We start from the raw sequence: 72,089 nt of genomic DNA, 5'->3' as shown, positions 1-72,089 counted from the left end.
GTTTTTAAATCAAGTCAAAACTATGCATAGTTTGCGAAAAACACTGTTTTAAACTCAAAATTTGGTAAAAAAAAGTTAAAAATATGGTTTAGAGTGTAATATTTCAAAACTTTTAGATTATCTACAATTTTTTTTTTTAGAATACATTGCCCTTATTTATTTTTGATCGAAAACTGAAAACTAGATGATTTTATGTCTTTTAGTTTTTGAGAAAATTGAAAATAACCACAACTACTATTTTAATTTAATTCTTTTTTTTTGCTTCAAAAATCTTATTTTGATAGTAACAATGGTAGGTGCAAGTTTGGTTGTATGCAACAGTGGGATCCGTAAGGGGGGGCATGCTGCCCCCCTGCAACCCCCCTGCTTGGGCTCACTATAGGATTTGGGGTGGGTGCAAGTTGGAGTGCGTGCAAAGTGAGGAGGGAACAAGGTTCGGTGAGTGCAAGATGAGGTGCATTCAAAGTTTCAAAGTATTTATATTTATAGTATATTTTTCAAAGTAGGTATATACGAAATTTCTAATGCAAACAGTAAGATGCCTAAGGGGGGGCATGCTGCCCCCCTGTTTGGGCTCACTATAGGATTTGGGGTGGGTGCGAGTTAGGGTGGGTGCAAGGTGGAGAGGGTGAAAGGTTCGGTGAGTGCATGCAAAATTTCATATGCATCTAAATAAACTGGATATAAAAAAAGTAATTTAATTGAAATATTTTGTTTTGGTAATTTTCAATTTTCTCAAAAACTAGAAGACATAGAAACATCTAGTTTTCAGTTTTCGTTAAAAAATAAATAAGGGCAATGTATTCTAAAAAAAAAAATTGTAGATAATCTAAAAGTTTCGAAATATTACACTCTAAACCATATTTTTAACTTTTTTGTTGACCAAATTTTGAGTTTAAAACAGTCTTTTTCGCAAACTATGCATAGTTTTGACTTGATTTAAAAACAAGCTACTAGACACAAGTGTTGGCTTTAAAAAAAGGTATAATACTTAATTGTAAGTATTACCGTTATTTTTTAATTATTTTTTTTCCATTTAAAGTACATGTTTTTTTAAATTGCCCCTACCGCCTAAACGGGGGGAGATAGACCCCCCCCTCCCATAGTAAAAAATGCTTGTATTAAGCCCCTGTACCAAAAACCGTTATTATATCTCGGCGCCAAAGTTATCGTACTCTCCCCAAAAAATTTAAAATTACCAGCAATATTTTTCATATAAAGAAATAGTTTAGTTAAAAAATCTAGTTTTGTTAAACAAATTTTACCAATTTAAGTAACAATTCTCTATGTTGACAACAATATTTTTTAAAAGATAAAAGTAGTTTAACGCCAATATCTCAAAGTTTTAAAAAGATATTTGAGTCGAAAATCAATGTTTACCAACTTTTATTGATTTTTTTTTATTTTTTATTTTTTGAAAAAAAACTGTAAATTCGATTTTTCTCAAAATTTTACCAAATGTTGCAAACAACATTTCTTATAAATTTTAATTGGTTGGAAGCCATAATCTCAAATTTTTGAAAAGATAGTTGAGTCGAAATTGAGTTTGTACAAACTTTGAGATGTTAAAAACCTTATTTTTCGTTGCACAAAATTGTTTTTGAGGTAAAATAATTTTATATTTTCGAGGTGACACATTTTTTTCAGTTTTTTTTCTTTATAAAAAAAAACGTTATTTTTTTAAATAAACTTGTTTGGTATCACGTTACAATACATATTAAATAAAAATTAATTCAAGTCTCTAGCGTTTTTGGTTTGTAAGATATTTAGGGTTAACCAAAATGTTCACCTTTTTTTTAAACTGCTATGGTAAAAAAAATCACCCACTCAATTTTCTTGAGAGCCCTTTCTGTGTCTTTCTGCTTTATTATCTGTATAATAAGATTTATTTGAAGTCGATATCTCTTCTGGTCCTTGAGGTATGGACGACGAAGAAAACGAATGTACGAACACACGCAAGCACAGACATCTTTCTAAAAATCTTTTATTTCGACTCTAGGGACCTTGAAACGTCGAGAAATTTCAACATTTTCTATTTGACTAATCGGACCCATTACAATAGCGTCCTATGAAAAGTTAAGTAGACGAGACTTAAAATTAAACTTTTTCGAAGACAATATTATATACCAAAAGTCGCGTTGTTCCTAGTCAGTCGTTTTTAAAAGCATGAAACGTTTCAATGGTTTTTTAGTTGTATTTTCTGTGTTCGTAAGCTTAACCATCAATCTTCCAACCCCGTTCGTGTGACCTTACTTTCATTTGAAGCCAATATTCAAGTCTTGCATTACCTACTATTTAAATTTCTTAAGTTCATAGAAAGGGACCCTATATAAATAGTTTTGGACTAAAATTTGGTAATATTTTGTTTGATCAGCTAAAAGCCGTGGTAGCTATTAGCTTTCAAATGTTGTTTTGTACATGTACATATGTACATATATATCAATAAATAATAATAATTTTTTTTTTTGATGTTGTTCTTTCTTTTGAATATTATACAAACATCCATTTGAAAGTTTTCTAAACATTTTAATAATATTGTTTCTTTGTTATTCCGAAACCATTTTCCTCTTTAACAAGTATTTATTTTATTTTTTAAACTTACTTAACACACTTCACAAAAAATATAAAGAAAGGACTTACTCCAAGTGTGTCAACTCGTTCCATATTAAAACGTGCTTTGTCCTTTTTTGTTGTTGTACACTTATGTGCATTCAAAACTAAAAACAACAATAAAAAAGCCATCCCCTCAACAAAAAAAAAGTATACATTCAACATTGCCAAAACATTGCATCTTAACTGTTCTTCACTTGAATGCTCTTGAATGTAATTCCGCTACAATAAAGCTACATAATAATGCACCCTAATATGTCCAAAATGATAAAAGTCAACAACTGCAGTAATAACAATAAAACACCAAATAAACAAAAGCACACACTCTATCAGTGATGTGAGGAAGCAAAAAGGACTCATTGCTCGTATAAGCAGTACAACACAACAAATCCCTAAGAAAATTCAATTTTGAGAAAAGAATTTCATTTAAAAGGACACTATATATCCTGGAAGTCAGTGTTGCCAGCAGTTTTTATATTTTATACTATAGATTTCAGTTTTAATATTTATCATTTTATTAAATTTATATGACTTCAGGGTTTCTGACATTTCATATTAATAGGTCCGTTTTTAGGTTAAGGGTTGTTTGTTTCAATTTTTCGATGAACTGTCATCATTTTGACTTGTTCAGCTGTGACGTTTTAATACCAGGGAAATATCATTTAACATGGATGGATAACATTTTATTAATATCTTGTTAATTGCTATGCTCTTAGAAAATTCAAAATCATATTTTGTTTAAATCTTACGTCATAAGTTTTAAACTGACAGCACTGTTAGTATGTCAGCTGAAATTTTCTTGTTTATTTTACTGTCATATTGAGGTTGGGAAAAAGAAAATCACTTTTTGTCTTAGAATTGAATTCTAAACACATTATAATTAGCCTTTCTTCAACTCAGCCTCAAATTTGTTTTCATCTCAATAATATTGTTTGACCTGGCAATACTTATGCTGCTCTAACTGAAAGAGCAAAAACAAAAGGCGAAGAGATTTAGAAAGATGGCAGCCAAATGGACTCCATCCGGGTGCGTTCATAAAAATTATAAACCAAATAAGCGAAAAAATGAAAGGAATGTGAAAACAGAGCGAAAAAAAACTTGATATTGTACCAGAGACAAAATATATTAATATGAATATATACATTTATATATATAAATATATTATACTCTGCTTTTAAGTTGGCTTTAGTTTTCTTTTTATTCTAAGGGTTTTGGGATGGTAGCCAATTCTAACGATTGAGATGTAAAAAGGAGTTTCGATGATATCTTTATATTTTGAATTTGACAATGCACCTTTTTGGTTATTAAGAAAATTAGATCAAAATTAATGAGAAGGAATGAGGGATGTCTGCAGAAATGTTCGATTTTAGGTAAAATATTAATTTAAAGTTCAAAGAAACAGGGCTGCAATTTCATTATTATTATATATGTATGTAACTATTTAAAAAATTATAAAGGGCTTTGAAAGCGGGTCAATTTTAAAATTGAATACAAAAAAAGCCTGAAATGCGACCCGCATTGATAACTTCCCATCCCGTCTGTCGATTTGTATTGCTTAAAAGTTTGAAGGTTGTCGTGTTTTTTTTTAAAGTTGTAAAGTAAATTATTCTTAAAACTTTTGAAATTGCTAACAATATTTTGTATATAATGAAGTATTTTAATTTCAATTTTTTTTTTGTAAAAGAGATCTTTAGTCGAAAACTAATGTTTACCAATTTTAATAGCATTTCTTAAAAGTTTGTATTTCTTATGTATACAAAGATCTATGTATCTTTCAGCTAAAATAGAATGCGCATAAGTTTTATAAATTATCAATAAGGTTTATGTAATTTTGTCCGGAGGAAAAATAAAAAAATATAATTGTTAATATTGATTATTTAGTTCACTAACCAAATTGTTCTCAGCAAGATCAAGACGCTCAAAAAATTTTGTTGTGTGTTTAATTATTCTATCTTCGATCAATTCTACATTCGCCTTTATGTTGAGATCTAAGGTGGAATGATGCCAGTGTAGATTGAGCATCATTTTTAAAGCTTTATTTTGAGCAAATTGTAGTTTTTATATGAGTTTTAGCTGTGTTTTTCCATACTGGAAAACCGTACAAAAGAATTGCCTGAAATACTCGTATAACCTTACAAGTTATCGTTTTATTCTCGACTGAAAGTAAAGCAGTTTGGTTGCTATCTTGACATTTTTTAGTGATTGTAAAATATGATGATTGAATTTTAATTTAGAATCAAGGAAAATACCGAGAGAGAGAGAGGAAAATCCCAAGAAACCGCTCTATCTTAAATTTGCAAATTATTGCTTTAATAGCTTTTAACTTGTCAGCATTAAGTTGGATTTTCCATCGATTGTGATATTGGTATAATATTCTCATCGCATTATTAAAGTTTGTCTCAATGTTGAGACCAAACGTATGCGAAGAAAGTATAGCAGTGTCGTCAGCAAAAATTGCTGCTTCACAGGATGGTTATTTGGGAAAGTCAGAGGAATACAGGCTATACAAGGTCGGTTCAAGGACAGATCATAGAGGGACACCAAAATCAAAATGTATTATTTCCGAAACACTACTATTTACATGTACCATAAAACATCTACTTGAAAGAAAACTTTGAACAATTTTACACAAATAAGGTTTTCCATGATTTGAGGTAAATCATTGTATAAATAATACCATTGTGCCAAACTGAATCGAACGCTTTTTCGATGTCTAACCACATCATTCCAGTAGACATACCTTGGGAGCGATTGCTTTTAATAAAGTTACTTAAACGAAGCACTTGATGAGTTGTACTGTGGTATCTCCTGAAACCAAATTGTTCATTTGGATATAAGTTGTTGTCAGTTATTGTTTAAGGGGGTATTCTGGTCTAAAAATAAAAAAAAATCGATTTTTTTTCATATTTTCATAGTTTAACTATTTATGAATACGTCTACGAAGGGATTTTCCCAAATTCAAATTATTTTCGGAGAAATAAGTATTTTGTGAGCAGCCATCCAAATCGGTTGGGCTTCAACTAATCGAACAAAAGAGATAATGGGTACTTTAAACGCGTTTTTCTCAGAACTGTCTTTTTGATCTGATACCCACGATTTCTCAGGTTCTGCCGAACCGATTTACTTGAAATTTTAAGAGAGTCTTCTTTAGGGACTTGTCTACGTCCGGAACTACGGCCACCCCCAAATTTTAATTTTTACTATTTTTTAACAAATCGAAAAATGTTCAAAAAAGTGGTAAATTTTTTTTTTCTTTAGGCAGTCGCCATTTTGTAAAAAAAATTTTTGTAATTTTTCCGTAGTTCCAGACATTGCGACATTATTGTAGATTAATAATCTTTTTTAGTTTTTGATTTCAGATTTCTAGGAGAGTTAAAATCGTGGGTATGGTCATGCACCAAATTTTTGAGACGCACCACTCCATCAGCTGATAACTAACGGAATTTTGATTTTTTCTTACTTTTTTATTTTTTTTGTATGCTTCCAATGTGAATAAATAATGTATAAAAATATTGATGGTAAAATTGTTGCTTGCTTTTTTCTACAGCACTTCAAAATTTACCTTAAATTCATGTCTCTAGACCAGAATACCCCCTTAAGTAAACTGATTGGTCTATAACTTTTTAGTCCTAACAGAGTTTTTTGCCGGCTTTGAGAATTAGTATTGCAGTATTGCATTTTCAAGCAAACATTTATGACGAATGTAAGAAAGATTATTCCGATTTTACGCAACATTTTTAAATAAAGATTTTTAACTTGATCTAGTCCACTAGATTTTCTTGATTTAAGTGTGTGAACAACTGCAGTTACTTTTTCTTGAGTTGCTAAAATATTTTGTGGTGTATCAAAAATCATTTGGCTTAAGTTTTGAACAGTTGTATCTACCAGATTATCTGTTAATACATCGCCTATAGGTATTGTGCTACAGAATGGTTTTAGAAGAAGCTAAAAGCAAGAGCATTTGCTTTTTCCAAATCCTTCTTCTTTTCTTGAATCGTTTTTCAGAAAAGAAATTGTTTGTTTTTTACAATTTTTACAATATTCCAGAAGGGTTTTGCATTTTTCTCTATGGAACGGAGTTTATTGTTTCAGACAAGATTTCTTTTGTTTAATAATTCATAAGAGATTTGGCGATTTATAAATATGAAACGTTCTTTGAATGTTACTATTTTTTATAAGTTCCGAACCTAACATCAATTTTTACCAAATTTGCGTATTTTTTGGAGATTTTATTTTTTTACGAAAAAAACGGACTGTTGGATTTTTATACAAAATCAACTAAATGTCGAAAACAATATTTTCTGTGAGATAAAATAAGTTTGAAGACAATTTTTACAATTTTTTAGTCATTTTTTTTTAGGATTTAATTTTTTGTTAAAAAACTGTCGATTCGATATTTTTCAAAATATCACAAACATTATTTTTCGTTGCACACAACTATTTTGGAGAAAAAATCATTTTTTTGTTCGTAAAATATTCGAGGTGATAAATATTTCTGTTTCAGTTTTTTGATTTATAAAAAAACCATTAATAGGCTTTTTTTCAAAAAATATATTTGTTTCGTATCACGTAACAATATACAAAATAAAATTTAATTCAAGTCACTACCATTATTGGTTGGAGAGATATTTTGGGTTAATCAACATTTTTTTTAATTGCTATGGTAAAAAAAAACCACCCACTCAATTTTGATGAGACTTCTTTCTGCATCTTTCTGCATCTTGTTGCACTATAATCGGTTTAACAAAATTTATTTGAAGTCGATATCTTTACTGGTTCTTACACTCATGCATATTGCATAGGCCATAGGCATCTAGGAACCTTGAAACATCAAGAATTGTAAACATTTTTCATTCGACAAATCGAATCCATTACATTAACTTCCGATGGGAAATTAATAAAACAATTTGTATATGAGATATTTCAATAAGTTTTTATCTTTATTCAGAATCCTATCAATGACATTATGTGTGAATATAACATCGTTTAAATGGCCTTCACTGCTTCTCTAGGTGGGGTGCATATGAAAGGTCAGGTTTTGGATAACTTTGGCGCATAAGCCAGGCTGAAATGGACCGATTAATCGATTTTGTTGTCTTTAAGAGCCGCGGTGGATTAAGACGTATACGCAAAGACCAGCGATCCAAGAAACCCCCACAAGAAACAGTCTTAAGTGGTAAAATTGGATCTTGGTGGCAAATTCAAGTCGCTCGGAACGAGATAACAACGCCATAAAACTCACGTAGAATGTCGATTGTGTCCTACGCCGTGAGGCCATGTAGCGCCATTTTGTTGAAACCATATGATTTCGGTGTCCATATCCTCCAATTAATTCCACAAGAAGTTTGTAATAATCGACCTATAGCGATTGCCGTTGACGGTGATGGATTGGCCTACATCATTTTCGAAGAAGTACGGACCGATACCGCCTCCAGCCCAAAATCAAACCATACAGTAATTTTATTTCAATGCACTGGCATTACCTCGTGAATCCTGCGTGGATTGAAGTCCTTCCAAATCCGATAATTTTAACTTATTCATGTACATATCTATTCTTCTAAAAGGGGGTCTCATCGCTAAAGATGATTTTTCGACCAATTTCCAACTGCTTTAAAATCCAATTCTCGTAAGTTCGTTTGGTCTCAGCTCTTGTTGTGGTCTTCCAAAGGTCAAGCTCTTGTGAGCGGCGCGGAACTGAGTGCCTCTGATTCAGCCTCACACCTTCACGAACAGCGGCGATGTTTTCGGCAGATCTTGCGGTTCGTTGACGAACATGGTTTGGCTAATTGTTTACAAAACCAGTTGACTCCAATTTGACCAAACCCTTTATATCGACAGAAAACAGCTTAAAATTGAAAATTCTTTCAAGTTCTTTAAATTAAATAAATTAATTTGAAATTTTCTAGCGAAAACCAATTCGAAGTTATCAGTGTGGGTCGCATTCCAGACTCCTTTAAATTTAGTTGGAATCAGTCTAAGCTGAATGGTTTACCTCTTGGGTCATCAGATGTTTATTCTTACAGAAATGTTTAAAATACGTCAACTTGGTCAAGAGATATGATCAAGTCTTGATTTATATGGTTTATATTACAATAGATGACTGTTCCAGCTTGTTTGTGAGCTCCTTAAGAGTGGTTATTTTAAGCCCGATTTCTAAAGAAAAACTATGCCCCTTTACAAGATGAAAATCATAAAGTAGCCCTTTTTCTTTGTTTTTTGTTTTTAATTTTATTCTCTTCTTTGGTCAAAGTAGTACATATCAATTAAAATAAAATTCCAAAACAACAAAAACAATTAGGTTTGCTATAGCGAAAGAAAAAACTCAAGGCATGTGCTTTTTTGAGTTAATTCTGAACTCCATTTATAATTTTGCTGTTGACTGAAGGCTATTAAAGAGGCTGGACCCGAGATTGTAACAATTAAATGTCGCACAACAAAGGCCATAGCCATTTAAGCCTCCCCCTTACCATCATCGTCTTCCTGGCCCATAACTGAGGGGTGGCAACATCAAATGACTCTATATAGTCCTTTGAACACATTCATCCATTTCCATACTTCTTTTGCAATTTTTGTTATAAAAGAGAAAAACCGGACAACGAACGTACAAACAAAAGAAAAAACTGAACAAATTAGCTAAAGGAGAGGCAAAGAAAACAAAACAACCAGAAAGTGAAACGAGAAGAGAAAGGAAAAAAGTCTATAAAAGGATGAAATAAAATTAATTGTAGTCACTGTTGCTGCAAACGAAAGCAATTTGAAGCTAATTTCAATGTTAAACATTCCGCCCACTACTGAAGGGGGCGGATATATAGAAAAAGCACGACTGGAACTAACCCGCAACAAAAGGAATTAAAGGAATTAGGTTGCAACTATTAATTAGAACGTCCTTTTTGTCCATATTGTCATTTCGGATTCGGGCCAATATTCTTTTCTTTTTTTTTCTCTCTTTCTCTCTCCCTCTCTGCATAGCTTGTTTCTGATGGCCCTGGCTTCACAAATTGTAGCCCAGATACCCTCGCATGGCATCCGTTCGAAAACGTGCCACACGTGTCCGTCGTCACTCATGCCCGGTTATCCCAAGCTCTACGAGTACTATCAAATTATTTATCTTTTTGAGAGAATTTCGACTAACCATGATGAGAATATGAAAGTACAAATAAATAAAAGCAAAATAAAAATAACTCGCTCATCCTCGGTTTTAATTATTTTCCCAACTATAAACGGTGAATTGTCGTTATAGCTCGTCTACCGTTCACAACAAGGATATTATCAGCATTTGTTCTATTCTAGCTGGCGGCAGCAGCATCAGCAGCGGGGGGTTGATAATCACTTTTATTTTCCAATTGAGCTACCCTCATGTTATGATGAGGACTCAGGACTCCTACTCCGCTGCTGTTGCTGGATGATCGTGATGATGTGGATATGAAACACAACAAAGTTAAAATTAAATAAAATGAGATAAAAATAATTGCAAAAATCAAGCGGGTAATTAAGCAGGGGAGTGATTTATATTGTATCTGTATAAAATTTACTTTAACAAAAACTCAACTTTATATCTAGGTAAAGCAGAAAAGTACACATATAAACATTTATATAATAGAGAAGCGTGTTTACGTATAGATACTTATATTGCGAGCGACTTGCAACTGGTTTTGAATTGAAAAATATAGAGGTCGAGTGCGGTAACGATTTGTTTGTTTTGCTAAAATAGTATATTTTAGGAGTTGGAAAACTGGATGAGTAACTTCCTAAACCCATATTCAGTGCTTATGTATATTGTTTATATTAGTAGGGTTGAATTCAGGGGGAGATTTAATAGTTTTGGATTTATTTATAGCTTAGAACAGATTTTGCGGGCGGACGTTTCATGTGGAAGGTTTGTAAATGAGAATAAAAAGAGTTGAAATTTCAAAAGTTTTAAATCATATTTTAATTGAGAAGTTATGTATTTTTAATTAAATTAATTAAAAAATAAGTGTACACTGTTTAACCGGGATATAAAGTTGATGGAATTAACTTTTTGGAATTTGGTCAACTGTATGTCATGGTTGTAATATGTAAAGCATTAAAATATGCAGGTTAAGGTTATCATTGTTGAGTATTTTCTGCAACAAGTATCTACATACCTTCAATTTTTGTTTAATTTTTTTAGATTTCAAAAATGGCTAACTGTATTGTAATATTGAATAATTGTTATTATTCAATGGTTGTATTCTAACATATTTTGACTTTTAGGTCAAGTTTCAACATAATCTAAAAAAACATAATTTGTTACTACATATGGCCTAAAATCATCAAGGTGCAGAATTGTCTTTGCCAACAATTTAATGTCCTAAATCTTGACTCGTAGTACCCGTGGCATGATGGTAAGTGCGTTGGACTGTCATGCCAGATGTCTTGGGTTCGATCCCTGCCTATGCAATCTAAAGTCTTTTCACGGGTACTGCCTCTTGCGAGGAATTGACAAATTCTCCAAGAGTAACTCTTCTCATGCTTTCTCAAATTAGCCGTTCGGATTCGGCATATAAACTGTAGGTCCCCTCCATTCCTGACAACATTACTCGCACACAGAAATGGTTGAGAGTTGTAAGTCACTAGGCCCTAGTTCTTAACGGACTGTTGCGCCACCCAATTAAATCTTGACTCAATTGAGAACAAAATTAATAAGATACTTAAACTAACCTGTTTTGTATGTCCATCAAACAATATAATTTATTAATAAAGTAAATTTTAAATGAAATGAATATACACGCATAGAAAATCATTTCTGAAACGCGTCCTAATGTACAATCTTCAACAAAAAGTTCAAAATACAATTGAAAAATGTAAGGTTTTTAATCCAGGTCGTATTTTGTACACAAAATCTAGTTTTAGAAATTATACTAAAAGACCGTTTATTGTTAGCTATAAAAATGCAAAAATAGTTTTTCTGACACCGCACATGTCATTTCAGTGAATATATCGATAATCGATCAAAATTAATTTTAAGTGAACGCAGCCATTCGGTGTCAAACGTCAGTCGAGGAAGAGAACAATAACAAAGCCGGCTGTCAGAGTATTTACCGTCAAATAAACTATATCTTAATCGTAATTACCTTTCTATTCATTATTCGTAGAGCGTACATCGATAGTCAGTCAATTCGTGAACGTATTTTTTACCAAATACACTCTATTTAAAGACTGGAAAGCAATCTGTCATTCTGGTTTGCCTACCAGCTAATATCAATTCACCACTGCTAAAGTCAATTCACCACGAATTGATGAGAAAATTGTAAAGTGCTAACCTGACCTTAAATGGACAATTTTGTTGCAACATTGGTTCATAATAAGGGATAACAAGTTAAATCGGGTAGTCTGAAAACTGTGTTGTATTTTGTGATATTGTTTCGTACCTATATGTTTGTTTTTTGTAGGTCACAAACTTGAAAAGAAACAGATGTAATGTCAATAAGAACAAATGGGTCACTAAAATATAATATTTGTAAGGTGTTTCAAAATGTAAAGGGTGATTTTTTTGAGGTTAGGATTTTCATGCATTAGTATTTGACAGATCACGCGGGATTTCAGACATGGTGTCAAAGAGAAAGATGCTCAGTATGTTTTGACATTTCATCATGAATAGACTTACTAACGAGCAACGCTTGCAAATCATTGAATTTTATTACCAAAATCAGTGTTCGGTTCGAAATGTGTTTCGCGCTTTACGTCCGATTTATGGTCTACGTAATCGACCAAGTTAGCAAACAATTAATGCGATTGTGACCAAGTTTCGCACTCAGTTTACTTTATTGGACACGAATGCGTACAGTGCGTACAGAAGAGAATATTGCGTCTGTTTCTGAAGACCGTGAAATGTCGATTCGTCGCCGTTCGCAGCAATTGGGTTTGTGTTATTCGACCACATGGAAGATTTTACGCAAAGATCTTGGTGTAAAACCGTATAAAATACAGCTCGTGCAAGAACTGAAGCCGAACGATCTGCCACAGCGTCGAATTTTCAGTGAATGGGCCCTAGAAAAGTTGGCAGAAAATCCGCTTTTTTATCGACAAATTTTGTTCAGCGATGAGGCTCATTTCTGGTTGAATGGCTACGTAAATAAGCAAAATTGCCGCATTTGGAGTGAAGAGCAACCAGAAGCCGTTCAAGAACTGCCCATGCATCCCGAAAAATGCACTGTTTGGTGTGGTTTGTACGCTGGTGGAATCATTGGACCGTATTTTTTCAAAGATGCTGTTGGACGCAACGTTACGGTAAATGGCGATCGATATCGTTCAATGCTAACAAACTTTTTGCTGCCAAAAATGGAAGAATTGAACTTGGTTGACATGTGGTTTCAACAAAATGGCGCTACATGCCACACAGCTCGCGATTCTATGGCCATTTTGAGGGAAAATTTCGGAGAACAATTCATCTCAAGGAATGGACCGGTAAATTGGCCACCAAGATCATGCGATTTGACGCCTTTAGACTATTTTTTGTAGGGCTACGTCAAGTCTAAAGTCTACACAAATAAGCCAGCAACTATTCCAGCTTTGGAAGACAACATTTCCGAAGAAATTCGGGCTATTCCGGCCGAAATGCTCGAAAAAGTTACCCAAAATTGGACTTTCCGAATGGGCCACCTAAGACGCAGCCGCGGTCAACATTTAAATAACATTATCTTCAAAAAGTAAATGTCATGGACCAATCTAACGTTTCAAATAAAGAATCGATGAGATTTTGCAACTTTTATGCGTTTTTTTTTTTTAAAGTTCTCAAGCTCTTAAAAATCACCGTTTATAACTATATAATGTTAACTTATAAAAATAAATAATTTGTTTTAAAAAAATTCATTTTTAGCGTAAAATAACCTTACAAGCAAACTTTTTCCTGAAACAAAAATGGTTGTTGGGTCTTAGAAACTAAATATGACGTTTTAAAATTAAATGCAATTTGTTCCACCAAACATACATACTTTAGTGGGTGTAATCTTTAAACCTATTGTACTATTTCCGTGATTCTTAAGGGGCGGCACCTAGTGGCCCAGAGGTCTTCTTGATTGAAAGTGTCAAGTAATTGTTAAAATATAATTTAACTAGATTTCAAAAGTTTGTACTAAGTAGAAAACACTTTCCAATTTAATAAAAAGCTATAATTGTCTGAACAAGACATTTGTTGTATTATGTAAAGAAAACTTATACAAAATATTACCAAAAATTAAAACATTGTTCATTTAATTTCCAGGTAAAATTATACGTTCGAAAAATTTTCTTTTTTAAATTTTCTAATAATTATTTTTTTTAATTCAAAAACGATGACTATTTCATAAAATTATTTTGTTAATTATGAAAAAGTGAACAAGTTTAAACAATTTCACTATAACTTAAGTTTTTCAAACTTAAAACAAACACTTAAAAGTGTGACATCACCTTAATGAAGAAAATATAAAATTCTCACCACACAACTCAATAAAAAAAACAACAACATCTGTCCAAATAAGTAAAAACACCGCATCGAATTTTTGTTGTACTTCCATTTTAAATGGACCCAATGTCAAAACGACAAATATAACAATGTGAATAAATGGGTGTTGTAGGGTAAAAAGTACGAAAGTTTCCGTTCTTTATATGGAGTGTCTTTGTTTATTAGATTCAATTATTTGTGAAATTTTTTTTACGACACGAAACAACAAAGTAACCTCAAATATTTTCCTATTGACAAAGTCATATCGCATTTAAGATGGCCGCCGCCGTAGCCGTATAATCATAATCAAAGGGCGAGCTTATTTGAAATTGTCATTTCGTGAACTGTCATTGTGGGAACGCGACCGGACATGATTTGACGTATTTTACTTGTGGAAGATTTTGTATGTATTGTTTTCATTATTGCTTATTTAATATAGATACGTAATATACTGATGTTAATTAGCAAAGCTTAAATTATATGCTTTGTTTTGTTTTTGTTGATTTTGTAAAACTTAGAAAAACGTTCCCGAATTGATGGTTTCTTCAAGATATTAACTACTAAGCAATATTTCTATAAAATATATAGAATTATGTGCGCTGCCTTGTCTTTGTTAAACAAATGTTTTAACAGAGAAAAATGAGTCTTAATTTGATGGCAATTTTTTATACTTGCCTTGCATTGTATATTCGCTTAGTTTTTGAAATTAACGAAAAGGATTTACGCAAACATAAACTCTCTCTTATTTGGCGAATGTTTCGAGTGAATTCCTCTTTCTAAGCTACTAAGACATAACAAATTCACATCTTTGTTAACCTTTGGAAGTACACCGTAGATTCTTGCCTTCGCTCACAAGTTGCGAATTTTTTCAGTGCAGTTCTAAACTGTGCCTTTTTCAATAATTATGAATTGATCAGTATTATTTATCATCGAGCGGCTACGGAAGCCCTCACATAGAGGAACAAGTAAGCGCTTCTTCCTTCTTGATAGCATAAAGTATCCCTACATCTACACGGAAGTCAGCTTGACAAAAACAAATTGGATGAATGAAATTAATTTGTAGTCAATATCTTCTATTATTCACGAGATATCGAGAACCGTACTGTTTTTGCGTACTACTTTTTGAATATTTTAATTTTTTATAAAGAACAGTTGCATTTCTATAAAAATTACCGAATATCAGAAACAATATTTTCTGTGAGATAAAATTAGTTTGAATCCAATTTGTCAAATTTTTTTACCAACTTTGAGTAATTTTTTTTTTTTAGATTTCTATTTTTATAAGAAAACTGTCAATTCGATTTTCCTCGAAATTTTACCAGGTGCCAAAAAAGTAATTTTTCGTTGTTAAAGTCAAAGTTATTTTGGAGATAAAATCAGTTTTTGTTCATAAAATATTTAAGGTGACAAATATTTTTCTTAAGTTTTTTTGATTTATTAAAAATTACCGTTAATTTGATTTTTTTTTCCAAAAATTTTCTTGTTTGGTATTATGCAATTTATAATATAAAATTTAATTCAAGTCGCTAGAATTATTGGTTCGGGAGATACATTAGATAAACCAAAATGTTTACCTGTTTGTTTTAAATTCCGACAAATCGGCCCGATTACAATAACTTTCCATGCGATGTTATTCGTTCGAAAAAAAAACTTTACGTTTGTATTGCTCAACATGAGTACCCATCCTCTATTTTGTTCTTAAATTTTGTCTAGGATCTAATGAACTGATTACATTTTTTGTTTGATATCTCTAAAACGGGTTGACATTTTCAACCAAATTTTAATGTAAAACGTATATTTATATAGATTAAAAACTAAGTATTAAAAAAACGCTATATCGCTTTAAATTTCAAAAATTATTGTTTTGATTTGTGATATTAAATGAAAATACAAATTTTTTAAGATGAACTTATTTTGCAGGTATATTCTTCAATCTTGAAATGTTAAATAATTCTAGGTTCAGTTTTTGAACGGACTCTTTGGATGTTGGAGCAACCCCAAAGTCCATTTTACTTGTAGTCATGAGAGCTTAAGCCCTTGTTATAAATTTTGTCTTTCTTTTATAAATTCAGATTTTTCAAGTTCCATTATGATTAAGCCTTATTTTTTATTGTAACGTTTACGCAAGAAAGTTTAAATCAATAAAAGCCATTTTAAAAATTGGGTTAGAATAATATCCCACAGTATTATTAAGAATTTAAAGGAAACACATCCTTAAAAAACTCCGAACAATTTTATAAAAATGTTTTTATACATAAGCAAACACTTCAGTTCCCCAGGATAAGTTTTCGGAACGTTAAGTTTTTTTTAATAATATTTTCAATATTTTTTCTAATTCTTACTTAAACCTTGGAGCTCAAGAGTGCCACGATTGTCAAGTTAGCAGAACATTTTTCGCAATTTAAAAACTGAGTTAGCTACAGTTAATTACATTTTCAAATATCATTGTTTTATGCCTGGGCTCACCGTGTCAAGATAGTAGTACATACCCTCTTTAAAAAAAAAAAAAAAAATTAAATAAAATTGGATTTTATTTTCTTTCACTACTAACAAATCATTATCAAGTAATTGCTTAGGTACTTAATTTTAAAAAAATAAAAAAGTGTAGTGCTAACTTGATATCAACTTAGCACTACAAACCTTTTTTTTAAATCGTCGAGCAACACATTTTTTTCCACATTTAATTTACAACAAAAAAGCTACAATTACCTGCAGACTCAGTTTTTTTACATTCCGAAAAATGAAGTAGTAACTTTACAGTCGTAAGAATGCCACTTAGACCATATGTACTCCAAAATCAAAAACAGATTTCCTCATTTTAGACAGGTAAAGATTATTTCTATAAGAGATATCATTCATTACTAAAAAAAAGAAGATTTTAACAGTGATGTTTAATTGTAAATAGGAAAGAATGTCTTTAACAATTTAAAATTATATCAGCTTAATGCCAGAAAACGGCAACGACGACCAAACCATCATTTTCATTAATTTTTCTTCGACTTATGTCTTCGATAACTTCACTAATTTTAATTTTAAGATCTTAAAACTGTTTAATAGTATTGGCATTTACCTTAGTACGTACGTCTAAAATTGTTAAATCAGAAAATATCGGTGGAAATAGTGATCGTGATATTTCTTTTAGAAAAACACTGTAAGAAAGCTTTTGCTGAAAAAATTTACATTGTTTCGTTTCTTGTGAGGCATTTTTATAATTTCAATGTTTGGTGTACGTGTGCATCGTTCAATGTTTAGCAATGAGCGATATTTTAATTGTCAAGTATTAAAAGATGACAACTGCCCCAACAGCGAACTATTCCATATGAAATATTGGAAAGCCCTATTAAAAGTCACAGAACTTCATCCTCTAAAAATTATCTCTTTACACAAAATAGTTTGAACAAGTGTCATAAAATATTTCATATTGTGAAATATATATAAACGTGTACTTTAAGTATCATACCAATGCTTTTTTAGAATTTGTGGGAAAACTAGAGGAAATATTGGCAACTTTTGATGTACATACTTAAAAGAAATAATTTCGAGAGTTTTTATATATACTAAGTCTGCTAACGATTGATAGATAAAAATAATAAAAACACGGTTTTTAAAACATTCTATTTTTGATTCATTGTCAGAATGTCATAATCCAATTTATTGCTCAATTCATTGTTTGTTAATTTTCTTATTGTCTTATCTATTCTCGTCACATATGATATTTGAATTTCTGCTAAAACTGCATTCTTCATAAATGCAACAGCATAGTCTGGAATTGTTCCATTACTGGCTGAAACCCATTCGTATTCATTAGGTTCACCAATTAGCAATTCAAAATGTGAATCCTGATAAATTCTTCCATCGTCAAAATATCCAAATGCAATTCCAGTCTTCTGATCAAATTGTCCAATAATATAATCACTTGAGTCATTTTTCAATCGGGCAACATAAATGTCTTCAACACTAGAAACCATCTTGTTTTTTAGTTGCGCTATTGATGATGATGGTGAATGTTCAATCCATGACATCTTGAGTTTACATTCGAAAAATTCCACATCATCACCACCAATGAGGTACCTTTCATACCACAATAGGATTTCTTCCGGCTTAACAAAGCTGTACTCCATTGACTCCAAGTTAAATCCAATAAAAATAGGATCACCATTGAAAGTTGTAACAAGATCCACCATTTTATCTTGATTATCCTTTCTTATTGAGTGCCATTCGCATTTAGAGTCCGGTGTAGTTGTTAGAATTTCAAAACTATCGACGGCAAATGGTTTTCCAGCAGATGTTACAAAAGCTGATCCTCTTGGACTGATTTTTGCTGAAACAATACCATTGTTATATTTAGCTCTTCCGACGTACCAACTTGATCCATGCATTGAAACGATATTCTCAGGAAGTGTTTGACCGTATTTCAACGGCACCCATCTGTAGCTCGCATATCCTAACAAAACAAATATTTTCTAATTAAATTTAAATATTTTTGAACGAAAATAACCATTTACCATTTGCCTTTCTCACTATTTCTATGAAAAGTAAAAACAATATGGAACAGATAATACGAAAATCCATCCTAGCTTTTTGTGGTTTGGAATCCAAAATCGAACTGGGCTCTATTAATTTAATACAACTTTAGAAAAGATTTAACTTGTGTTTTAAGGGCGAATTTATTCACTCTCAAGTATCAAAAGACTTTTTTAAGGTTTAAAATAAAAATTAAGGGCGAATTTATTCGCTCTCAAGTAGCAGAAGACTTTCTAAGGTTTAAAATAAGACTTCTTTAAAGCTACGTACAATAACTAGCCATTAGATGATATTCTTCAAAATGTTGCTATACTCTATTTTCTGTTTCGTCAAAATCGAAATATTGTAATCTCATTTTGACATCAGTGTGGTATAGAATCCATACAAACTTCCCGGATCTTTAAAATCTTTGTTTTTCAGTACAAATTTTAAATTCTTCACACGATTTTCAATCAATCTTTTCTTATCAAAAGTTTAAAAGTAACATTATTTTCATTTCGAAATTGAATTGATTCTTTTGGTATTGTCCCAAATGACTGTTATATTTTAACGTCTCGTGACAGTCACAGTTCTATTATGTATCTATACGTTCCAGTTTCTAAGTCGAGAAGCTTGGGACTGATCTTGCGCCACCTTAAGCAAGTAGGTCCCAGTTTCGTTGTTTGGAAAAGTGACAGTTTTACTAAATAAACATTTTCACAAAGAATACAAAATAAAGATTTTTAAAGATGTTATCATCTGCAAAAAATAGAAATAAAAATGAATTATTTATTGATATTAATTTTGAGTGAATAAATTGAACCTTACCAAATTCAAATCAAATTTCGAAATAATACAAAAAAAGAAAACCTTCTTCTATGAAAAATGATAAGTACTTACGTGCAGATATATTTATAGAAAACCAATCTTATGTTTTGGGTTTTTGTTTTAAATGAGTAATCAAATCTAATTAAAAAGTTGAAACAAACATAAATCATTCTCTCAAACATTTAAGGAAAATATCGTTGCTAATAAATTTTAGTACAAGGCAAGGCGATTTTTATTAGGAATTTATTATAAAGGGAGATTTTTTAGCTATTATCTTTTTCGCAACACTGGTTTGAACAGCTGACGCACTTTTCGTGTTTTGTTTCACTGTCAAACATCTTTAGTTTGGTCTATAATTTAACCATCGTCTTACAAACGAACAAAGTCTTCAAATAAGGTAGTTTGATTATCAAAATGCGTGCTCTGGTAAGAAAGTTCATCGCGCCCTTTCTTTCATTTACAGCTGGTGCAAGAATTGAAACCGAACAACCTACCGCAACGTTAAATTTGTGGTAAATAGGCTTTTGGAAAGTTGGTCGAAGATCCACTTTTTTACCGAAAAATTGTGTTCAGCGATGAAGCTTATTTTTGGCTCAATGGGTACGGAAATAAGCAGAATTGTCGATTTCGGAGTGAATATCAGCCAGAAGCATTGCAGGGGATACCAAGTCACAGTTTGGTGCGGTTTATAGGCTGGTGGATTCATTGGATGGTACTTTCTCAAAGATGATGTGAATGGTAACGTAACTGTGAATGGTGAGCTCTACCGTGAGATGATATGATATGCAAGAGCTTGACTTGCATGACATGTTGTTTTAATAAGACTCTGCCACATGCCCCACAGCACCCGCAACAATATACTTATTGAGAGGCGAGTTCGGTGAAAAGTTTATTTCACGTTTGGGACTCTTGAATTGGCCGCCTAGGATCGTACGATTTAACGTCTTTAGGCTATTTTTTGTGGGGCTACGTTAAAGCGCATTTCTATAGCGACAAGCCCGCTTCAGTTGACGCATTGGAAGACAACATTGAAGTATTTATTCGTGAGATACCGGCCGAAATTTTGGAAAGTGTATGCCAAAATTGGACCATTTGAGGCACAGTCAAGTTCAACATTTGCATTTGAAAAAATCTTCAAACATTAAATTATATGGACCATACTCTCGGTTCGAATAAAGATTTCATGCATTTTTCTGAATTGTATGTGTTTTTTTTTGTTTGAAAAACTTGTAATTCGAATTTTTAAAACGAAATGTTTACAAAACTATCGAAATTAAAAGATACGAAGTTAACATCATAACGAACACACTGGTAAGGAAATTCAGGACTAAATTTTCGTAAATACCAATTTTTAAATGTAAAGCAATTTAGTAGCTTTCCAAAATTTCAAAATCTAATTCATTCGCCTTTTAATTCAAACAACGCATCTGAATACTTCAAAAAGTAAATGAGAAGTCGTAAAAATAAAAAGGAATTATACAAAACGGGAACAAACCTGGAGACTAAATGCCAAATGTCATTATAAAATGTTTGAAACACAGAAGTCACATAGATTAACTCCATGGCGGATCACTGGGAGATAATTTGTTTGTATTTTTGTAGGAATGCCCTTCAGTTCAAAACTAATCATATTGAGCTAATGTATATGACTCCCATTATATTTTGAATTATTTATTTTTTTGATATAAGAACAAAATTTGTATTTTTGTTACCCCTTTTAACTGAGGACTAGACCAAGTACATAATATGAATCGGAAATTCAGCCCTATTCCAAAAACTTTTTCACAAATTCATAAAATTTTGGCCAATGGACGATTCAGAGGGGTTGGGGTTGAGCCATAGAGCTTATACATTTAAGTTGTATAAGAGAAGATTTCATCTAAAGATTTGTTAGTAATTCGTAAAGTGATTTTCTGTCAAAAACAATATAAATTTTTGTAACTTTAGTAATGCTTTAAATTATTTTCATAACTTTTTTTTTTATAAGGAAAAGAGTAAATATTCAGGTTTTTAAGAAGAAACCTTAAACAAGCGATCGTCAATAAATAAATAAATTAAGTTACCTTTAAATTCCTGAAACTAGCCTTCAATTCCATTTTATTTTTTGAAGCACATAAATATTGAACGTTAAAGTGATTTCTATATGCGATACATATAAATTATATGGCAAGTATTGTGCTCGTAAAAAAATTCAAATCAAATATGACATTACGATGGTAGAAAAGTCGAAAAATGTGGGTCCCCCATTCCGTCCGTGTGTCTGTTAGTCTCCCCTGACCCCTATATCCTAAACCATTAGTTTCTTTATGAATGAAAAACGGCGTATTCGGACTTACTGCAACACAACAATATTCGTAGAATAAGTAAAGGTCATGTTGTTAAACGTTTCTGAACGTTTAAAGAGCAAGTTATCTTCTTCTTACAAAACTTGGATATGACGGAAGCAAGGAAGCACTTAGAGTTCATATCAGAAGATAGCAATGTGATAGCTTTGGCTTTTCTTAAAGATGTTTTGATATATTCAAATGAGCTTAACATCCAGTTAAAAGGAATTGGGAAATGAATATATGATTTAATACAAAGCCCGTTCACTTTTCGTCGTAAGCTAGATGTTTTCGAAAAAAATATTGGAATTTATTCATTTCCCAACAATTCTTGAATATAAAAAGAAGAACTCTGAAGAAGAAGAAATTACAGTGTTTTCAAACTTATTATCCGATATTAAAAGCTGTAAGATTCCAAGATTTTGCAGCGATTGGAAAGCTCTCTTAATACCATGAATTGACTTATGAAGTCACTACAGTAGAATTTTTTGAAGAAAAAATAGATATCGTTCGAGATTATCAGGCGCCCATATAGACGATAGATATAATTTGTTCATTAATTTCTGATGTTTTAAGATTCTGAACAATAATAATATTTATTTTCAATACATCAAACAAAAAATACATCAAAATTAGTACAATTTGATAACGATAAAATAAATTAAGTATTTAAAAACAAAGTATCAAATCTCAACTTTCAACATCCCCACTAGATTTTTATAATTTTATACCAATGAGAGTACAACAGTTGTTATGTTTTGTAGCAGGGAGTCCTTTGGTTAGAACATCAACAGCCATCTCTTGAGTTTTAAAATATTCTACTTATAATTTATTATCTTCTATAAAATCTCGAACGCAATGATATCGATGTGCTTTGAACGTGTGTGATAAACGTTGTTTGTAGATATGTTTATTGCACTCTTGTTATCGCATTGCAATATAATTTCTAGATTTCAATTAAATAGTTCTCGCAAAAAAGATTGAAGCCGAAGTGCTTCTTGAGATGTTGAGGCTAAAGGCATATACTCAGCCTCTGTGGTGGAGAGAGCGACAGTAGGTTGTTTCTTTGCATTCCACGAAATAGCTCCTCCTTGGTATTTAAAGAGATAACCTGTACTTGATTTTCTGTCATCTGAGTCACTAGCCCTGTCAGCATCCGAAAATCCTTCTAAACATCCTTCAATGTCTCGAGTATATTCTAGTTTGTAATTTATTGTTCCTTTTATATAAAGTCGTTTAACCGCTATCCAATGAGATTTTGAAGGATTATTATTAAATCTTGATAAAGAACTCACTGAAAAGCATAAATCTGGGCGACTTACTTGTGCTGCATATAAAATACTTCCAATAACTTCTTGATATGGAACGGTTTTCATGTAATCAGTTTCGTGTTTGCTTTGTTGATGTGTTTCTTTTATAAGCTTTTGGTTAATATCTAAGGGTTTGGATACCGGATTACAATTCTCCATGTTGAATTCTTTTAGTATGTCCGTTGGCCTATCCATAACTTTCCCTTTTCTCGATCGCGAGTTATTTGCATACCAAGCACAAATTTAGCTTTTTCAAAATCGAAATTTTCTATGGTAATTCTTTTTTCATCTTTGTTTTTTGTAAAAATCAGTATGTCGTCTACGTAAATAGCGGCGAAAGTTTTATCTGTTCTATCTGTTTTATCCAATTTATCATTCCAAACTCTGCTAGCTTGTTTGAGACCGTTTAGTGATTTCTTGAGTTTACATACTTTATTTTAAACATTATCAAAACCTTCAGGGAGATTCGAGTAAATTTCTTCGTTAAGTTCACTTTTGCAGGAAAGCAGGAAAGCAGGCACAACATCCATTTGATCGATATCCAAATCATATCGTACAGCCAAACTTAAAAGTACCCTTATCGACGTGTACCTTAAGACGTTAGAAAATATTATTTGATAATCGATCCCTTGACGTTGCGAATACCTCTTTACGACCGATCTAGCTTTATATTGTTCGACATTACCACTTGCATCTTTCGTCTTAAATGTCCATTTGGAATTTATTGCTTTCTTTCCTTTTGGTAAAGAAACTATTTCAGAAGTGCCATTTTTCAAAAGAGCAGCAGGTGTGCCATTTTACCTTTGATACATGTGATGCAATTTATTTTTGAACTTTTGCAACCACTGCACCACTTTCGGAATCAAAGCTTGTGTGGTTTCAATACTTTGATGTCCAACACGCTTGTGTCAAAGTTTAAAGTGTGAAGCTACATTTTTGTAACATATGCACTTTGGTTGGGTGGTCTGTTAAATCGGAACATATTGCTCACCAAGCTTGCAGTTGCAACAAAATTACCCCTTTGGTCTTTCACTAAACATCCATTCTTGGAAAAAATCATTGAAAAACCCTTCTAAACAATTTTCGAGACATATAAGAGATTAATGCATAAGTCAGGAACGTGAAGGACTTCTAAAAATTCAACCTCACTTTCTTTGAATTTTCCAATAGATGCCTTCATATCGACTTTACCTATACATTGGACTTGCGTTTTTGAATTATTTTCAACAATTACCTCATAGTTAAGATTTTGCATCTTACTCGGAAAGCATACACTATTTGAGCACTTTTGAGCTGACACACCCGACTCGAAATACCATTCTTCTTTGTCAAGAGGCGTGACGGAAAAACATCGTAACTCGCATTCTTCTTTTCTTGATGGTTCTTATTCTTTTTTGGACATTTAGCAGCAATATGGCGAAATTCGTTGCAGTTTTAACATGTAGGACCCTTAAAGTTCTTATTCCCAAAGTTTTTTTTGTTCTTGCCAACAAAAGCAGTATCTTGGTTTGCATCCAAATTAACGTCTTGAAGAAGCTTGGTTTTAGTACTGTCTCCTGTAATAAGAATCCCAGAGCTTTGAATTCCCATTATCATTGGCTTGTATTCTTCGGGAAGACCAGCTAAAAGCATTGATCCTATCCATTCTTCATCTAGCTTAAGACCAACAGACCTGAGCTTGTACGATGTATTTAAAACATCGTTAGCGTACGCATCTACGGTAGAGAAATCTTTCAATTTTGTAGAACAAAACTTTTGGATGAGCCCAACTCTCCTCACAAGACCAGAATCCTGAAAAATTTTCTGAAGAGAATCACAAATCTCCTTAGGGCTTTTGCAATGTCTTATATGAGGATAAATGGATCTTTCAACAATCAACATAAGCTCCGATTTTGCGTTTAAGAGCTTCGTTGCATTCTTCTCCGTCTCACTAAAATCAAAAACAGCCTCCAAAGTCCTTTCATTGGGAAATAAGCTTCAACGGAAAATTTCCAGTCTTCGAAGTTTTCGCTTCCCCGAAGCTTTGCAATACTAAATTTCGTTTCAGACATCTTTTCTCAATACAAATTTCCTTAATAGTTTGTATTTAGATCGTGATAAGGCCCATAACCTGATGTTTTAAGGTTCTGAACAGTAATAGTATTTATTTTCATCAAACATATAAAAATTAGTACAATTTGATAAGGATAAAATTAACTTAGTATCAAATCTCAACTTTCACTAATTTCATTAATATTACAGTAACTTCAATGAAGCATAATAAAAACTACAAAACTTTTTAAGTTTTTTTTTCTGGACCTCGATTAAAATGTTTTCAAACGTATCTGGAGTCTGGACCCCACTTAAAACTACTTGCCGACCCCCGAGATAGACTATATCTAGCTGGACAACAAACGTGTACATTTAAGGTTAAGATACACATTACGTAGTTTAAATTTTGTTAGCCTCATTTACAGAACACTAAACAACATTTTTAAGCGTTGAGTAAAACTCGTGTAAATGTTAAGCGCTTGACGCCCCCTGATTGAAAGTCTGGATCCACCCTTGGATTTACTGCATTACAATAAAGTTGAAGTAGTATTTTTTTAATTTAACTGTACTTAAATATCAAGAAGTATAAGATGCTGAAATAGTTCAAATTATATAAACCATATTTGTATTCTACTAACATACTCGTACTTACATTGTTTGTCTTTTTTTTATTCGTAATGTTTCGCCTTCGTCTTTCAGTATTGACATTTCTTCATTGGTTCCAACTAATATTTTACCCTGTCATGTATTCCCATGTTCATTTATCACCTTTTCCCACGTTAAGCTGTTGCTAGTAATAAATCTGAACTTCAATGATCAAAACCCACTTACGCAGCAGTCTAAAACGTTTCTAAAAATGTGTGAATTATAATTGGCTTCCAAAGGGTTTATATTATTAATGCTTTTAGAGCACTGAGACTACTTCATAACACATTTCTTTGCTTCTTCATATTTCAAATATCGTGTGGTACTTAAAAAAAATAGGTACTACCACCTCCACTTAGCAAATAGTTTCGCTATAGAAAAATGTGTATACTTCACTTTCAAGTTCTATAAATAAAACCATCGTCACGCTCTTGCTCTTGTATGCTGGCTAATGGTTATTGGTACTTTACCTACTTCACATGAGTAATTTACGCGTACCTTGTTTTCGTATATATGGGACCATAAAATAATCTCTTCAAGTATCTTCCAGTACTTTTAATTACTGTTTGACAGCAACGGTACCTACTTAAACCAGCAATCCTTAGAATTATAAATAAACAAACTAAACATCACACCCTCATCATTGACGTCGTCATCGTCGTCTTCTCATCAATATAATACACACCCTATATCCTTATCCACTACATACCTACTCTATCCACTGACGCAACATCCGTGTACTCAATTTGAAGTTCTCTTGTGTTTACGTTCCTAATCATAATCATCATCATCATCGCATCTGAACAAACAAACAAACAAACAAACACACGCGTTCGTTTTTCATTCACAGAAAAAAATATCAGTGTCATCCCCTAGAGGAGTCAAATCTCCCATAACGCCACCAATAGAACCATATACCTTCTACCGTCCGTTCTACCGCACATACCACGGCTGCCACCCTCATCGTTCGGCGTCGTCGTTGTCAGCGTCATCGCATCATCCCACATCATCATCACGCGCCATGCAGCAACATCTCTGAAGCGAAAGCGGACACAAAGTAGCTAAAGTAGTAGCGCGATCACATTCCGCATCAGCGTGCACTATCTTCATGCCTATCTCGAACGTATCAATTACCCAATTGTGGGCAATTCATTTTCCAATTTAACCCACAAGCAGGAGCAGCAGTCAGTTTCAGTTCCAATTCCAATTCCAGATTGAGATTCAGAGTCAGAGCCAGAGTCAGAACAAGAACCAGATCCAGGACCGCACCAACGACGCAACGTAGACGACACACTCGTTTGTGGTTCTTCTTCACACTGTGCACTTAAATGAGTTTTAAAAAAGTAACGACGACCCATAAATCGAATGCGAAAGAGCCTCCCCGAGAAACGGAGCAACGCACGGATGGATGGATGGAGAAAAGAAGGTACACACCACCAGCTTGTCGATAGCACCCACATTCGAGTCATCGAGCGAGATCCAGAGATTTTTCCAATCAGGCGGAAGAAGAGGTGTCTGCCAAAAGCACCTCCTTGTTCCCATTTCCTGTACTCATCCCAGGTGTACGAGTACACTCCACAATAAATGGGTACGCGGGAGAAGTGTCTTCTTCCTGTGGCTTCGATTGCGAGCGCGACCGAAACGACAGACGCAACGACGCACTCTTGGTGTGCCTGGGTGCTTAGTGTATATCTTTATGGAGAACCTTATCGTTGGCATTTAATTAAAAATCACCTTAAATTGATATCGGAGCGTTTATATCTTGCTGGCGCACTTCATTCGAAAAGACCATAATACAACAACAACAAGACTGCCATACCTGCCAATGTACAAACTCCATTACGACAACTTCTGTCTCTTGCTGTTTTGGTAGATTCACCTTCAACTTCGGCGATTTCAACCAGCAGCACCATAACCAAATGCCAGGCCGCTCCCTGTTTGCTCTCTTTTGTTGGAACTGTGATTTTGTGTTTCTTTTTTTTTCAATTTAATTTTATTCCTTTTTTAATATAAATTTTCTGTTAAAATTTATTTTGAATATTATCAGCGATTATTACCCAAAGGGGATAATGTGGAATGGGGACAAGATGAATTTTGATAATGGCTTCGTTGTGGAAATGTAAAGGTGAACAGACGATGGGGTCTATCAGGGGTATACTCGTAGATTGATGACAAAACTGCTTTTAAACATTACTATTCTATACTTAAACTTAAATTTAAATTTAAACTTAAACTTAAACTTAAACTTAAACTTAAACTTAAACTTAAACTTAAACTTAAACTTAAACTTAAACTTAAACTTAAACTTAAACTTAAACTTAAACTTAAACTTAAACTTAAACTTAAACTTAAACTTAAACTTAAACTTAAACTTAAACTTAAACTTAAACTTAAACTTAAACTTAAACTTAAACTTAAACTTAAACTTAAACTTAAACTTAAACTTAAACTTAAACTTAAACTTAAACTTAAACTTAAACTTAAACTTAAACTTAAACTTAAACTTAAACTTAAACTTAAACTTAAACTTAAACTTAAACTTAAACTTAAACTTAAACTTAAACTTAAACTTAAACTTAAACTTAAACTTAAACTTAAACTTAAACTTAAACTTAAACTTAAACTTAAACTTAAACTTAAACTTAAACTTAAACTTAAACTTAAACTTAAACTTAAACTTAAACTTAAACTTAAACTTAAACTTAAACTTAAACTTAAACTTACACTTAAACTTAAACTTAAACTTAAACTTAAACTTAAACTTAAACTTAAACTTAAACTTAAACTTAAACTTAAACTTAAACTTAAACTTAAACTTAAACTTAAACTTAAACTTAAACTTAAACTTAAACTTAAACTTAAACTTAAACTTAAACTTAAACAAACAAGACACAAATGGAGAGACACACTGAACGACGATCAACGGATTCTCCGGGCCCTATTTGTTAGAGTTCCCTGTAAAGTCTATTTAAAACCTCGATTTCAATTATTATAACGTTGCAGTTCTTGCCATGTAGTCAATATATACTTACTTACTTAAGGTGGTGCTACAGTCTCCAGCTAGCTCGGTCCCTTGCTAGTCCAGGCCTCAGCGTCATAAATGAGAACCGGGATGATTAGTCTAAGTCCAATAGATGCAACGATTTGCAAGAGTTATTCTACGTTTTATTTCAGCGCTTGTGTCGTTGTGTGAATTTTTAGCGGTGCCTTGGTAGACTAACTCAAAGTTAAAGCTGTCCATAGTGACGTTTAGTCCAAGACGTCACCGTTCAATATCCTTTTTTGATGACAGCATATACCTTTTTTGCCCTAATTGACCACTAAACCCGCTTCCTTCGCAATACTGAAAAACGCTCCACTGACATCACGCTTTGATCTTCCAATTGTGTCAATATCATCTGCGTATCCGAGTAATGGGATGGACCTTTGGAAGATTGTGCCTCTAGTGTTGACGGTTGAGTTTTGCACAATTCTTTCCAGAACGATGTTGAAGAAGTCGCATGACAGTGCAGCGCCTTGTCTAAAAACTTTTTTTACATCAAATGCATCGGTAAGATCTTTTCCGACCTTGATAAAGCAGCGTGCATTTTCCATCGTCATTCTGCACAAACGGTTAAGTTTGACAGGGATGCCAAAACTAGAAATTGCTCGGTAGAGCTCTTCCCTATAGATGCTGTCATACGCGGCCTTAAAATCCATAAAGAGATGGTGGGTATCGATTTGAAGCTCCTGGGTTTTTTCCAACATCTGCTGTAGTGTGAATATTTAATCGATAGTGGACTTTCCTGGTCTGAAGCCACACTGATAAGGACCAATCAGGTTGTTGACAAATGGCTTCAGACGTTCACATAATACGGCAGAGAGGATCTTATAAGCAATGTTAAGGAGACTAATGCCTCTGTAGTTGGCGCAGTTTAGAGGGTCTCCTTTCTTATGCATCGGGCACACTATGCTGAGATTCCACTCATCGGGCATGCTTTCTTCCGACCAAATTTTGCAGATGAGTTGATGCATGTTCACTACCAAGTCATCGCCTGCTGCTTTGAATAGTTCGGCAGCGATGCCGTTAGCTCCAGCAGCTTTGTTTGACTTAAGTTTAGATATAGCTATCTTCACTTCGTCAAGGTCGGGTAGGCGGAAGTGTTGATATGCGTCGCCGGGGTTAAGTGGTTCTATCACCCTTACAGCGAAATTCAGTTCGTCATCGCCGTTATATAATTTGGAGAAGTGATCTTCCATATTCTCAGCATCGACTGCGGTTCTACTAAAATGTTCCCCTGATCGTCTTTACAGGCTTCGGTTCCTGGCTGATACCTTTGGGAGGTTTTTTCCAACTTTTTCGTAAAATTTACGAACCTCATTCCTGTTGTGACATCCCTATATCTCCTTGATCGCGCGCTTCTCATTCTCTCTTTTTTTCCATCTAAGAAGCCGGTGTTCCTCTCTCCTCTTCTGCTCGCAGAGCTCACGAGCAGCTCTAATCCTTTTGTGCAGCGCCGTTTTGTATGCCTCTTGTTTCGCTGGGTGCGCTTGCCGGCACTCGTCGTCAAACCAGGGGTTTCGCTGCGGTGGCCGTGTGAAACCTAGCACTTCGGAGGCGGCATCTCTGATGGCTACAAGGCAATGTTGCCACTGGTTTTCAATGCTTAATGCAAGCAGCATAGGACTTCTTAAGAGGTTATAAGAGACTCAATCGGAAAAGGACATGGCAGTCTTAAAGCGATTTTAGCCGTCTAACGTCGAATCTTTTCACAGAATTTCCTAGTTTTGGCTTGGACCTTACATTCCACGTACAGATCCGGAGTTTGTTGTCCTGATTTCCTTTGGCTGGGTTGTCAATAGTAAATCCGTCCGTATCCGAGGCTTGTTGGTGCTTCGCAGCTAAGGATTTTTGTACGTGCTCAGGAAGGCACTAAGACGGTATAAGCCCTAACCTGGAGGTCCAGATCCTTAGTATAACTCTAAGGACGAAGGCCCGGATGAACCGCTCCTTATTGGCCCGAGTATGCCGTAGAAGCCCTATAAGGTTTTCACTAAGCAGTTCAACCTTACTGGAACTGTAGACGTGACCGTTGATTGCATCTCGAGAATTCGTCCGCTGCCGCCTTAATAAAGTGAGGTGCCTTAGTGGAAACACCTCTCCCCCCTCTCTCGTTTGCTGCCCCCAACAACTTTCCACTGGGGTTAGAACCCAATTTCCAGTTTAGTTACTAGGCACAGGATGTTCACCGCGGTGAGGTAAGAGTAGGAATTGATAGACAGAGGTGGGTTTCGAGAAACACCTGTGGACGCTTGTGTCCTCTTGCAATTGCACATGTCTACCATTTGAACAATATATGTCATGAGTAAAAGGCACACACTTCAATGAAACCAATACTTGTTTCAAATGACGGTCCTACGGACTTAGCAGAAGGTCACGGACGCTACATCAATTAACTCTTGGGCGCCACTTAATAAACCTCTCGGATACAATTTTAGAAAATCTATGAACCAATTTCTTTCACATTCCAAATAATTTTTTCCATGAGAATCAACTACGCAAAAATTTCGACTGTTTCCTTTGTCCTCCGAATTCGACCCCACTGTCAACTTAATACCAAATGTAACACATCTCATCAGCGCCATCACGTGTATATTCTCTTGATTTTAAAGGTGATACAGATTCCAGGGTGTGTTGCATATACATACTCGTAGATAGCTTGGTGCTATCCCACCGCACCAATTCATATTACCCTTCATCAAACTGCTTCTCCTTCCTCTAGATCGTCGTGTCGCCCTTCGCTGCTCCAACCCATTTCAGAGAGTTTTTATCGACAAAATTCCCATAAAATTGTAATTTATCTTGGCACTTGCTGCCAGGCTATTTAAAAAGTTTACAGAAAACCAAACAAAAAGAAAAACATGCTCGTAATCGAGTATACTTCGAGTATAATTTTAAAGGTGTGTGTTTTTGTATAATGAGTCTCGAAAAAGGAATAATATAAGGCCCATCACATTTTCAACATTGGATTTTTCAACTTGTCTATCTTCTGTTCTTTTGTGTTCTGCATGCAGTGTACTTCTGTGCAGTGCTGAACGGCGGCACGGTGCGGCGAGGTAGCAGTAGCACCATCATCATTGTGTGATTCCTGATACTGGGGATATCTGAAATTAGAAATCGATGCAGTTTCCTGCGTGGTCCTCTTAATAAACTTCAATATCGAACGAGATATATAGTTTGTAGAAGCTAGAAGCTATGGAAGCATGCTGCACCCGCCATGGTTAAAGAAGGCAAACAATTTGCGGGCAAGCAATAAACTAGCAAACAAAGTGAGAACCAAAATGAAAACCATCATCATCGTTATCAAAGAACTCGCAGAGCAGAATTTCGGGAGTTGAAATGTATTGACTCCTGACTGCTTGCTGATGTCTGCTCGATTTGAGAGGGAGGAATTATAGCAGTTAGTTTTTGTGGTTTTTGGGGTTTCAAAATGACACCACCACAAAAACCCAAAGAAGAAACGAATCGTGATGGAAAATTAATTTCGAATCAAATCGAATTTGGAAGAAACACAAGAAGAGAAAGAGAGCTGTCAATTTAGTGTCTTATAAATATAGTTTTCGGGAGATGATGGCTCAATAATTTAGAAGCTAATTGGTGATTGATGATGACTTTGTGATGTGTCTCTGCGTAGTTATTTGTATGTAATGGGGGAAAATACAAAACATGCTGCGGGTGTAAAATAATAATGAAGATTTTAATGAAAGTTACATTAGCTAATTGAAGATTGAACATTGAAATCATTTATCAATATTTGTGTAAAAGCATAAAAAAAACCCTTCCCCATAGAGACGGTGGTTTGATAACGAAAACAGTGGGCGATAAAATGAAAGCAAGGGTATTTAATCTTAATTCTTTAATAGATATTGTTTTTAGTAAATTAGGTTAATGAAAAAGCTTGGTTGGGAACTAAAACTCTAATTGAATGAATTTAATTATTTAAACCAGAAAACCTTCGTGTTCGGTAGAAAATGTAAATTTACATGCAGTTAATCATTATTCAAGACACATTATGTGAGTTATTTTCTAATAAAAACAGGGAATGGGGATAAAAAATAGTAAACTAAAAAATATTTTATTAAGGGCTTGCCAACAGAAACGGGTTGATTATGACAGTTCGTGGCGGCCATATTGTTTCTTTTGATTTCTGTAAAAATATCTTTTTTTGGTAAGTCACTAAAGATAAATTATCATGAAAAGTTACAACGTCGAGAAGCAACTGCAAATGATACAACCTTATTATCAATATGGTTGTTCCCTACTGGAAGCAACGACCCGGGCGTTATGCCCTCTTTTTATGGGGTATATGATCGTCTATCCATTTCAAAGTTTCGTTGCCAAATTTGATTCCACCGGCCCAATGAACAATCAATCAACTGTCCGTGCGACAACGAAATGCAATAGCTTCCGAAAATATCGTCGCTGTTCATGAAACAGGGCAGCAGATTTCCGGTACACTCAAATCCGAGTCGTTTACAGAACATCGCCTGTCGCAGACCACAACATGGTAAATTTTTTCCCATATAAAATCAAACTGACTCAGGAACTGAAACCAAACGACGATATGCAGTGTCGTGCGTTCGATAGTTACCGAGTACTGAAATTTATTAGTTTCATGGATTCAAGTGGTGCTCTTGGGTAGCAGCATCGGAGGTTTTTTAGGCTTTATAGACAAGAGAAATTACAGAGTTTTTGAAGCATTAAATTCTACACTGTCATGCGAGAGGTCTTGGGTTCGATCCCTGCCTGTGCCACCTAAAGTTTTTTTTGTCACTGGTACTGCCTCTTGCGAGGAATTGACCAATTCTCCGTTCGGTTTCGGCATATAAACTATAGGTCCCCTTCATCCCTGAAATTACTCGCTCACAGGAATGGTTGAGGGTTGTAAGTCAATAGGCCCTGGTTCACCACGGACTGTTGCGCCGCCCAATTTATTTATTTTTTATCATACGTTGCCGTTGAAGTTCCACATCCAAAGAACAAGGACGTGAATCTAGAAACGAATATGAATGCTGAGGTTGCTGGATGGTTTAGAAGTGGCAGACAAGAAATCGTTTATGAATATGAGGAAGAAAGTCGGAGACAAAACGGAGCCTAGAGGACAACGTTTTTGTATGAGTTTCAGATTTATTACGGGCGATTTCAATGTTCAAAATTCGTTTCCTTTGCTTCGCCATTAGGGCCAGACAACACCCGATGGAATGTGTGCTGAGATTATTTCTGAGTTCAACTATCTTACTCAGCTTTTCAATGAGCGTCCTCGAATATGAGACGTTAACGGCCGAGCAGAAAATACACTTGATTTGAGCATACCGTTTTAAAGACGCTAACGGCCAAATAGAGAATACACTTGACTTGTGATCCTGCTAAATAAATAATCAATGTATCGACGCTTCTAGGCACAACGGACCAAGTGTCATATCTGATGAATTCTGAATATCTGAAAACTGTTTCACAGTACGAGAAAGCCAACTGGGAGGGCCTCAATATTTTCTTCAGGATCTTTAACTGATCGCTATTCTTCCTCGGTAGCGACGTATACTCCAGTGCAGATATGATTCCTAGTATAATTCATCTGGGAATGGAAACCTTTATCCCAAATAAGGTTACAATTATTAAACCCAACGTTAAATCATGGTTTGATTCGAATTGCAAAGAGGTTATCAAGGAGAAAGAGGTGTTTTAAAGCCAACCTAACTGAGGAAAATCGGAAAATGTTTAAGCAAGCCAGGAAGGCCTGTAACGACTATATCCGAAGGACCAAACTTTTACCTGACCAAAAATTAGGGCGGAAAAAAAAATTTTAGTCATTCGTAAAAAACATGAAGAATTCTTCCTCTTCCTCGTATCCTACGCTTGTTGTGAATGACACTCCTTTAGTTAGCCCTATTGATAAAGACAACTTATTTGCAAGGCAGTTCGCCGAAAATTCCACCTTACGATATAAAGTCATGGCTCCTACAGTTGTTGTACGTGTAAATAATTCTATAAGACCAATCTTTTTTTGTACTCGAACTGTGGCGAGAGTTATTAAAGATCTCAACATTCATAAATCCACTGGTCCAGATCGTATCTCCGATATAATTCTGAAGAAGTGTTCTTCCACGCTAGCAAAACCACTGCCTAAGCTTTTACATCTATCCTATTCTTTTAGGCTCGTTCCTAGTAAAGGGTGATTTTTTTGAGGTTAGGATTTTCATGCATTAGTATTTGACAGATCACGCGGGATTTCAGACATGGTGTCAAAGAGAAAGATGCTCAGTATGCTTTGACATTTCATCATGAATACACTTACTAACGAGCAACGCTTGCAAATCATTGAATTTTATTACCAAAATCAGTGTTCGGTTCGAAATGTGTTTCGCGCTTTACGTCCGATTTATGGTCTACATAATCGACCAAGTGAGCAAACAATTAATGCGATTGTGACCAAGTTTCGCACTCAGTTTACTTTATTGGACATTAAACCAACCACACGAATGCGTACAGTGCGTACAGAAGAGAATATTGCGTCTGTTTCTGAGAGTGTTGCTGAAGACCGTGAAATGTCGATTCGTCGCCGTTCGCAGCAATTGGGTTTGTGTTATTCGACCACATGGAAGATTTTACGCAAAAGATCTTGGTGTAAAACCGTATAAAATACAGCTCGTGCAAGAACTGAAGCCGAACGATCTGCCACAACGTCGAATTTTCAGTGAATGGGCCCAAGAAAAGTTGGCAGAAAATCCGCTTTTTTATCGACAAATTTTGTTCAGCGATGAGGCTCATTTCTGGTTGAATGGCTACGTAAATAAGCAAAATTGCTGCATTTGGAGTGAAGAGCAACCAGAAGCCGTTCAAGAACTGCCCATGCATCCCGAAAAATGCACTGTTTGGTGTGGTTTGTACGCTGGTGGAATCATTGGACCGTATTTTTTCAAAGATGCTGTTGGACGCAACGTTACGGTGAATGGTGATCGATATCGTTCAATGCTAACAAACTTTTTGTTGCCAAAAATGGAAGAATTGAACTTGGTTGACATGTGGTTTCAACAAGATGGCACTACATGCCACACAGCTCGCGATTCTATGGCCATTTTGAGGGAAAACTTCGGAGAACAATTCATCTCAAGGAATGGACCGGTAAGTTGGCCACCAAGATCATGCGATTTGACGCCTTTAGACTATTTTTTGTGGGTCTACGTCAAGTCTAAAGTCTACACAAATAAGCCAGCAACTATTCCAGCTTTGGAAGACAACATTTCCGAAGAAATTCGGGCTATTCCGGCCGAAATGCTCGAAAAAGTTACCCAAAATTGGACTTTCCGAATGGACTACCTAAGACGCAGCCGCGGTCAACATTTAAATGAAATTATCTTCAAAAAGTAAATGTCATGGACCAATCTAACGTTTCAAATAAAGAATCGATGAGATTTTGCAAATTTTATGCGTTTTTTTAAAAAAAAAGTTTTCAAGCTCTTAAAAAATCACCGTTTAGTTGAAAAACTACATTTGTTCAGCCAATCCCAAAAAAGGCGAATCTTCTTCTCCCACAAATTATCGACCAATAGCACTAACGTCCCTTCTTTCCAAGGTCATGGATACGCTGATTAATTATCAGCTAAAGAAATATCTGGAGGAACGGAAGCTTCTTAATGACCGGCAATACGGCTTTTGTAGATATAGGTCAACTGGTGATCTCATGGTTCATCTCACCGAACAGTGGAACAAATCTTTATATCATTTTGTAGAAAGTAAGATTATTGGACTTGATATTTCAAAGGCATTTAATAAAGTCTGGTATCTCAGTCTTTCATCTAAAATGCGTGTTTTTGGTATTTTCGAATCTCTTCTTCAATGGATTAGATATTTTCTTTCGAACCGTTCAATACAAGTTGTTTTGGACGGATTCAAGTCTGAAACCCACAATATAAATGCTGGTGTGCCCCAGGGCTTGGTTTTGTTTCCGACCCTTTTCCACATTTTTAAAATTGATCTCCTGTATGCTACTTCTAATCCAATACATTGTTTCGCTGACGATAGCACTCTCAGCTTTTCATATTCATTTCCAGACTCACAACCCTCCTCTTCGGATGTATAACTGCAATTCCAAAATAGGATAAGCTCATTAAATTCCGACCTACACAGCATTGTACAATGGGAAATAAAAAACCGTGTATAATTTAAGCTTCGAAAACCCAATGCTGTCTTGTATCGTTAAACCGATATAACCTCTTTGTCACTATCCATCAACGACACTGAAAATCTCGACATCCTCGTTTACGCTCTCAAAAACAGGAGGACTCTTTACACTTTTGGGTAGCAAACTGTGCTACAAGCAAATTGGCTTTAGCAATAGGGAGTGTCATTGTAGACGGTTGTTGAAATCAAAGATGACGTAGTGTTTCCTACGCTTTCTTACAAATGGCCAGACAATTTTATCACCTTTGTGGAAATTGTAGTAGGTATTGTTTTCGAATATGGCCGTTGCAGGTCTTTTTTAGGTTGTTTAAAATTATTATGGTTTTCTCAGTGGGGTTGGCTTTATAATTCCCAAAACTTACATCTTACTTACTTAAGGTTGTCAACAGTAAATCCGTCCGTATCCGAGGCTTGTTGGTGCTTTGCAAGTATGAAAGCTTTTACGTGGCCAGGAAGTCACCCCGACGGCACAACCCCCAACCTGGAGGGCCAGATCCTAAGTATAACTCCAAGGATTGGGAGCGGGATAAAACCAATCCTTATAGGCCTTGGCTCCGAATAAGTCGAAGAAGCCCTATAAGGTGTCCACTAAGTAGTTCAACCTTACTAGAACTGTAGACTTACATCTCTGATCCTTATAAACTCTTTAAAGCTCGAATCAAATCATGAGTTCTCTTTCTGTTCGATAGATTTTACCCTATTCGGGATAAAATTTCTCATTCCACAAATGCAAATAAAGTAACAGCTCCTGTGGATTTGGGCTGAAGGGGTGATTGGTCCGCACTTCTTTGGAACTCATAAGCCATCACCGTTACCGGCGATTTCTATAAGTCGATGATCTCCAACTTCTTGTGGCCTGAATTTGATAATATCGTTATCGTAGACATACGGTTCAATTGATTTCATGGTTATTTTGCGCGAAGGTGATGCGACGTGAATTTTTTATTTTCATACGAGCGATTTGATGATTCATAGAAGGTTAACGCGTATTTTTATAATTTCCAATTCATTTTCAAACAAAAAGATCTTACATCATAAGACATCTTGACTCTGATGGCTTTCACATTGAATAAGTATAAATTAAAGAACGTCTTCATGCGTCTTGACTCGTTCAACTGCTTTTTATGTCCTAATACTCATACACTGTCATAAATTGTTAAGTCTACACATTCAAAGCATCTTAGTAGCATTGCCTTATACCATCAGTTACCTAATTTGTAATTCATTGAAAAAATGTAATATTTTTCAAGTTTTATTCCAGCTGCAATAACCTCAATTTTATTGAGGCTTTATTTAATTTAAATTAAAAAAAATAAAATCATTCTTAAGGCAATTTATTTTTATGTCCTCAAATTTAATGAGTAGGATATATGTACATATGTAGGTTGGAAAGGAATATTTATTTTAAGTTGCACGATTCTTAAATGTCAATATAAAATATAGGTACGTACCTATAGTCAAAGTACCCATATATCCTCAGGATTAACCAAAAAATCCAAGCAAGAATATGCATTGACGCTGCCGCTGACCATACCACGTTGGTCCGCATTTGGTTTTAAGGTTCATCCTGAAAAATTGACCATTCGATGTCACATTTTTCAACCAGAAACACAATTTGCCACTTTTCGTTTTCATATATGAATCTCAAGCTTAATCCTTGTGGATAACCGTCATTGAAAACCTTTATCCTTCCCACCGAGAGCATCAAGGGGAAAGAGGTTGAAGGTATCTTCTCTTTTGAAGCCTCCACCTTCGCTTTCAACTTCCAATTGGATGCAAATTAAATTTCCATTCGCCATTCAGCATTCGACAGAAGGTGGCGGCGGCAGCGGCATGGACGACGAAGAGCGACGTGAAAATCAATTTGAAATTGTAAAAAATTACGATCAAGTCTTGAACTTGTGTTCGATTTTTGTGTTTCTTCTTTCTGCTTGTTAAAATGTTCCATATTCAGTGGATTGCATTTCTTGTTCTCTTGTCCTGTGAATGCGGTCATAAAAATGTAGAAATTCATTGGAGCTACGTGGACGCACTTACATATACTTACCTATACCCTCAAGACCGACCTACCCATACCTTTTATATATTTATACCTTGATGTAAGAATTCTTTCTCCCTCTGTTTTTGTGTCGCGTCCAATTAATGATCTCTGGCGTTTAATTCGTTTAATTAAATTTTGCATTTGTTCTTCGTGTGGCTTAAAAATAAAACGAAGAAAAAAGTCCAAAGGAGGATAATAAAATTGTCATTCGTAAGGTTACCTATGCTCTTCTTCTTTTGACGTTCTTTTCTTCGATTCATTTGGGGGAATATAAAGTGGTCTTGGTGGATGTCCTTTTTTCGGACTTTTGCTATAATTATTTCAGTTCGAGTTTGTGGACTGACGCTCTCTCCTTTTGAAGAACTTCCGCTGTGTCTCTAATCTGAATTAATTTTATAGCTTGTAATTAAATTAACTAATTTCCGATAGGACTTCATGGGTGGTACTAGAAATGGTGGGTTTTTGGTGCCCTTATTTGGTGGTAGATAATTTGGTAAGGTATTATTGGAAAACTGACCATAGCTAGGAAAGTACTACGGGGTCGATAAAATGGAAACTATGTTGCATAAAAATGATTTTTTTTCATTTTTTTTTCAACAATATTTAAAATTCATGTCGTTTGATGAATAAATATTTGCAATGATTTTAAGTTTCTCAGTGAAAGTTTTTGCAATAGGTCTGATTCAAGGTCCTTAAAAACTTAATGCGCTGTCTTTTGAGAGATTTCTTTGAGTGGGTGCATTCGGACGATCGGTATACACGATTGGGTTGGACGAACTTGCATTTGTATCCAAAGATTTTATTTAAAAATAGGATTACAAAATAAAACTTTTAAAACATTGCATCTTCAAAGATTTAAGTGGTTTTTAAAAAATGTTAGTTTCTTTAAATTTTTCGATTTTTAATTTTTGTTGATGTTTCGGTTCATTAAATCATGAGAAATAAAAAAATAACAATCATAACAAATAAAACAATTGATGCTGGGATGTTTTCCACATAGATAAGTTCCAATCCGTGACCATCTGTCGATTTTTCTGAACTCTAAACAACAGTATTTTGTGTAGAACAAAAAAATTGTAAGGCACTATCTTTCATTTTTTCTCATAATACACAAGTGAAAAAGCATTCCTTATAAATTGCTTTTGAAGCTTTTCGTCTTTTGTAACAAAAAGTTTTCAGTTGAATTTTTAACACATTAACTAAAATCTAGGAAATATGTTTTGCATCTGAGAAAATTAGTTTGATTTCAATACGTTTTTTTTTTTGTTCCCGATATATTTAGTCGAATTTTTAACTTCCCATTCTAAGTTATAGTACCAGTGGCATGATGGTTAGTGCGTTAGACTGTACACCACCGATCTGATAGGTAGTCTTACAAAGGCAATTGCGTTCGCCGACGATTTAATTGCGTACAGAACGGCCCGAAAGGTTGAGGTTATAAGAATTCTTTTGCAGCGTGATTTTGACAAGATTCAGCGATATTTCGACGACTGGAAACTGAAAATAAATGTCCAGAAGGAGACACTTTCAAAATGCTCTTCGTTTGGTTTAAACGCCCCAAAAATTAAATTGTTGGTCGAAGACATAGCTCTTGCAATGTGTATAGGACCTCGTTGGAATAGTAATATAATAATAGTAATGCACAGAAGAAGATTCGGCTGTTCGATAAAAGCCGGTACAGCGGCGTAAACACTGCCTCTCGAACACCCGAAACGTCTTCATTTGGGAAGGGGCAACGTTGAACCACACAGGACAACCATTAACGATAATCGGGCGTATGAGGGCCATGTAGAAAATTACCTTCACTCTGGGGTCAAGCCGACTGCTGTAAAACAGCTGTTTTTCAGAGCAAAGGCTCCTCTGGCCCTGGTCAGAGCAGCATTTATATGTCTGTCGAAATATAAATACTGATCTAACCAGATAAAGAGGTACTTCACTACACTTTTGCTCGCTAATGGCTGCCAATGAAGATCAACGATGACCATCTTGCGCCAATTCTTACAGTTCCGGAACAGTTCCGGACTCCGTTGGCTGGGGCCACAAGGGATACCAACGAGGTCCTATACTCATTGCAAGAGCTATGTCTTCGACCAACAATTTAATTTTTGGGGCGTTTAAACCAAACGAAGAGTATTTTGAAAGTGCACGCTTGAGCAGCTTCATTCCACCAGAGGCATTCCTCTTTTTAGATAGATGCGGTCTGATACAGTATAGATTGGCAGTTCCATTAATCTACCACGTCAGACGCAGAACCGTGTATAGGCGACTCCCTTACGATCGGGACGTCACGGCAGTTCAGTAGGGCTGTGTCCGAACGGGACCGAACTGATAGGGTGAAGCAGGAGAACCAGTTTTGGTGGCTATTATCGGCACTTGATATTGGGTAGTCGGAATGGGGTTTTAAGCCTTGGCCGGCTTACATACTTGTTTTATAACTTAGGGTTTAGTTTTAAGTAGAATATGCTTGGTGGCACAACAAAAAATACAAAAAAAAATTAAAAATAAAAAAATAAAAAAAAAACAAAAAATTAAAAAAAAAAGAAAAAAAAAAACGTAGAATAAATAAAAAAAGACAACAAAATATTAAAAACAAAAATGTTAGATAGTTAGATTTGCTGCTGTGGTTGTTCTAGTTTTAAGTAGTTTATAGGTAGAATAAGTAGTTCAAGTTAGTTTTAAGTTTTATATTAGGGACCTTATTTTAAGTAGTTTTTAAGTAAATTAAAAAGGATATTGATATTAGTTTTTAAATTTTCTAATAAATACTAGCGGCTCGGTACGTGCTTCGCGACGTATAAGGAATAGTAATATAAAAAATTATTACTGAGCTCATTAATTCAAACAAAAAATATTTTAAATTGCTAGCTATTTAAAAGTCCAAAAAACAAATATATATTTGGTACTGTCGAGTAGTATGTTGCCATGGCCAATTTCTAACAATTGTTTTGATAACTCATGGGCAATTACATCAATTTTCAATTTTCGTACATATCTCCAAAGAACTGATGACTTCAAACAGGCGTTTATTTCATCAGTAGAAGTTCATCGAGGAATGACAGGCAATGTTTGACAAAAGTCCCCTGACAAAAATATTAGAGCACCACCAAAACACCTGTTGTTTTATGCGTAAATCTTGCATTGTTCGATTAAATGATTCTATTGATTTTTTATTCGCCATTGTGTACTCACCCCATAAAATAATTGACCTTAATCGCTGAACTTTTGCCATAGCAGAATTTCTCGAAATATTGCAATTTGGAGTTTCAATCACCCCTACATTCAATGGCAATTTTAATGCGGAGTGTGCGGTCCGACCACCTTCGAATAATCTAGCAGCAATTCCCGAAAATGCAAGTGCCAATGCAATTTTCTATTTCGATCAAATAGTCGCTAAAATCAATGATAGAACGAAAGATATCATTGTATTCGATTGTACAAATAAACGTATGTAAATCATTAGAATTGAACTCCTACTAACGTTACAATTCACGATCAAAAAAATCTTGTATCTCACGATTGTTTGCGGTCATACACAACTGTGCTAATGCTTTATTTACAATCGTTCGACACATATCCTCAATTATTATTACAGCTTCGTTGTACATTTCCTAGGTAATCAACTAATCGGGATTTCTTTAAGTATTAGTACCAATTGTTTGTATATTCGGGTATGGAAAGATGTTGATTTTACACCTTTTCAAGGATTTATTTTTAATTTTCTTTACGTACAAACCTTCTCTGGACTTCCACGAATAATCAGACCAAAATCAGCCAAATCGTAAAAGACATTGTTGAGTTATAACATTACAACGAAAAGTGGCATTTATTTTTATATATATAGATAAAAATAAATAAAATTGAATTGAAGTTTAAATATATCTTAGGGCCGAAAGGCATTAGTAGTTAGTGTTATAGTTTAACTTAGAGTGTCCGTATGGGACCATTAAGTTAGTTGGAAGTTTTATGAATTTTTGTCTAGCTTTAAGATAGGTTTTAGAATGAATTAATAAAAATGAATTAAAAAAAAAAATTGCGTTGGACTGTCATGCCAGAGGTCTTGGGTTCGATCCTTCCTTGTGCCATTTAAAAGTTTTTTTTTTGACGGGTACTGCCTTCTATCGAGGAATTGACAAATTCTTTAAGAGTAATTTTTGTCATGAAAAGTGTTTTTTAAGACGTTCAGAAACGGCGCTTAAGAAGCTGTAGGGTGCTCCATTCCTGACAACATTACTCGCACACAGGAATGGTTGAGAGTCACTAGGCCCTAGCTCTCAGCGGAATGTTGCGCTACCTAATTAATTTTTATTTAAAATAAAGAAAAACAACAAAAAAATGATTAGAAATGGTTTTTAACTCAAGTATTAGGTGAAAGATATTAGGTCATATGCTAAAAGATGAGAAAGTTCTTAGAGTCAGAGTTGACGAACTTGAACTCGCATATGAGCCGATTGAATAGACTCGGACTCGGACTCATTTTCATATGCAAAAAACGAGTTCACTCTCTACAGTACCGATATGTAGAAGCGCACTTTACTAAAACGCACTAAAACGTTGCTTTATTAGTCCGAAACATTTGTCTATTATTATTTTTTTTTTGTTAGAACAGTATTAAATTTGTGTTCGGCATCGTTACTTGTTTGTTTAAATGGTGTCAGTAATCAAGGCTTTATAACATACTCTTCATCGACCAGTTATATTGCTAAAGAATTATTATTCATAATATATGATTAAATAATAAGAAACTATTTTCAAAATACGGGAATCGTGGACTGATCCTGTCCAGCAAACTTCAATGCTTGTGAATTTTTCCTCCTCGTTGCACGTAGCCTGTACATTTATTGAGTAGTATCCTTTGCATGTGTACAATCCAGAGCACCAATGGCGTGAGGAAACTCATACTTATTGCTCCATAACCTTTGCGCTTCTTCTATTTCTTGCAATTTTTGTTTCGACTTGATGTACCACCCTAGATATCGTATATTGACAAGAATATCCTTACCACCACAGCTTTGAAATTCAGGATCTCATACATAACGCATAAAAATTTTAATATTTTCTTGATGATTCAAAGCACCACAGCGTGTTTCTAATGTTGGGCCCAAAAACTCATCTCTAAATAATTGCTCACCTATTTCACTAAATCTATTCAATTTTCGAAAATCTTCACCAATTGGTAATCTTCTATTTTTATAAACAAGATTTGGAACAAAATTATTCAGAAACCCGGCCATTTTGATAGTTATTTGTGAACTGAGTAAGATCGACCTCATGCAATCAAGCGTTCGCTCATCTTTTTGCATATCAAAACTAGAATTTTCTCACATAGAGCTTTCGTCGAGAGATCGATTTCGGTCTCTGTATTTTTTTTCATACCACTCTAAGAAAGTTCTCAAAAAAGTGAGTAGACATTGTTGAGTTATAACTCACCTTTTTGCATATGACCCATTGACTTTAAATTATTTAACTCACACAAAATCTTGTTATGAATATTTTCTTAAAGTTTTAAGCAACGGAAATTGACAGACAGAATGTGAAGTTAACAATGTGGTTCGCATCCATTTTTTCAATTTTAGCAGCATTTCTTTAAAGTTTTTATTTCTTATACCGATACCGATACAAAATTTTGCATAAAATGAGGTCAATATCTTCATCGATTCTCTAGATATTCGAATCGAACATTAGTTTTCACCAATTTTGAGTAATATTTTTATATATTCTTATTTTTATATAGAAAACTGTTTTTGGATTTCCTAAAATTTTAACCAAATGTTAAAAAAAAATGTTTTTATAACATAAAATTAGTTTAGGTTCAATATCTTTAATTTTGGCGAAGATATTCGAGTCGCAAATCAATTTTTTACTAACTTTTAGTAGTGTTATTTTTTAGGTTGTTTTTATTTTTTTGCGAACGAAAAACCGACTTTGATTTTTCTGAAAATTTTACCAGATGTCAAAAACGTCATTTTTTGTTGTATACAAATATTTGGGAGATAAAATAATCTTTTATTCGTAAAATAGTCGAGGTTATTTTGATTTATAAAAAAATCCAATAATATTTTTTTGAATTATACTTTTTTGGTATCACGCCTCATTTCGTAGTAAACAATTTAATTAAAGTCGGTAGCGTTGTTGTTTCAGGATGGAGTCAACCAAAATGTTCACTTTTTTAGAATTATAATAAAAAAACACGCTGCATTTTTTTGAAAGTCCATCTCTTCATATTATTTTGACTTTAAAAAAAAGTTGTTTAAAGACGAAAAATGGTTCCTTGACGTGCAGACGTTACACATTCTGTTACAAAAATTATTTTTTTATAAATAAAACAAACAAAAATATTGTCTCCTCGAATATATTAGAATAATTTAGTGTAATAATTAAGTTGGTAACATTTTTATAAAAATAAGGAACTTTAAGAAATAGTACTTTAAATTCTTAAAACTTAATTTTTGCTGCGATTGTTTTGTGAAAACAAATAAAAGTATTGCTTTCGAACTTATTTAATCGTATAAAAAATATTTTTTTTATTTTCGGAAAAGTTGATAAAAAATCAACTGATACTTTTTCTTACAGGACAAAAATAATAAAATTTTACCGAGAATGTCCAAACCTGAAAAATAGAGCTTCAAAATAGTTTAATAAATACCCTTCAAAGTTCCTAAATGAAAATTCAGTTTAATAACTTCTCATAGGAAGAAGTTAATGCAATGGGTCCGATTTTTCAAATTGAAAACTTTGAAATTTCTCGACGTTTCAAGGTCCCTAGAGTCGAAATAAAAGATTTTTAGAAAGATGTCTGTGCGTGCGTGTGTACGTACGTTCGTACGTCCGTACGTTCGCGACGTTTTTTTCATCGTCCATAGCTCAAGAACCAGAAGATATATAGATTTCAAATAAATTTTGTTATACAGATAATAAGGCAGAAAGATGCGGAAAGGGCTCTCGAGAAAATTTCGTGGGTGGTTTTTTTTACCATAGCAGTTTGAAAAAAGGTGAAAATTTTGGTTAACTCAAAATATCTTACGAACCAAAAATGCTAGAGACTTGAATTCAATTTTATATAATATATTGTAACGTGATATCGAAAAAGTATATTTTTTGAAAACAATCCATTTAACATTTTTTTTACAAATAAAAAAAAACGGAAAAAAAATTGTCACCTCCAAAATTTTACGACTAAAATATGATTTTATCTCCAAAACAATTTTGTACAACGAAGATTTTTGTATAAAAAATTAAAATCTAAAAAAAAACATTACTCAAGTTCAAAAACTTGAAATTTAGGCTTCAAACTTTTTTTATCTTGTAAGAAATATTGTTTTCAACATTCTGAAAAATGTTGAGAAAAATTGTATTGATTTTACAAAAAAATAAAACCTAAAAAAAATTGATTTTCGACTCAAAATATCTTTTCAAAAATTAAAAATATTGGCTTCCAACTTATTTTATTTCACAGGAAATATTGTTTTCGATATTCAGTAATTTTTATATAAAAATCCAACGGTCCAATTTTTCATAAAAAATAAAATCTACAAAAAATAGTACGCAAATTTGGAAAAAATTGATACGACTACATATAGACAAACTTTTGAGCAAGACAAACCGACAGCCGGGATGGGAAGTTATCAGTGTGGGTCGCATCCCAGCCTCTTTTTTCAAAGGAAAAAGCATTCAATCGTGCGTATACGTACTTTTTACATTTTCTTGATTTTTTCGCCAATCCTCGACATATTTTTATATCTTCATAAATAGCTAGTTTATTTTAGTGTAACTTTTATCCTCAGTTGGATTTTCATATCTTTTTAGCTTAGTTATTTATACCATTTTCTTAATTCTAACCTTTAAGATTCAAAATTAGGCAAATCAATATCAGCTTTTACAAAAAAATTATTTTCAATCGATTCAGTTAAAATTTTCAAATCATCGGTGTGTATTTTCCCGTGAGTTAATAAAACCCATCAATACCTTCACTTACCACTCGAAGGGTTCTTTGGAAAACTAAGTCAATAACTTAGACTTTGATTTAAATTCAATTTAAAAATTAGAAAATTAATGATTTTCGTTCTCTCATAAGATCATTGATCTCCACTCCCCCTTTTTGATATACGGTTGTGAGTATTATAATTTCTTTTTGCTCTCCAAGCTTAATGTCATCTCACTTATCCTAGAAAACTAGATTTTCATTCTCTCTCATTTTCCACGACAATCGAATTTCGCGAAATTCAAATTCAATTTGGAGATAACGAAAGGAAAATGAATGATTCAACTTTACTACACTTATACACATAAATACAATTCCAAATAAAAAGGAAAAGAGGTGGAGGGATGTATTAGTAAAGAAAAGTGAATAAAATAAAATTTCAATTGACACAAATCCTTATTAATGATGAATTTTTCTAGCTATTCCTTATTTTTTTTGTATTCTCTGGTTTTCTTCATTCATTGATCTCTTTATTTTATTTTTATGTGTATGTGTGTGTTTTTTTTCCAGGGGAACTCTTTTTATTCTGGAGCATTTCACAATCACCAGTGCTTCTGGCTTTAGTGGCAGGACAATCAGCTGCGATTATGGAGAATGTGTCGGATGACGTTATAGTGGGTAGATGCATTGCTGTGCTTAAGGGCATATTTGGTAATGCTTCGGTGCCACAACCCAAGGAGACTGTGGTTACTAGGTAAGTAGGTGATTAATGTTAAGAGCTTGTACATTAAGTTGAGTTGGGTTTTGGGGCGATATGTGATGACGGGATGATGGTATTTCGCGGGAAGCAAACACATAACCAATTTGCAGTTTGTTCAGATTGCATCGTTATGCTCGTATGAAGGAATGAATTTAGTCCTTAAGCGTTACTATATGTTTGTAGAAAATCGATTAGACGAAATTGTGTTTAAAAGAAGATTATCATTTTTGTGCTTTTTTGTTCGCTACTCTCACCCGCATTAAGGAAGATTCTTTTAACAGAATTCTATTTCAATCATTTCCATTCGCATCATCACAAACCATTAAAGTATCGGTTCTAGGCAACTCAAAACCTCAACACAACACCAATCAACACTAAAGCACTTTCAACTTGATTTTTGTTTTGTTATTTCAAAAGCATCAATTTCCCGCACAATCACATCTCTTGTATCCTTGTTTTTTTTTTATTTCGCAGATGGCGCGCAGATCCCTGGGCTCGTGGCTCCTACAGCTTCGTCTCGGTTGGTTCGTCTGGTTCCGATTATGATCTACTCGCTGCACCAGTCATACCGCCAAATGCTAATGGCACTAGCCCCGATGAAGATACCAAGGAGATGCCAAGATTGTTCTTTGCAGGTAAGTCCAAGCCATGCCATAGGCTTCAAATGTATCTATATAAAGTCATAAATGAGAGTTCGAGCATTCGAGGGATCTAGTTTGAAGCACAGAGGGAGGTGTGGGGTTATAGATTATATTGTGACGCTATAAGGACTTAAAGATGATGGTAGTTTGATGCCTATGTACCTACATACCACCTCTCCTAAAGTGGAGGCATAGTCATCATTATCAACGTCGTATAGTCGTCGTCGTCGCTCAATCACTCAATCCTGGGGTACTTAACGCTGCTGACAGTTGAAAAATGGAATTGTTAGCTTGGCCATGAATGAACCAAACAAAACAACCAGCGCTCACAGCTTGGTAACGGCAACGGCTGGCATTCCATGATGTTGTAGCCAAAGCTAGCGATAGTCAGGCAACGACGGGCATATCGGGCGTTCGAGCGGGAATACTGCTGGTGCGATAATTAATAATCTTTGGCGAACGGAAAAAAATATCTTTGGGGATGTAAAGTGATTTATTGAGTAGGTACACCAGGAGATAGACACTTTATACGAAATGAAGCATCAGCAGAAGGTGAAATTCCGCACTTGATGCAATTTAAATGGAAAAAAATTATAATTAAGCTGTGAATAGTTGAATAATGCATTGTATCTACATACATATATCTATGAGTACAGTCAGCGTCACAGACGAAAAGGATAAATGGTTTTGCTTTAGAAGACTCAAGGCGACATTTTGCATTGATAGGATGTTAATTAACACAATTTGCAGGGACGACAACAGTGTTTTTTGTTCGTTAAACATTTAAAGAATGCAACGAATAAAAAGACTCTCAAGGTGAATGCCGAAGGAAGAGTAACTAAAAGTTTTGAATTAAGAAATTTCTCATGGCAAATATTTATAATTGAAAATTTGGTTTGTTTTGCCCTTAAGATTCGACATCAATTATTCATTACATACTCGTAGGTGTATAAATATTTCTGTGCTGCTTTAAACGCCTTTGCTTATGCAATTAAGTTGTAATGGTGGGATTTTATGTTGCATAGTTTTAGAAACTGTCTGATAAAACAGGGTGATAAAGATGGTTTCTTTATTTTTTAAAACTAAGAAAAAAAAGTATTGAAAAATAATTGTTATCCTTATTTTGTTCACGAGGTCAGAGAGATGACCAATATATAATCTGATAGTGTGTATGTTAATATTTTTCTACTTTTAGATAACTTTAAAGGAGTCTTTAAGAATAAGAGTCAAAACGATACCTAAAGAAATTTTTCTTAATTTCGTCTGCCTCGTTTCGAGAGCTTGTGTTTTTTACCGCAATAATTAACTTACAGTCTTGGCTGAACTCTGGTTTTCAGCGCTTAAATTTCGATTTTTTACAGTTTTTTGAGTTAAAGTATTCAATTTTTCTGGTGCATTCAATAAAATCTCAAAATTTTTGCGATTACATCGAAATATTTTGTTTTTGTAGGACCAACGTAACTTTAAGTATGAAAAAGCTGGCAGCTTCTTAGTTATCAAAACAATATTCTTTTATAACCATGAAAACATGAAACAAAATCATCATTTAAAAGATTTTTTTCATGTATCAAAATCATAAAAACAATTTTGGTTTATATTTATACATAGAAAAAAACTAGATTTATTATATTTCATGAAGGTCAACTATACACTTGTTTGAAACTTTGACCTGTCTGTTTGGTCGTTCTTAACACAAATGTGAAAGTGTTTTGCAAGGCATGAACGGCCAATGCGTGAGATGCTTGGGAACAAACTTTTTAAAGGCTTAATACATCAATATACCTCGCAAACTCAGAGCTTATAATGTTTCATGTCTTGAATGGTAAGAATATCATCTGTTATAAGAAGGAAAACCTCTATGTAGAATTTGCGATAAGTCTCTAATTTATTTAAAAATTCAAATCAAACACCAAGCTAAACATAAACAGGTTACTAAATATTTACGTGTATTTCAGGCAGGCTTTAGAAAAAAGTAAACTTTAACTTGGAATTGAGCTAAGGGTAAAATTTAAATTCAAAATATTGACATGCATTTTTGAAGTTGCTAACTATGCATTTTTTTAAGTACAAGATATCAGATGATGCAAGAAAAATTATTGAATAAACCTATCATGGGTCAGTAGGTTATATAAGATCCTAAGCTTTTGAAATATGTTTGAGCTGAAACTATTAAACCCAAAGAGACTTGAGCTATCAATGAGATAAGCCTCGACGAGGCTTCTGCTAATCCAGTTTCGTCAAGATCGAAAAAGTAAGTCTCGTTTTATTATCGACTCTTTTTCGTAAAACATAGTCTCGTCTTGGATCATTGTGGATTTTTTTTAAAGTTTAATTAGTGTTTTCCATATAAACCTATTCAATTATTGAATTTTTTAAGTTCATGACTTAGTAAGCAAACTTGCAAAACATATCATATTTTAACAATTTATATGTATTTCATTTTCAAGAAGTAGAATTACCTTCCAAAAAATAAAATTTGTTTTAAAAATAAATTGAAAAAAATATTCGTGCCTACTGAAACTTTAAGACTAACACAGACTGGCGAGGTCACCGAAAGTCAACAAGTTTTGATCTAAAATATTGAATCGGTCTTATGTCGTAAATTTAAAAATTTCATTTTCCTTAGGTCACACAAAACATATCATTTCAAGGACTCTTTTTTGTTAAGTCATATTTTACTTCAATATACCGAATAAAGTCAGGAAGTCTAAAGGATTTGGCTACATTTAGGGACTCAGAAATGATCCCAGAACCAACTCCGCACTCCATCTTTGAGCCGTCAGTAAAGATGGTTGTGTCGAAACCTATCGACACGATGTCATCCTCCCAATCTTCTCTGGATGGGAAACTAATCTTAAAACCCTTACTAAGGGTCAAAGTATTAGTGCAGTAGTCAATGTCTACCGAGATAATATCTGAGGGAATCAATTTCGTTGTGTTGCTGTGACCATAAGGTTTTGACAATCAACTGTTTGATTCCTTAAGCCTAATAGCGCTGCAGGAAACTATGTATTTAATAAAAAAAAAAGTCTATTCGTCCGTTGGGCAAGTACGCATGGCCCCTGTGGTGCCCACGCAAGCTGTTCTCTAAACCTTCTTTAGCTTATCAATATTATAGGCTTTGCTAAGAGCAGGCCACTACACAATCGAACCATATGTTAAGATTGGACGTACTACGGCTGTGTACGTCCATAAAATCATCTTCGACTGAAGTCCCCACTTTTTGCCGAAGTTTTGCTGCAGGCGTAGAAGGCAACACGGGCTTCTTAACCCGTTTTTCATTATTTAATTTCCAGTTTAGTTTAGGGTCGAGTATAACTCCCAAATATTTTGCACTATAAGACAATGATAGGATTTGACCGTTGAGTCGAGGTAGCGTGAAGGGCGGTACTTTAGTTTTGGTGGTAAAGAGCAACAGTTCAGTTTTACTTTTGTTAACTTATAGTCCACAACTCGTGGCCCAGTTGCTAACTTTCTTCAAAGCTGACTCCGTGATTTCATTAATCACAGAGGTGTACTTTCCTGACACCAATAGCACCAAATCATCCGCATAGGCTACCGAAAGGACACAACCCTGGGTTGTTCCCCTACTCACGTGTTTTGTTGTGATTGTATTGCCTAGAGTGGCTCGAATCTTCCTACCACTGAGCATGGAAATAATCCATTCTCGAATGAAGTCTTCTACACCGAACTTAACGAGCGATTCTTCTATGGATTCGGTAAGGACGTTGTTAAAAGCACCTTCTATGCCTACAAAGGTGGCAGGAGTAAATTCTTTATAATGGATTGTTTGTTTTACAGTACGCACTATTTCATGGAGGGCAGTCTCCGTAGATTTGCCCTTAAGATAAGCATGCTGAGAGCTTTCGAGAGGTCGTCCAACTAGGATTTCTCTAATATTTCTCTAATCATGAATGCGCTCCAAGGTTTTAAGCACAAAAGATGTTTAGCTTATTGGTCTGAAATCCTTCGCGGATTCGTGACCTCGCCTACCCACTTTCGGGATAAAAACTACTTTGACCTGTCTCCACGACATGGACACATGTTTGAGAAGGAGACATCCTTTGAAAATTTGTTCCAGCTGCCACATGATGCAACTTTTGAAGCATAACTGGCAGTATGCCATCCATACCTTTGGATTTATATGGAGAAAAAGTATTGATGGCCCACAAAATATTTTCTCTGGTTATAACGGAATTGACTTGCTCCATATGAGCTACGTTTAGCTCTGTGGTTTCAAGCAATTCGGGGTTATCACTATCGCAACCCGGAAAGTGCGTCTTCATCAGTAGCTCAAAAGATTCGGCTGGAGAGGCTGTCCAGGTTCCATCAGGCTAACTTATAGTGATGCTTGTTTTTATTCCTATAGGGGTCACAATATCTTCCTTATCGATTTACTTTGATGTGAATAATTAACAATAATTCCAACTTCAGACACATTTTTAGACGTTGTTTCTGACATTGAAAGTCCGGGAATAACCTACTGACCATTGTGCTTTCATTCCTGATTTTTTATACACAGGGCTACAAAAGTTGTCTGCTCGGCACATCACTTCGTCGACTATTATAATGAGTACAAAAAGCGTGACACTCTTGAACCTATGATTCACTGCACTTTAAATTTTGCTCCACCAAAAAGTGCGGTGCGCTCCTACCAATTGACTCATAGCTATTCAAATCCGCAATTCTTTCCTTTTGAATGATTTCCCTCTTATTGACCTCAATATTATCGATTATAGCAATTTAAAGATGAAGAATTCCAACTGGACACCCTTTATAAAGTTGCTTAAAAAGTTTTAAATTAGCAAAACCATATATTACCAGTGTTTTTTTGGCATTCTATAAATAATATAGTAGACAATTCTCAAGAAAACCCATCGGCAGTAGCCGATTACTAATTGGCACAACTGAAAGAAGTCCCCTCAGAATAATAATAAAAAAAAAACAAATAGATGAAGGATTTGTGAAAATCAAAAGTAAAAATTAACTTCAGCAAAAAACTAGCTAAAACTAATAAAATGCACAATTTTTCAAGAAGAAATTTTAAGAAAACATCTTGGCGGTCGATTTCAGTTTCCAATAAACAATTTGACATAAACTAAAAACTTCAAGAAGGGGGTTTGTTCGTAGACTAATGCATTAACATGTGATGTTGTCAATTCCAGCCAAAACTATGGCTGGATCGTACAGCTCTAAACAACTATTGTTAGTCATAAGAGATTTTGATACCTCAAACGCTTTTTGACAACCCTCCGACTAACTAAAAATAGAATCTTTTCTTAATAATTAATTTAAATCCCTCAAATATAACGACAAATCTGGTAAAAACCTACTGTAATAATTAAGCAATCCTAAAAATGATTGTAACTGCTGCACGTTTGAAGGTGCTGGAGCGTTAACTTTGGCACGAATTTTTTCGGAATTTGGCCTAATTTGCACATTTGACAAGGTATGTCCTAAATACTCCGCGCGATCTACAAAAAAAGTACATTTCTTCTCATTGATTTGAACATTGTGCTCACTTAATCTTTGCAAAACCAAAAACATAATCTCTTTGCACTCTTCAAAATTTTTTCCACCAACTGAGATGTCATCAATTAAGCAAAACACTTTTTTCAGACCTTTCAAAATCCGGTCCATAGCTGACTGAAAAGCTGTTGGTCCAATTTAAATTCCCAGTGGCAATCTTAAACATCTGAACAAACCTAGCCATGCGTTAATGGTCAACAAATGTTGGCTTGATTCCGCAACCGGTAGTTGCTAGTATGCCCCGGAGAGGTCTAATACACAAAACACCTTGCAATATGCAAGTGAAACAAAAATTTCTTCTATTAAAGGCAAATGCTAATGATGAGTTTCTATGACCTTATTTAATGTGACACTAAAATCTACACAGATTCTTATTTCTCCCGACGGCTTAATGATGCACACAATTGGACTAGCCCATTGACTATACGGAACTGGTATTAAATTCCCGATTTGACTAATTTATTTAATTCTTCATTTAATTTTTCTTTTATTCAAAGGGGAACACTGTAGGGCTTATGGAAAATAGGAGTCACATTTTCTTTTAGCAAAATATCAATTTTAACACCTTTTAATTAACCTGATTAATTTCTGGTTTAAACAAGTTTTTAAATCTAGTTTTAATAAAATCTGACATATTATTAGACTGAATATTAACTGACCTTACCTCATCATTTCCAAATAACTTTACTCGCCAATTGGGTATTAATACATTTAACCAGGACCGACCAAGAATGGGTATAAAATCCTTATGAGATTCTATGACTATGAGCTTCAATACGTGCATCATTTGACCAAACTCCACACACTTTTCCCTTTATGACCAGATCTTCACCTGTAATAGAACATAATTGATTTGTGGAATTTTCTAATTTAACATGTGACAAATATTTTTAATAATCTCCATATGATATAAGCGAGACACATGCACCTGTGTCGACTTCGACTCCTATGACCATCGATTTAAGGAACCTGTCGGACTCTTCTTTTGCTTTTGCCGAACCTACATATTGGTGAATTGTGTCCCAAGCGATTACACTGGAAACATTTCTAATTGACTGCTGGACATGTATCGGGATTATGCTGCCTCCCACATTTGAAACAGCTCCCCCTCTGTTTTGATGACTGATTTGGTCCGCTACTCGATTTTGACTTTGACACGGCTGAGTTATCATTTTTGTGAGAGCGATGTTGTTGGGTATTCCCTGTGTGACATTTCCATAGTGAGAGCTATATTGCAGCACTTCTCGAAGTCTCTCTGAATCTCCTCTGACCGAATACCAGAGATGAACCTTTCTGTTAACGCATCATCTATAGCTTGAGCTTTCCATTGAACTGGGGATAGCAGTTTTGGTTCTTCGAACTTATCGCAGCACTTGACGACCTGTACTCTATTAGGTTTCAACGACTACAAGTAACCTCCAAAATCACACGTGCCTGCTAAGGCTTTGAGATGCATGATGAATTCGTTCATACTTTCGCCTTCTTTTTGATAGGTTTTGTTGAATTTATAGCGCTCAGCTATAATATTAATTCTCGGTGCAAACTGTGATTTTAATGATCCCAAAAGCTCTTCAAATTCATTCATATTTATAGGCTCTTTAGGTTGCACTAAGTCTTTAATAATTTTATAACAATTTTTTCCAATTAAAGTTAACAGAATTAAATCTTTATTTTCTTTCTTCACTTCATTTATTTGAACAAAAAAAATTTATAATCTATCTGCGTAGGAATCGAAATCTTCTCCTGGCTCGAATTCTTCAACGTTTTTCGGATGATTGACTTTTTTAATGTAATTGTTTTAATTTTTAGTTGTATCCTCGTCGCCAATGTTTTATTTACTCGTTTGAATAAAAGACAATGAATTTTCAATTCAAACAAACTATTTATTTAATTCTCAAGTAAATAACTCTTACGTAATAACCTTATGCTCGTTGGAATCAGAGAGTACGGAAAAGCTAAGATCTACTTTCAAGTTTCAACATAATTAGTTGGTAGCACAATAAGTCAGTAGTTATGGCACCTAACTTTGAAATATAAAATAAATGAATACATACAGTGATCTATTTGAATTCTATACTTAATTCTCAAACAAAATCGCTGATATACAAAAAAAAACTTGTAAGATACAAGTTGATTGTTTTCTCTTGCAACATAAGCCCAGTAAGTCCATTTTCATTAACAAAACTAAATACAAATAATATCAACAGTTGATTTTTTTCGCAAATTGAAAAACACATGATTCCAAATGCATAACTACTCAACGAACACAACCATCGAGATACAAATGCAATATCAATCGTACCAACATTTGAGAACAAAATGACATAACATCCATTAGACTCGTATAAATGTCAAAAACCCATCCGTAGTAAAACACTTACATTTCATTGCATACTTTGTCCACTTTAACTTTTATCGGTACTGCGGATATTGTCTTTGTCATTCGTGTAAAACACTACTATACTATTGATTGATTTTCCAACAAAACACGTGTATTAAGCCTAATTACCTTCTAAAATGAATTTAAAATTCTACTGAATCGTTTAAGGTCTTGCTTCCTTATTCCTAATTATCAAATTTAGGTTGTTCCCATCTTTTTGGCTTAAATCAGCTCAAGAAAAACTTTATTTGTCGTTTAAATACTAAATAACAATACTTAAAAATTTTCAACTACCCCACAAAATATTCTTTAAAACACATTTTCTACTTGAACCTAAATTTCCAAACTTTGTGTTTTTTGTTTTCTAGGTGAACACACTATCCGTAACTATCCGGCCACCGTCCATGGAGCATTTTTGAGCGGACTTCGCGAAGCCGGACGTATTGCTGATTTTTTCATGGGCTTCCCTGAAGGATCCACACCAGTTGCTGAAACCAAGCCGGCTGAATAAGCGAATAATTTTCATCACTTAATTATTTTTTTTTCTTCATTTTAATTACATTCATTCAACTATAATTTTTCATTAATATCAATTTTGATTTTGTATTACATTTTGACTTTTTGTATCGAAAATAAATCAAATCATTTTTTCAATTAAAACACAAAAATAATTTCATTTCCTAGTAAACATGAAATGATTGTTGAAGAAAAACACTTACATTTCATTGCATACTTTGCGACGGGATTTCTAATGGAGAAAATAAAAATGGCCATCAGTAGCGTCACCCCTGACACAAACCAACGGAATTGCCATTCATTTCCTCCTTCGCACAATAATTTCAATTGAAATTAACAAAATCATTTCTTTGGCAATCTTGAACGATGATGAGATGAATAAAAAATAAAGAATATGAAGGGAATAAATTGTTGTTTATTATTTTTATTACATAATACCTTCCTCAAAGGACCAATTTTCTTTCTTTGATATTTTATATTTCAATAAAAATGAATAAATAAATGCACAAAAGTGCGAGGGTTAGTCTGACGCATTTGTCCACCTCCAACTTCAGCATCACCCGCGCTGTGCTATCGTCTAGCGTCTCACCAAAACATTCACCAACAAAATGAAAATTCTGAACAACAAAATGGAACAAATCTCAGTGGGGACGAGATCCAAATGAATGACATTTTGTCATATCCTCCGCTTTTAAAATTCAATTTTCTACCGCAAAATAGTCCTTCTTGCCATCATTTTGTTGGTGGCAATGGCGGGCGGCAGCATCCTTTGCTTCACTTCAGTCGCATCATCGAGTGTTGAGAAGAGGTCCTTGCAAAAGAACAAAGCGAATTATTTATGTTTCATAACAACGGAGATGAGAAGCAATGACAAAAAATAAAAAAAAAAGAACACAAAATAAACGCCAATTGGGTATAAATGTCGCACAAAAGATCCGCATCCGAATTGGTCCTCTGATTGGGTCAGACAGTCTGAGCAGCATAGTGATGGGTAATCATCATTTTCGTATTCGTTTTGTCTGTTTTCCCGTTTTATTAAAGACTGCGCGGCGTTAAACAACACAACGAAACAAAAAAAAAAAGGACACGAAATAAGCGAATAACATAAATCTCATTCCAAGTCACTGAGGTTTCCTGTTTTGTTCATTTCATTTTTATTTAGTTTTTATTTTTACCGTTTGAACGATCCTCTTTTCATAGGTTTGAGGCTGTGGGGAGTTGGGAACGGTTTCGGTTACGGTAACGGCAACGGCAACGAGAACGAGAACGGGAACTGGAACGGGAAAACGAACTTCATTTGAATAATTTATGGGCATCCGGGAATAAAAGACGAGTTATTTTTTCGTTTTCGTTGTCACTTTGTTGTGATGCTCGGATTTGTTTTTTTCTTTTTTTCTATGTGCGAAATTTGTTTGCAGCACCAGGCAGAGGAACACAGGGTGTTTCATTAAAATTTCATACCAAGAAAAGTGAATGTCTGTGCTGTTCTTTGTGTTGATGTTTTGTTGGCTTGAATGTCTTCTTTTTTTTTTAAAGTCCAACCAAATAAAACGGGCGAAAGTGTGAGATAAGGAGATTGTTAAGAGCAAGGAAGAAAAAACTTATATGTATAACTGTAGTCAAAAGAAAATGGCTGTGAAACGTTGAAATCCTGTCATCGCATTTCAACGGGAATTATATTTTATGACATATCCTTTAGATTTTTGTTATTCGTTTTTCCTGTTGTGATGCTCTAAAGCGCTGCCTGCGCTGCTGTGCCATCAACAAAGTCCGATGATGTTTTTTTCTTTGCGTTCTTCTTCTTTTTATCTTTATTTTTTTCCCTTCGCTCTGCTCTGTTGTTCGTTTCATATAAAGTGAAGAAATTCATTGCGAAAGATACGCGAAGTGAATAATTTGTTGGTGTTGTGTTTGTTTTGCCTGTTTTTTTTGAATTTCACTTTATATTTGCCCAAAAAAAAGTGACGTTCTTTTTCCGAACCGATTTGATGGAGATGATGGAGACTACTGTCATAAGAGATAATAGGGTTTTGGTTGGCCTTTGTACTCCTAACTAACCACAAAAACATTATTTTAAACACGCACCACGGTCAGAATAAATATATTTATTTTTTTTTAAGGTTTTGAGCTACCTTGAACCAATTCTTATATAAAAGAAGTGCTTTGCAGGATTCAGGAAGAATGCTAATGTAAATAGGGGCTATATGAATGTACCTAACCTACCTATACGGTACGTTGCGTTGCTATGTTTTGGTTGACAATTTGACAGGTGACAGGGTTGTTGTTGGGTTCAGGGATTATCTTTTATGAAGTCTAACGGTATTTTTTCGTTATATTCCAGAAGGGAAATTATACCTACAGATTTTATTTAAATTGAGTATAAGTTCATCGAAAAGATTTGTTGTGTTCTGTAGGTAAATAGGTATATGCCATGGAATTTGCCAACATTGGTTTAAGTCGTTATAGGTTAGGTTTGAGTATTTTTTTTTCGTACCTGCCTGTGAGGCGGTAAAGCCACGTTTTGTGAAAAATAAGTTTTTCTAAGAAACACAAACAAATAAAATTAAAAGAAAATTGTGAAAATCTCTTTGGGAATTTGAATATGCGGTTGATGGTGGTGATGGTGTTTTGTCAAAAAATACAAAATTTAATGTCTTATTTATTTTTTGACATTGACAAAACGTTTCTGAGTTTGAGACCATTAATGCGTGGGAACAGAGAAAAAAGTAGGTCACTCTTTAAAGAAAAAAATTTCTGAATAATTGAGTGAATTTATTTTTGTACCTTATTTAGTTCGTGTGCAGAATTTCCAATTGAAAGACGATTTAGGTTTTTGAAAGTAAACATTTTATAGGGTTATTCCGGCAAAAAATCTCCCGTATTTTTATACGTTTATATTAAAGCTATGGTATTCCGGTTATAGGTCTATACGTTCCGTTTTTAGTGATCATAATGGCGTGGCACGGTGAGCATCGCGCATTTGTCGTAGAAGAATTTATCCATTACGGTGGTTCTGCGATAACTAACTCAGCAAGCATTTCGCATTCGATTTCAACTTGGACGACATGATCAAGTTTGGTTAACAAACGTTAGAGCGACGGGTTCTGCGCTAAAGAGAAAATCGTCTGGCCGACCTTTAACCGCAACAACGCCGGACAATGTGGCACATGTAAGTGAGTCTATCCAGCAATCTTCGAGGAGTTCAGCACTTAAACATACAGCTGCCCTTGGATTGTCTGATAGGAGTGTAAGACGAATGTCATACACATCTTCATATGCATCCCTACAAAATGATGATCGCACAAGAATTAAGTTAGAGAGATTTTGAAACTCGCAGAGATGTTTGTGAAGACATTCTTCAAAACATTCCCGTTGGTGCTGTTTTAATTTCGTCTGACGAGGCCCATTTCCATTTATCGGGTACTGTAAATAAACAAAATTTTCGATGCTGGGAACAGAAAACCCTCAAGAAATTCATCATAGCTTCACAGCCCTTATGTGTCAGTTTATTGTGCTGCTGCTGAATTTGGTGTGTTAGGTCCGTATTATTTCGCAGAAAAAGAGCAAAAAGTTACAGTTAATGCGGATCGCTATTGTCACATGAATGAGACCTTCCACCAACCAAATTTAAATCAGTCTACTAGGACCCACAAAATAGTCTCGTTCCAACAAGATGGAACCACAGCACACACTTCACGGCGTTCACTAACCATTTTGAGAGAGATGTTTAAACGGCATCTTCTTTCTTTACGAGGAGACATTACCTGGCCATCAAGGTCGCCGGGTTTATCACCTTGTGATTTTTTTCTTTAGGGACATTTAAAGGCCATTTAATCGCTCTACATCTTTGAAAGCACTTAAGAAGGCAATCACTAAGGAAGTCGCATCCATTACACCACAAATGACTCGACGAGCAATGGAAAACTTCCGGGAAAGGCTTCGTAAATGTATTAATAATAAAAGACAATATTTAACGGATACTAAGTGACCTAAAAAATTCAATCAAATTTTTCTGTTAAATTTTTTATTTATTTGTCATTGCCTTTTAAAATATGGGAGATCTTTTTGCCAGACCCTGTATTGACCCACAATTTTTGTCACTTTTAAATCGTGCTCAGAACATCTTCAGTATTTATTTCACATTTGACCCTAGTTATCCGCTCCGGGTGGATATCAACGCATACTTGGCACTTGGCAGGAATTTTAAGTTGAATTTGGAAACACAAAAGTCTCAAAAATTGATTTTTTGAAAAACAAATTCCAGAATGAGAGAATATTGAAAAAAAACTAAACTGAAGTGTTGAAAAAAAATAATTTAAATGTTTTACTTTTAATATCATCGCTTACAGAATATACCAAAAAGTAATACTTGTAAACTGAAATCAATTGGTTGATGGGACTGTTTTTACCATAGTTCGATTGCTTGATGTAGGACGTAAAGGAACTTGTCTTCTAATACTTGAACGGCTATAAATAAAGTTTAATTGTTCCTAAATTGATGGTGATATGACTGACCCATTGATTATTTTATAATAAAGCATAGCTGAATGTACTCTCTGTGTTTAGAAAGCGATGAAAGATTTATGAGCGTAAGCCTATGTTTATATGGAGGAAGTTCCAGCCTATTAGACCATGGGAAGAAACAGAGACAGAAGCGCATGAATCTTCTTTGTACTCCTTCTATTCTGTTTATATGGACTGCATAAAAGGGAGCCCATATTATGCAGCCATATTCCAATATTGGTCTTACAAATGTTATATAAAGAAGTTTAAGAATATAAGGGTCGCGAAAATCATGTGAAAACCGTTTTATAAATCCGAGTGTCTTATTTGCTTTTTTAACAATATAGTCATAGTGATTTGTAAACGTTAATTTTGAGTCAAGAATAATACCTAGGTCAGAAAAAGTAGAGAATTTAGTCAAATAAGAAGAGTCTAATTTATAATTGAAAGTCAAAACACTTTTGTTGCGTGTAAAACACATTGATTAACATTTGTCTATGTTTAGTGAAAGCTTATTTATAAAACACCATTCGCGAAAACTATTAGATCATCTTGTAAGAGTAAACAGTCGTAAAGTAAGTCGATGCGTTTAAAAATTTGAATGTCATCAGCGTAAATTAAAACAGATTATTGTTTTATAATAGAAGGTAAGTCGTTAACGTACAAAATAAACAGTAAAGGTCCTAAGTGGCTACCTTGTGGTACGCCTGAGTTGGTATAAAAATATGATGACGACGAAACCCAACTTACAAAATTATCGTTAAAGCCTTGGGATTTAAGTTTGGAAGTTAAAGTTTTATGGCACAATTTATCAAAAGGTCTGTGAAGACACAGTTAATTTGTTTCCGTTTTTCAAACGAATCTAAACAAAATGAGCTGAAATGAAGGAGGTTAGTAACTGTTGACTTATTTTGAACAAAAACATGTTGACTGTCACAAATTATAGACTTACAATTAAACGATATGACTTTACAAATAATGGACTCAAATAACTTGGGGATGGCGGACAGTTTTGCCTTACAACTCACAAAGTTTGATAGATTTAACATGGAAAAATATCTTATCCAACAAACAAATTAATTTATCAACAAAATACAAAATATTTTATTCAGTAGTGAAATCTCTAGGTTTGGGGTTTAGAAGAATATGAAGAAATCGAAAAATTTTATAAGAATTTTATAAAGAAACTTTTCAACCTACATCTGAATACGCCTAGTTATGCCACATATTTAGAAACAGGACTTCCAAAACTGACTACATGATCAAAGTCTGCAGCAACCATCAGAGCACAAGACTTTCAAAAAAAACTTCTTTTATATGATGGCAATCTGTTGGCAATGAGTGTGGAGTGAGATTGGATGATGATTTCAGCAATGTAAACCATGTGAAAGAACAAATGTACAACATCATAGAGAAAAATGAGGACATAATAAAGCATTCACTGATAGAAGAAGCTCAAGCCTCATTCAGTAGATTTATCTACAGTTATAATCTTGGTTCCAGAAATTATTTCAAGGATTCACTGAGTTATGAAGAGATATCCCTGGTCTTTAAAGCAAGATGTGAAGTTTAAAACCTAAATGGATTTCCGTATAATGGTAGTTTTAACCAATTTTGTATGCTGTGCAACTTAGAATCAAATAAGAAGATTTTCTACATTTCATTGGTATCTGTCCAATATTCAAAACTCAAAAACGCTACTTTTTCAGGAAAATTACTCTTACCCTACAAGAAACTATACATCCTTAACGAGCATTATTGAAAAATTCTGCTTAAATATAGCTTTCCTAAGCTCGTAGGAGTTTTGAGAGCATGTAGTTACCTACTTTTGTTAACCTAAACAAAACTTACAGCAAAAAAGCTGTATTAAAAACTCAAAGAATCGAATTCTCGATTTAGTCTTTTCTTCTGACGCTATTAGTACTCTTATTCTAGAATCTAGATCAGGAATGACTAATATTGACAAATATCAAATACCTTAATGCTCTTTTGATTGCTTATATAATTTTGATTTCAGAAGAGCCAATTTCCAGCAGTTGTCTGACGATTTAACCATTTCTGGAATTGCTGATACACTAGCATTTTTTAACATTGACGAAGCAGTTTCAAATTTGTATAGGATCCTTAATTATTGTTTTGAAAAAAAATGTACCGTTAAAGAAATCAAGAAATACAAACTTTAGCCATCCTTGGTACACGAAAGAATTGCGTTTACTGCGTAACAAAAGAAATAAGGCATGGAAAACGTATCTCAAAACTCTGTCTCCAGTCAACTTCTCTTTTTATGTTGAACTCTTTAACCAATTTAAGTCTCTTTCTAATTTTTTATATGCTTGTTATGTTACTGATATGGGCACCTCTTTGAAAGGGAATCCTAAAAAATTTTGGAATTTTGTAAACTCGAAGAAAAAATCAGATGGCTTTCCAGTTAACTTCACTTACAAGAACCTTTCGTTAGATAAACCTTTTGATATCTGTAACGCTTTCGCATCGAATTTCCGTGAGTCATTTGTTAATAGCCCTCAAGAAGTTGATGAAGTATATTTTCAAAATCTTCACATTTTTTCGCAAACTATCTGTGACTACAGCCTGTGCTACAGAGTACGGTCCTTGATCTTTTATCTGCGTTGAATGATTACTGCTCAGCCGGTCCTGATGGTATTCCCCCGATAGTACTAAAAAAGTGTAGTAATGCTTTAGTTGAACCCCTTACGTTTTTATTCAAACTTTATCTAAAAACAGGCAAATTTCCCAGTATATGGAAGAAGTCATTTCTAACACCAATTTTCAAGAAAGGTAACAAGTCGGATATATGCAACTACAGGCCCATTGCAAAGCTTTCTTGCATTCCTAAAGTATTTGAACAAGTTGTTTGTGAAAGCGTAGCATATTTTAGTAAAATTATTATTTGCGAACAGCAACATGGTTTTGTGAAAAAAAGATCAACTGTTACTAATCTCCTCACATTCTCAAACATATGTTCAAACGCTTTAGAACAAGGTTATGAAGTTGACTGTGTATACACTGACTTTTCTAAAGCTTTTAACCAACTTAGCCACGGAATTATTTTATTCAAACTTAAGGCTCTTGGTTTTCCACCATTTTTCTTAGCTTGGATTAAGTCATACCTTGAAAACATTTAGTATTTAGAAATTGTAGTTCTACACCTTTTGTTGCTCAATCTGGTGTTCCCCAGGGAAGCCATCTTGGCCCTTTTCTGTTCATCCTGTCTATTAACGATGTATCGTCATGTCTACGCTCAAGTGAACTTCTCATTTTTGCTGACGATATGAAGATTTTCAAAATAATATTTTCCAACCATGATCGTATTCTTTTACAAGCCGACATTGATAGTTTCACATTTTGGTGTGGGAAAAATAGCCTTTTACTCATTACCCTTTAAATGCCAGACTATAACATTCACTAAAAAACTAATCAGTAACGTATTTGACTACTGTATAGCACAGCAAAAACTCTGTCGTGTCTCCACATTTAAAGATTTAGGTGTACATTTTTGTTCCAACTTAGACTTTACACATCACATTAATTTTATTGTTAATAAGGCAAGTTCTATGATTGGTTTTATAAAACGCTGGGCAAAGGAGTTCAATGATCCCTATGTTACCCTATTACGAAATTCATAGAAAACGTATTGAATCAATTCAACATAATTTCATTCGCTTTGCCCTAAAAGGTCTTCCTTGGGAAGATCCCTATGATCTGCCTCCCTATGAACATCGTATTCGTATATAAAGGCGTGTTAATAATGACCTGGTTTTTTTTCATCAACTCATTAACGGTGAAATTGATGCACCTTATTTGCTATCTTGTGTACATTTGAATTGCCGGGGCGAAACTCATCACCTGCGCACATTTGATTTTATACATATTGACTTCCATAGAACTAACTATGGCAAGAATAAAGCTTTAAGTTGAATGAGCATTTCATATAACTTAAACTGTTCATCGATAGATTTAAATTTAAATAAGGTGGGATTAAAATCATTGTTTACAACTAGTGCTCCACTATCGTAAACGTTCTCATTTTATTTGTTGTTCTGTAATAGTTAAATGTTCATTTTTTTTGTATTTTGTGCGTGTGTTAGGCTATAATTGTATTATTTTTTACTAACAACTAACACATGCACTTATGATGAGCCTCTGATCGTAGTTTGACGCTTGCTATAAGCTTACTACTTTCTGAAATTCTGAAGTGTAAAAAAAAAACTTACTTAAATTTATTTGGGCTATCATTACGTGCGTTTTGTTCGCATTTCATATATAGTAAAGTGAGAAATTCCCAACAAAACGATCCACAGTGGCCAGATTTTTTTATTTAAAAATTGATACAACTGAAAGAAGATCTGTCAAAATAATAATAAAAAACTTCAAAAAGGGAGTTTGTTCGTAGACTACTACACTAACATGTGCTTAAAGCTCGCCTCAATTCTTTATATACCTGAATCGAGTTGAGATTTATCTATTCTAAACTGAGATAAACCTTTTTTGGAAACATAGCAAAACATAAATATCTTTTCCATTGTTTTTTCTTGCAAAATAAGCCCAGTTAGTTCATTTTCACTAACAAAACTAAATAATATCAACAGTAATAGATTCGTTTTTTCCGCAATGGAAAACACACATGATTCCAAATGCAGAACTACTCAACGAACACAGCCATCGAGATACAAATGCAATATCAATCGTACCAACATTTGAGAACGAAATCACATAAGATCCATTCGAGGCTCGTATAAATGTCAAAAACCTATCCATAGTGAGATTCTACTCTAACTTTTATCGGTGTTATTCTCACTGTGGATATTGTTTTTGTTATTCGTGTAAAATCCTACTTTACTATGGATAGATTTCCCAACAAAACACGGGTATTGGCAAAATTTTCCATCGTCAACATTTTTTAGAACCATGAAATAGATGAAACCAAAATTGAATTTTTAGTATTGACATGAAATGAATTTATTCGAGAGATAATCTCTCAGCATTATAATTTAAATTTGATTCTTTTTGGATCTAATCTTGATCCAATTTTTGGTAACAATTCCTACATTTTTGGACGTATATTGGCAATTGTGTGGTGACTGTTGTCCTGCAAGTAGTTTATCTTTTCGGACTTATGGACTTAGAGCCGTAAACTTCAGATTGCACATATCCCCACGGCAAATTGTCAAATGACATTGGATTGCACGATCTTGGAGGCAGGTTAGGGTTCGTAACGGGAAACTATGAGGTTACAAAACGATTCATCCAATAGGCCAAAAGTGGCACGAGATGTGTGATCGTACCGTCATTATTCAAATCACAGCTTCTGCTTACCATGGTTTTTTAATTGATAGACGAAAAACTCAGTACCTTTTTCTCTTTACAGGTCACTATTCAATTTTAAGTTCTGGCCAGCACCATTTTTAAAGAAGAACGGCCGATTTTCCCACTACGAACCAATAAAGCATCCCAGTAAGTTTTTATTGATGGTGCTTAAGCTTACACTTGGGATTATCCACGATCACTCTAAATACATCAGTTGTTTTAGTGACGTATATATTCAACTAAAATTGAGCTTAATCAGTAAATTAAATTGCAGGCGTATTTCATGTTAAAATGTTAAATTAAACTAAAACTAAATGGCCTTAACAGCTGTACGGGATTGCTGTCGAGTCTTACAAAAACAGCACTGATCAATTTAAAAATTATTTTGTGGAGTCAGAGCCGGATTTAAGGGAGGGCAACCTGGGCAAAACCCCAGGGCCTCCACAAACGGGGGCCCCCCCACAATAGAGGCTTGGAAAATTTTTTGTTTCAAATTCCAACTAATAAACACTAGTAAATATCTTTTTCTTTGATATCTTTTTTTTTGCTCTTTTACCTTAACCTACAGCCTAGAGTAGGTACTATAGTCTTAAATAACAGAAATCATTGGTCTGTATTTTGTTTACTCCAATCAGGTATTCAGTGAAATCTCAAAATTTCAAATGGAAGCACTTCCCCAATCGCTTAATGGCTCAGTGAGGTGGTACTTGCCCGCAACCTCTGACGTTGGGTATTCGATTCCGTGTCTCTACAATTTTTGTCTGGTATATATACATCTGTATATATATATATGTACATAAAATTGCTGTATATGAAGAATCGGTGTTCTTCAATTCTTGGAAAAATGAATTATTATTGACTCATTGGTAATTTGCCCATGAGCTGTTCAATTCTTTGATTTCGTGCAGAATTTGTACACGTTTTTTACAGCCAGTACAGAGCGGTATCGAATTCTGATTGAGAAATTATCGAAGAAGAAAAGCGGCCAGTTTTCAGACTTGACAAAGCTCAGCGTCGTTGGTCTTGTAAAGCTGAAGCTACGAAAGCCTTAGTCAACGACTATTCGGAAATCGAAAAAGCTATAAGCAGCATATCTTCCAATAAAGAGCAAAAAGACATCGTGAGGAATGGAGCAACACACCTTCTACAGAAGATTAATGTACTCGAAACTGCTTTGTTTGCAACATTTTGGAACGATATCTTGGAGCGATTGGTAATGAGTGGGTTTAATGTATGTCTTAGATTTACTCATACAAAGGGGAAAAGGACTTTAGAACAGATCAATCGCCGGAACTATTTAACTACCAAATTCTCGAGAATCAAAATTTCAGAGCTACATTACCAAACCTAGAAATTGCATTGAGAATGTATTTGGTTTTCAAAAATTGTAAATCAGCATAAATCAAATAGAATTTATCGACGATTTTTCGGCGAAAAAAGCTCGGAAGGTTCGTTAACTCTTAAATTTAACTTTAGATAGTTCTAAATACTAAAGGAATCTACTTGGTTTCACAATAAGTTATTTATAAAAAAACTCGAGTAAAAAAAAAGGTTTACTTTATTTTGAAAATTATTTGGGGTGATGGGGCTCTCGCTTATTTATTGGGCCGAGGACTCTAGACTTCTACATCCGGCCCTGAGTGGAGTACTTTAACAGGTTATATAATAATGCTTATGTGCCAAAAACTTTAAAAACTTGGCTACTAAAAGTTATATTTGCCATTTTCAAGTAAGAAGATTCAAATCTTGCGGAAAAATACAGAGGAATTTCTATACTTAAGTGAAAAGTGAACGGATCGAGAACACTAATCGTCTAAGCAAGCTGGTTTTCGATCGGGCTTTTCAACGACGAATCACAATTTTGCACTTACCAGTATTGCCAGGAAGTCTATTTAAAAGAAAAAGAAATTGTATACTTGTTTTGTAGATTTCAAAGCAGCATTTGATAAGATCAACAGACAGGCTTTGATGTATAAGCTCTCAATATTAGGGATCTCCCAAAAATGTTTGATGGTGTATTTAAAATTTTTGGAGTCATCAAGCGTCTCTGTATGCGATGGATCAGAGTTTTCGGATTGCCTGCACTTTGAGCCCAATATCAGATATCAGATATCGACGATATTTGTGATGAACTTCATGGAGAAATACTCTTTGCCGATATCCAAGTGAAAGTTTTGTTATACGCATACTACTTAGTTGAACAAGCTGAAAATCCTTTAACTCTGCAGCTACAAAAAAACAGATTATACTTCTTCTGCGAGATGTGGGGCTTGCATGTTAACACAAACAAACCGAAAATAATGATTTTTGAAGCGCATCAAAAAAGAAGGCTGCCGGAAGAGAATTGGTCACTCAGTAATGAAGGTTTTGAAGTAGTGCTAGAGTTTAAATATCTTGGAGTTTCGCTTACTCATAATTAAAATTTTTAAAAAGCAAAGAGGCTAAAATTGCGTTGAGTTTATTATGGCCAAAGTGTTTTGCCAATACAAAAATCGATCTTGCGTCAAAATATCGTTTCTTTCAAGCAACTGTCAAGAGTTGTATGGTGCTACGGTGCTCAAGTTGTTGGATACTTGGCTCTCGAGGAGTTTGAAGTAATTCAAAGACACCTTTTCAAACGCTTGTTTAGATTACCAAATTCAACACCAAATTATGCTATTTACGTGGAGTCTGGCGTAACGCCAATATATACTTAAAAACTCAAAATGAACTCGGATTATTTAAAGAAAGTGATGAAGACGGATGAAAGAAGTTTTCATAAAATCATCTTGCTGATGAACTCAGATTATTTAATAAGAGTGATGAAGAGGGATGAAGGAAGTCTTCATAAAACTATCATGCTGAAACTACTGCAATATAATGACACCCCTTTCAAAGAATGGACTCAGCTAGCTACCTCAAATGAAGCTAACTAAACTTTATTGGAGTCAAATGTAGATGAACGAAGCTCTATGTTTGCAAATGTTACTGCTTAAATTGATAAAATTAATTATAATCAGCATCTCTCTACATCATCGTCGACATCCTCCAGGACCACCTATAGGAACCTCAATCACCAATTACAATCAGACGCTAAATATTTCAATAATGAATTATTGACCGAAGCTATAAGTTATATCTTAAGAGCACCAATTGAAATTTTAAATCGTTACCATGTGCCTCATCGAGCTGATCTTACACAAATTTGTTATTAATGTAACCAAAGACATCATTTTATTGCGGTAAGCCCGATATTACAGAAAATTCGTCGATTACATTCATGAGATATTAAATGGTTCACCTTATATAATTTCTGTAAGCACGCCCTACATTTCCGAAATAGTTTTCCAACGTAAAGTCTAATCATTCGGCCAGTTACCATTATTTAAAACTTTTTAATTTTGTGTTTTAAATCTTTTTTATGTTTCAAATTATATTAAAATTGGTATCTTTTTTGTGTTTCAAATCATATCAAAATTATTAATGATTGCTTATCAAGTTTTTTCTATTGCTTAACTAACTTATTTTGGTATACGAATATAATCAATTTTTGTATTACTATTATTGCTTTTTTTAACATTTTTAAAATTATAAATTAACTAGCGGACCCGACAGACGTTGTCCTGTCTACACGTTTTTAATTTGAACATTTCAAACTTTTTTTAATAAGCTAAAACATTCTGGACCATTTTGATGAACATTATTATTCAAATGTTATGACAATATCTAATGTAATTTCATCACCAGGCAATGACTGTTGTATTTTAAAATTGATGGCGTCAACATCTAAATTTTTTGCAGCTAAAGTAGTGTTCAAATAAATTTGAACACTACTGGTTCATTTTTATTTTTATTTTCATTTAATGATTTTAAAAATAAAAATATTATTTTCATGATTTTAAATCATATTTATTAAAATAGCCCGCTCTCGCAGTCATTCATGATTAGTATAATTATGTCTTAAATCTGGAAAGATACTTGTTATTAAATCAACTTTGCTAGCCACCATGTTACAAAAATTCTCTGGAAGTCGAATATATTGTGTATCTTCATACAATTGAATTTTACCGTTGCCAATGTCTAACAATTGTTCAGAGAATCCTGACGCTAATGGATCATTTTGAAGTCGAACGCGCATATTAATAGTAAGGCATAATTTAGTGACACTTGGCCATAGATAAGAGTCTTTCAAACATGCGTTTATTTCGTCTGCATATGTCGCGCGTGGAATGACTGGTAATGTTTGTCTGAAATCACCAGACAGCAGCAGTGGAGCACCATCGAAAAGCCGAGCATTATTTTTGATATCTTTCAGGAACCTGTCGAGAGCTTCAAGCGAATACTTGTGGGCCATTGTTCATTCATCCCAGATAATAATTTTACATTTTCTCAAAACTTCTGCCATGGCTGAATGCTTCTTTATGTTACACATTCCTTCGGGATTTGTATGAACGTTCAAATGTAATTTAAGTGCTGAATGCGCAGTCCGTCCACCATCAAGTAACGTTGCTGCAATGCTTGATGGCCAATGCAATATAATTTTGAGATCGAATCCGCGCAAGTATCAGTGCGATAATAAATGTTTTACCAGTGCCAGCTGGAGCGTCTAAAAAAAAAAGAATCCACATTGTTGTGCTGCAATTGAAACGTTAATTTGATCATATACATTTTGTTGTTCAGCAGTAAGAAATTGTTCATTTTCCGCAACAAAAGTAGGCAAAGAAGTCTTATCGAACTGGTGTTCACGTTGAACATCGCTGTTGATGATGTCTACTGCTGGGCGATTCGGCGCTATCATTCCAAAATGGATGAGCGGCATGTTTGAAATAAGAATACAAATATCCTCAATCATTATTAATGATTTTGGCGAAGAATTCAATATTAAGATTTTGATTAGCAATTCAGTCCGATTTGTTCCACAGAGCAGATGCATCAGACGGAAAACACGTTGTCAATATTATTGAAAATAATTGAGGAATTTGTTGTGGAGATGAGCTCAGTGCTCCATCTGCAAGTGTGAGATACCAATGGTTATCATCCTCCAATAAATGTAACTCACGACACGCATCGAAGAAAGAGTCGTATGAAGTACCATTGACATTTCGCAAATATTGAAAGGACTTCGGTCCAGTAACGTTAACCAGTAATAAACGCAAAAAAAACATTCGCGTTGCTTAGGATGAACTGTATATAATCGACCTAAAGTTTTTGTCATAAATATATCAGCGAATCCTGGTACTGGAATGTCTCGTTTCCGCGGTTCCCAATTCTTTGATTGTTTATTCCATGTAAAAAATTTAGGATCATCAGTGTACATCAACGTCCATGCGAATTGACCAACAGCATCTTGTCGACTACAAAGGTTAAAAAATTGAGTAAGAGTTGTTTTTGGAGCCTGTTGTAGTGCAGTTTCTTCTGTAAAGTAAACACGGTGTCTGTTTTCAAGATGCACAGCCAAATGTATAACAGCAGGATCCCTTTCATGTATATGGAACGTAAAAATGCAGTGCGCGTTCCCAATAGCACTTTGCCGCTAGATGGAGCTAGGGTCGAAAAATCGTTTTTTTTATTTTTTAAAACCT

At 34.2% G+C, this 72,089-nt stretch overlaps 1 protein-coding gene across 1 annotated transcript; it reads left to right on the top strand.

Annotated features, from left to right (window-relative positions):
- Positions 1-32,981: 32,981 nt before the first annotated feature.
- On the top strand, positions 32,982-56,695 carry LOC129951966 (possible lysine-specific histone demethylase 1-like). The gene is made up of 4 exons (XM_056064369.1): positions 32,982-33,036; positions 47,445-47,628; positions 48,109-48,269; positions 56,553-56,695. The coding sequence occupies exons 1-4, from the start codon at positions 32,982-32,984 to the stop codon at positions 56,693-56,695; spliced, it is 543 nt and encodes a 180-aa protein (XP_055920344.1).
- The last annotated feature ends 15,394 nt before the right edge of the window (positions 56,696-72,089 follow it).

The sequence above is a fragment of the Eupeodes corollae genome, chromosome 1 (genome assembly GCF_945859685.1).
Source record: "Eupeodes corollae chromosome 1, idEupCoro1.1, whole genome shotgun sequence".
NCBI classification, from domain to species: Eukaryota; Metazoa; Arthropoda; class Insecta; order Diptera; family Syrphidae; genus Eupeodes; species Eupeodes corollae.
Note: the sequence above shows the minus strand (reverse complement) of the source record. Positions and strands in the feature narration are given on the sequence as shown.

What these genes read in the sequence shown, in the direction of transcription:
- LOC129951966 (XM_056064369.1), top strand. Translation starts at nt 32,982, where the DNA reads ATGGTTGTTCCCTACTGGAAGCAACGACCCGGGCGTTATGCCCTCTTT. An exon ending in TTATGCCCTCTTTTTATGGG is followed by an intron (nt 33,037 to 47,444) that starts GTATATGATCGT and finishes TTTTTTTTCCAG; the next exon opens with GGGAACTCTTTTTATTCTGG. An exon ending in GCCAAGATTGTTCTTTGCAG is followed by an intron (nt 48,270 to 56,552) that starts GTAAGTCCAAGC and finishes TTTGTTTTCTAG; the next exon opens with GTGAACACACTATCCGTAAC.